Source organism: Thalia democratica, chromosome 9 (genome assembly GCF_965202585.1).
Source record: "Thalia democratica chromosome 9, ktThaDemo2.hap1.1, whole genome shotgun sequence".
NCBI lineage: Eukaryota > Metazoa > Chordata > Thaliacea > Salpida > Salpidae > Thalia > Thalia democratica.
Window position 1 is genome coordinate 33,151,368 of NC_139173.1, and position 72,089 is coordinate 33,223,456.

The 72,089-nt window shown below is 26.3% G+C and overlaps 2 protein-coding genes and 1 non-coding gene across 6 annotated transcripts; 2 read left to right on the top strand and 1 right to left on the bottom strand.

Annotated features, from left to right (window-relative positions):
* The first annotated feature begins 13,519 nt into the window (after positions 1-13,519).
* On the top strand, positions 13,520-41,854 carry LOC145844081 (prostatic acid phosphatase-like). 4 transcript variants are annotated; one of them, XM_082951427.1, is made up of 13 exons: positions 13,520-13,630; positions 14,563-14,655; positions 15,109-15,195; positions 16,694-16,849; positions 18,345-18,446; positions 19,104-19,196; positions 25,869-26,013; positions 26,636-26,718; positions 27,953-28,101; positions 29,236-29,387; positions 34,907-34,988; positions 35,191-35,235; positions 37,553-37,905. In XM_082951427.1, the coding sequence occupies exons 1-12, from the start codon at positions 13,523-13,525 to the stop codon at positions 35,225-35,227; spliced, it is 1,287 nt and encodes a 428-aa protein (XP_082807553.1). In that variant the 5' UTR covers positions 13,520-13,522; the 3' UTR covers positions 35,228-35,235; positions 37,553-37,905. The 4 variants fall into 4 exon arrangements, with proteins under 4 accessions (XP_082807553.1, XP_082807554.1, XP_082807551.1 ...); XM_082951428.1 differs by having other exon boundaries at positions 35,191-35,256; positions 37,553-37,581; XM_082951425.1 differs by lacking the exons at positions 35,191-35,235; positions 37,553-37,905 and adding an exon at positions 41,376-41,854.
* On the top strand, positions 21,760-21,841 carry Trnas-gcu (transfer RNA serine (anticodon GCU)). Its single transcript has one exon. It is a non-coding gene; the product is annotated as a tRNA-Ser (tRNA).
* A 12,694-nt stretch (positions 41,855-54,548) lies between the features above and the next one.
* LOC145844632 (uncharacterized) lies at positions 54,549-55,612 on the bottom strand. Its single transcript, XM_082952033.1, has 4 exons — positions 55,537-55,612; positions 55,120-55,332; positions 54,838-54,917; positions 54,549-54,673 (listed from the first exon to the last, which is right to left on the bottom strand). The coding sequence occupies exons 1-3, from the start codon at positions 55,594-55,596 to the stop codon at positions 54,885-54,887; spliced, it is 306 nt and encodes a 101-aa protein (XP_082808159.1). The 5' UTR covers positions 55,597-55,612; the 3' UTR covers positions 54,549-54,673; positions 54,838-54,884.
* Positions 55,613-72,089: the final 16,477 nt, after the last annotated feature.

Here is a 72,089-nt window from a genome sequence, read left to right on the forward strand (position 1 = left end):
TTCACAGCTTGTAGATCTAATTCCTCCAATAATAAATAATTTGTTACCCATACTAACTGCAGCATGATTCCTTCTTTTTTCATTCATATCAGGTAAGTAAGTCCACTTGTTTTCATAATAATCATATGCTTCAACTGATTTTAACTGACAACTATCCGAACTTGAAAAGCCACCAGTAACAATAATTTTACCTTCAAAAACTGTACAAGCTGCCCTATGTCTTGCTTTGTTTAAATCAGCTACTTCAATACATTGATTACTTTTAATATTATAGATATAACAAGAAATAAGACTTTTTCTCTTGCTCTGTTGATATCCACCGATTATATACAATTTACTCATGAAAGAACAAAGACAATATTTTAAGCGTTCCTTAAAGTCTATATATTGGTGCTTCCATTTTTTAGTTTCTTCAGAATAAATTTCAACAGATCCAAGAAAACTACCTTGCTTTTCAAAGTTCTTTTCACAGTGAACATTGCCAAGTATACCAGAATTAATCGTAGCTAAATGGAGAAAACTATACCTTTTTTCCATAAAAGGAAACTCTGTGACTTCAAAGCTAGGAATTTTGACCTCTAAAACTTGATTCACTCGTTTTTTATTTTTGTTTATTCCTCCACAAGCCAAAATGCTGAATCCTTCTTGGTTGCAATATCTGTTTTCATACAAAACTTTTGTTACATTTGTAAACGATGAATGGTTGTTACAACTCATATTAGACCTAAAGAACGCTGTTAAATAAATGTTGTTGTTTTTAAGTAAACTTTCAAAGGTAAAAAAGCGGTTTAGTTGTTTTATAACAACTAGTTTCTAACTAATTAATAATTTTAGTGAACTGTTTTGTTTTAAGAGTGTGAAGGATAGTACATTTATTTTGAAAAAATTATTTTAGATCTAACAATTGTAAAGGATAACACATTTTGAGTACAAGCTAAAAAGTTACTAGTTATGATAAATATATTAGGTATTTCAAGTCAATTAAGTTATGTTAAAATTTTATCATTAACTCAAAAAGTAACAGTTACAGATATTAAATAAAACCAGTTAAAAACAAACTTTGATATTTGCAATAAATCACTCTTATACAATTAATATAATCATAAATAAAGTGAATATTTTCTTATTTATGAAATAGACAGAGATGAAAAAAATACATTTTAAGCTTGTTTTCACTAACTAATTGAGAGTTTATACAGTCAATTTTTACAGCATATTTATTTATTTATAAAAAAACAAGTTTTTTTCTTAATTTTATGTACGTATGTACCTTGTAACACACAATGTTAATATTATATAGTTAAATCAAAAGTATGTTTGCAATCAGAAGTGATCATTGCGAAAACATGAAACAATAAAAAGAGTTAAAAGAAACTAATTTTTGTTTGGTGTAACTGTTATGTTATATTTTAATATAACGCACTATTTTTAGTAAGAATTTATAAAAAAAAAAAAAAAAATAAATTATTCAACTCGAAAATGTTTAAAAATATGTACAGCCACCATCCTCTTGAGTTCACACTAAAGTAACCGTAAATTTCGAGCTTTTTCTTGAGATCACATTTTGAACAAAACCCAAATGTTCGAACTTTATTGAAGTTTGAACTCAAGAAATCATGAATTAAATTTCTGTTTCCGTTTGAAATTGCTTTTAAACATCTACTTATAGACAATTTGTATTTCCATTATAATTGATTCCATTGAAAATAACAACGTTCGTTTTTTAATTAGTAAGTTTGATCAATGACTAATTAAAATTTGTTAACTTATAAGTTTTTTTAGACATTAACTAAACTGTTCTTTGTTAAAGATATTAATTTGGGCTTCCCTTTATTTGAAATACTATTTAAAAGGTTTTATTTTTGTTTTCTTTTATTTGTGTTAAAAACTAAGTACCTTAATTTTTTTTTTCTTTAATTGGCTTTAGATTATTTTTTTAATTTTGAAATTAAGCACTCAGTAAATAATAGAATAGCTAAACAGTATACACGCTAATTTGTAGTTATTTATTATGCTATGTTTATGTTTTATTTTTTTAAGTTTAGTTTATGTTTGCAAGATCAGCTCGTCTCACAAAAAATGATCATTTTACAACAATAGTTGTTTTTTTTATATAATGTGGATTTAAATAAAAGTGTTTTTTTTTTTAATGACGTCATTAGTTTACTATTTATATAATAATCACGTTGTTTTATTTTAATTTAGATAGTATTAATATCGGTTAAAGATGTTAGTCAGGTATTGATTTTATTTATATTAAGACATTCATTACTGACAATTAATTAACTAGTTTTATTTGAAATGTTATAATACTTGTAAAAATCATATTTAGTCTATTAACATGAAACTAATAAATTCTGAGCGTAATGATAGTATTACAAAGATGGCTAAAGCTCATATTAAATAAATTTAATTTTTTTACACTAGTTTATAAAATTAAAAGATAGATAGTTATTTATTCTATGAAGTTGCATACAAGCTTAAACACTTTTTTTTGTACCTATAGAGCAGGGTTTCCCAAACTCATTTACTAAATCGCCCCCTTTTCAGTAATTTGAAAAAAAATCGCCCCCCACAATTTTAAAAAGTAGTTTTTCTTTTGAGTACAAACTTTTGAGCTAAAAAAAGTTGTGTTCGAAATTTAATTTAGCCTGGTACTTCTTATGCACGCACTTTTGTGTTCAAAGTAGTTTACAAGGCTTGAGAAAATAATTTACAGTTATTTTCTTAGAAGCCCAGTAAAGTGTATTAAAATACTTAATTATTAAAAAGCCTTGTGTAATCTGTAATCAATCTTGTTTAAATATGAACTGTTGTGAAACTGGTGAAACTTTAAGGCCAGAGGTGGACAACTTTTGTAGTCAGTAATTCATATTTACTAAAATATCTTTTCTAGTTTCAACTCGCTAAAAAAAGGTAAATGCGGGCTGCATGATTTAAAAAAATAACAAATAAGAAAATTAAAAAACTCGAGCAAAAATGTAATAAAATGATTTAGTATTATTGTGATCTAGAAAATACTATTGTGAACTGAAAGCGAAATGAAAGCGTATTTCAAAATGTTAAGTATAAAAAAACTAAGTTTTATTTATTTTGCACAAGTAGTTTTCAATTTACTTAGCGGGTCGAAATTTAACTGGATCTGCGACTCGATCTGAGCCGTACGTTACCCATCTGAAATTTTAACTGAAACCTGACATTATAATAATATCACATATAACAAATTTCGGAGATTTAGAAGTTAATACTAAGTAACTTATTTAAGCCGCACAAAATACTTAAATTATTTTATAAAAAGGCATATTTTAAAATAACTATACCAGAGATTAAAAAACTATAAAATAATGAGCACATGGTTGCCACTGGTCAAGCTGAGAAAAAATTCCTGACTTTTCCTGACTTTTTTTTGACTTTTTACCAAAATTTTCCTGACTTTTAGAAACCAAACTCTTAAATTAAACTTATTCTAAAATACATAATCTAACACTTAAAATTATATAAAGCTTTCAATCTAATTTTTATACAGGTTAAAAACAACAGTTTTTTGCTGAATTCTATCATCAAACTTCCAGTACTTAAGTGAAGTAATTTAAAAAAAAGACATAAAAAAGTAAACTAAATCTGTTGTATAAAATATTTCCTCTAATCATTTAGTATAAAATTTGTAACAAATAAATATACTCTTATTTACTTTAAAAACTTAAGTTACTCTACAAAAAATACAAATAATGTGTAAACTTAATCTTGGAATATACCTCTCTTAAAACTTATTTCATAAATTTAAACAACTTTAAAAAACTATAAAGAGATAAAGTATACACATCAACTTGATCCATAAAATACTAAACTAACTGCTTAACTATAAAGAACTTAACTATTTACTTAAACAAAAAACACTTAGATTCTAAATTTATGCTAGATAAACTTTTGTGTATATATCAGTTTCACTATGGAAGTGTCCTTGCTACAGATTATCAATACTAAAAAGCTTACAAAATCTGCTTGTTAAAGTAGGGTACTTGTTCAACATGTTAATAGAAATTTTTTGCAGTTTTATAAAGGATATTTTATTTCGAAAGCAAAATTATTGGATTCTATTAGCAAATTTCTACCGTGACGTAACTATAGTGGTAGGATGGAGCTGATTTTCATTTCTACTGATACTGACGTCGTTCCAAGGACGCATACAAATTTTAATCAACAATAATCGAGTTACTTTGCTGAAATCGTGTTCCAATTTTATTTTTACAATTTCCACTGTGAGGATTTTTTTACCTTAACTTATACCAGGTGAAGGCATTGGAAATAAAATTAAATATTTTTGTAAATTTCTAGGAAAACTTTGGAATTTTTTTCTGACTTCAAAGGACTTTTAATTAATTTTTACCGTTTGAAGGCTTTGGAAAACAAGGAATTTTGTAAAATTAAAATGACATAATCTGACTTTTTTTTAATTTTATGAAATTTCCTGACTTTTCCTGACTTTTTTCTAAACCCCCCATTTTTTCCTGATTTTTCCTGATTTTTTTCTTTTTTTTTAACTTCTCCTGACTTTTCCTGATTTCCTGACTTTTCTTGACCGAGTGGCAACCCTGTGAACAGTTTATTTTACACATAATAAAATAAAAATTAAAAAATAACTTCTGATCTAGTTTAAAGAAGTTTGACCGACTGGTTGATTATCTTACATGAAAAGTGGTTTCAACAACAGCTTCAATTAATGCAGTAAATTTATTAATTTCAATGCTAAGATATATTGTAAGCAAGTTAGTTGTAAAATTATAAATTTAATTTCAAACTTTTTAAACTATTTGTTTTGTAGTACAACACCATTTAATAGTATTTGACTTGGAATAATCTTTAGGGGACTAAACCTTAATTCTAACAATTTTTTTTCTTTATTAAAATTCAAAAATAAAAAATCCAATGTTTTACAGTTAATTCTGAAAACAGAAAGTAATCAATTAAAAAAAACTTTTAACTAGGTTAAAATTTTTTTTTTGTAACTGTAGCAGTCTTTCTGATGGCTTATTTAGTTCTGTTTAAATTTTTTTTTCTAGCTATTAGCCTCTAATAATTTAACAGAGGAAAACAGTGAAAAACTAAAAGCTAGTGTTGAAGTATTAAAATAAACTAAGTATGTTCTAATTGCTAATATATGTTGAATTAAGATAATACAAAAAACAGTTGTATTAATAGTTTAAAACTCCTTATATAATAATAAATTTTTTAACAATAATAAATAAAGTTAGAAAATAAAATTGAGTTTAAGAAACTTTTAAATGAAAACGTAGAAGTCATTTGAAATAGAGACCTCAAATTTATACTCTTTTAAAACCGAAAAATTCTTTATAGACATAAAAACTTTAATGGTTACCAGAATTTTACAATCAGATAATAGTTATATAGTGATATAAGTTATATACAGATTAAACAAGTAATAACAAAAACCTGTCTTTCAAACAAATATTTTAATCACTATGCTATAAAAACTTTTAGTGTAATGTAAAACGACGAATATGAACTACAAAATTAACAAGGTCAAAATAAAACTATTAACAACTTTAAAACATAAACCATTTAATAAATATAGTAGACTTCCGCTTGAGTTCGCACTTTGAAAAAAATCAAAAAGTGCAAACTCAGAAAATTATTACAATTTTTTTTTACAAAATGACAAATTTCAATATGTTATATGCAATAATGTTAAGATTAAACATGAAATCCACTTCAATATAAAACAAACTTTCATTAAAAAAAAAGATCTATACAAGCTATTAAATATTATATATATTTTGTTTTATAAATATTTAGTTAGTAATAGACTTTACTTAAGTTAAATTTAAGAAAATATAAATTTGCATTTTTTTTTGGGTAAAAAAGACGAACTCAAGAGGAAGTCTACCATAATTAATATTTATTAGGCATTATGCAAACCTGTTGTAGAATAAATAGCTTAATAAAGTTATTATTTTAAAAAGACTACTTAAATACAATACAAACCGGGCTAAATAAGAAATATTTCAAAAGATCAAATAAAATTAAAAAACTTTCAAAAAATAGTGTCTGCTACTGAAGTCTAATATTATGTGAAGGATAAGGTTCATGACTGCTTGCAAGTTTTTCTAATCTGATTCTTACTCAGTAAAATAGAGCCCTAAGTCACCTCTTTTATAAATATCTAGATTAGATCTTTTGCTCAAGATGCTGATAACTGAACTGAAAGCTTTCTCAACAACATAGCTAGAAGGAAAAGCTATAAACAACAGTCTAAATTCCTCTCAAATGATTGGTAACTTTTGCCTTAGTTTTTGTTGAGTCCAAAAGCTTTCATATCGTTCTTTGGAAGAACTTACTTTAAGTTCAAGGTCAGTTTGTAAGTCGTTTACTTCAAAAGTATCTGCCTCGAAGGGATCCATATTTTTATCTATATGATAGCTTTTTTGTGTCAAATCTAAATTTTACTACTTAATATGTTAAAATTGTTAAAAATTCCAGATTTTTTCTAAGTTATTTTTTTGCCTAAATTGTCAAATTTCAGAATTTTCCAGGTTTCTAGGTAAATTGGCAACTCTGTATAGTTTTATTTCTTAGTCTAACTTAGTGACTTTTCAAAAAAAAAAAAAAACTGGAAATATCATGAGGTGATAGTTAATAACAAATAACATAGATTTTTACAAACCATTTATGATCCCAAATAACATATATGCCAGGTTATAAAATAGTGAGAGGGATTTAAATCGTCTATGATCTATGTAATTGTTAAATAAGGAAATATTTACTTGAAAGTAGGAGTCATAAGCACTTGATTTTTTTTTCTATCTGTTACATAAATAAAAGAAACTTTTTTGTTTAAGTTTCACCTCAGGGTCAAATAATTAATAGCAAGCTAAAATTAGTAAAATAGCAAGAAAAAAAGTAAAAATCTTATGACAGCCCAAAATTTTAAAATCGCCCCCTTTTCGCCCCCTTACTAGTTATCGCCCACCCTTTCGCCCCCTTACTAATTATCGCCCCCCAAATTACTAAAATCGCCCCCAGGGGGGCGATATCGCCCACTTTGGGAAACCTAAAAAAAAACGGTATATTTGCAAAGGTAAGACAGTTTAAAGAAAAACAAGTTGTCGAAAAGCTATTAGGTTAAAATAAAAGTCATTAAATATTTTATAAACACAAAAGGAAATCAATAATTATAATGTTTGAAAACGCTGCTTAGCAAGTCGAAAATGAAAACTTTAAAAATAAATAAAAAACAGTCAAAAAATATTAATTAATATTTTCTGTTTGTTAAAATAAAATAATGTATCAGTCTAGTGAAGTATTTATTTTTGTGTGTTTGTTTTGTGTCATATTTAGTAATTAGTAACGTTAAGAGTTTGTGTAACAGCTTTCTTAATCAAATAATTTTTACAATAAACATTATAATAACTATAATAATAAATAAGCAAGAAATACTTCCAGTTTTACTTTCCATGGTAAGAAGATGCTATTTGAAACAATTTCAATATTGGCAGATTGTCCTAAAGTATTTTCAACTTAAAATTTTCTTATATTTTAAATTTTAGCTAAAATTAGTGTAATAAATTCTTTTAGTATGGATTTTAATCGGTCAGCCTCAGTAGTAAGAACAGAAATAACAAAGTTAAGCTGTTGCATAATAAGCTAAAATTTAAGTTAAATGTAAAACAATAGTAATCTTACTGCTACGTAGCTTGTCATACAGATTTGCTTAATATGAACTTAAACAAAAATAAACATGATTTACTTTGTAATAAAACCAGTATTAAATTAAAAACCATTCCATAATATTTTGTATTTTTATTGCAATCTAATAGCTATAAATCTATCATCAGCCTTTTCAGACTCGGTTAAACATTTTCAAGAGGTTATAACAAAATAACAGATAGAAATATTTAATTTTCTAGTGTTATTTTTTTTTACCACAGTGACCGTTACAAAATTGAAGGTTTTTGAAATTTACATTCGAGCATGTTTGTATATATTATTAATTAATCAGAAATTAGAAAAGTAAACAAGCACCCTTGAGAACACAGCAAAGCAAAAATATTAGAAGAAAAAAAAAATTTGGTTAAAACATCCGTAAGGGTAAAACTTCTAAAAATATACATTTTTTCTAAGGAGCCTCACTCATAAATTTAAGCCCCAATCCAAATAATTTTTTTTAAAAAAGGTAAAGGAGCGTTTTCTATAATTTAGAAAAATTTCTTAGTTATGTTTAAAGCTAAGGAAAATAATTAAACATAAAGGTGTGACATTTTTTAAAAATTGCAAAACTGCTAATCGAGTTAAGTTAACGCTCGTTAAATATTTTCACAATACTTCAAAAAAGTAGAACATAGATCAATAGTTTGTTTCTGTTAATATGCTACAAGTTATATAATTATTTTGTGCTTTTAGAGGCAAAATTTTAGCGAGATAATCTTTTACAGTCAATAAAGATATTTAAAAAAGTTTAAACTGAATATAATAGTTTTCATGGGCTATATGTGAAAAATTAATTAATATTTGAAAAAATTAATGGATAATAAAATCATACTAAATACGAGCCATTTTGGTAAAATAAAATACACTAATAATTTTAGTGAGTTTATCATTCATAATGTTTTATTTTAGCCGTATTTTTAATGTTAATCAAACTAGTTTTTTCATTTAAATTGCAAATAACTTAAAGTTATGAAATATTTGAAATGAAAAACAAAAGTATAAACTAAAATAAATAACAATTACAAAATTAAATCAAAAGTTTTATTAAGTTTAGTTCATTTTAATCAATTTTTGTTTTCGCAATGATCACTTAATATGACAAAAAAAAATTGATTTAATTGTATGTTAACTCCTTTACTGTGCAGTTCCATTTAAACTTAGTTGTAAAATTTTTATGAATAAAAACTAATCACACACAAATGAGTCTTTGTTTTAAGATTGGCATTCAACATTGTAAGGCATGTTGTTATATAGGATTTAACAAAAAATCCTGCATGATCAAAGTAGCTTAATGTGCAGGAACTGTATTAAACAGAACACTTTTTGTAACAAATAACATTTAAAAACATTTTTAAAACGACGATATACTGTTATTTTTTTAGAAAATGTATATCAGATTAATAGTTTTAAATACACTCGTTTTTTTTAGTGGAACTTTATTTTATAATAAAAAGAAATACTATTTCATTTAACAGCGTTCTTTAGGTTTAATATGAGTTCTAAGAACCGTTTGTCGTTTACTAAAGTACCAAAAGTTTTGTATGAAAACAGATATTGCAACCAAGAAGGATTCAGCATTTTGGCTTGTGGAGGAGGAGACAAAAATAAAAAACGTTTGAATCAAGTTTTAGAGGTCAAAATTCCTAGCTTTAAAGTCACAGAGTTTCCTTTTATGGAAAAAAGTCATGGTTTTCTCTATTTAAATACTATTAATTCTAGTATATTTGGCATTCTTGACTTGGAGAGTAAAAATGAAAAGCTAGGTAGTTGTTGCACATCTGTTGAAGTTTATTCTGAAGAAACTAAAACTTGGAAGCACCACTTTAAAAACTGTGAAGAACGGTTTTATTTTTGTCTTTGTTCCTTCATTAGTAATTTGTATATAATCGGTGGATACATAAAAAACGAGAAAGAAAGTCTTTCTTCTTGTTTTATCTATAACATTAAAAGTAATGAATGTAATGAAGTAGCAGATTTAAATCAAGCAAGATATGATGCATCTTGTACAGTTTATGAAAGTAAAGTTGTTGTTACTGGGGGCATTTTAAGAGCCGCTAAAAATTGCCATTTAAAGTCAGTAGAGTCATATGATTATTATGAGAACAAATGGACTTATTTACCTGATATGATTGATAGAAGATTTAATCATGCTGCAGTTAGTATGAGTAGTAAACTGTTTGTTATTGGAGGAGATAAAACTACAGGCTGTGAAGTATTTGACAGTTGTTCCAGAAAGTTTACAAATATTAACTCAGAGATGAAATTATCATCTTTAGGGAGACGTTATTTGAGAGCGTTTTGTATCGGTTCAAATATTGTGGTTTTTCAACATCCTCATAGTCTTTTATTTACGCGTATGATGTCAATGAATTACGCTGGTTGACAGTTGATTGTTCGAAGAATTATACGAAGAATTATTTTGTGCACTCTTGCATAAAGTATTACATACAATTACAGATAACATAAAGAAGTTAGTAACTAAGTACTATTAAACCTTTTAAAGCATTGATAAAACATTGAAGACTTAGTTTTTTAGTTCGTTTATTATACCGTCTGTATTTTCGTATGCTGTTTATAAGTTTCATTTGAAAAATCTGTTTTCCCTTTTTGTTTAATTATTTTGCTAAAATAAGATTTTTAAGTTTAATTACCATTTTGTGAGTTCTAATAAAACTCAATTGTAGCTCCATACTGTGTCCGTCTTTTCAAATAATTCACTAAAACGACAAAATACTAATACACAAGGTGTTTAAAGGAGAAAGTGTTTATATGAGGCAACTAACTTGAAAAATATAAAATATTATATATTAAAGTGTTGCGACACACTTTCAAGACGAAAAAAAAAAATTTAGGTTATTTGATTTGCATTTGATCAAGTTTTTTACAATATTATTTTCCATTTGTTTTTAAACCTTTTTGTTCAGACTTAAGCAATAAATGAAGATTTCTAGAACACTGAAATTAATACATTGTTTTCATTAAATAAAAATTTTGAACAAGATCTTGATAACTTTTCTCTATATAAGTTTACAAATTAAGAACTTTTCATTGTTTAATTCAAGTGATGCAAATCCCTTATCAAATTTAGAAGTGAAATCTTACAAAAACTCAAATAAAGCCAAGAAGGTATAATGACCTCTCTCATACTGTGATATAGTTAATAAAAACTTCGCAGACATAAAAATTAAAGTTAATTAAAAAATAATTGGTCCTAAAGCCAAGCGTACGAAAAAATTTTCAGTTGTCGAGTCGGACACACTACCTGGATAATTCAACGTCTTGTCCAGAACTGCAACATAAATATGAAATATTTTACTTTAACCTTGAAGTTAAATTTATCTTCGATAATTTATAAAGTACTGAACAGAGATGTTAAAATGCTAAAAGTTACTATGGTAATTCAGCAATGAAGTGTTTTATTTTTGGTTTGTTTTAAGTTAGTAATTTCACGCTTGAGTAAACAAAGCAGAGCTTTTTAACATGTCTGGTACTGAAACCTACTGTTAGTCAAATTATCAAAGTGATTGGTTTTAAATCGTTAATTTAATTTTAGTTGATCAAACGTAGTTTACCCTTTATTTATTTTTTATTCAGAATGTGATATTATACTATATAAGTTATTAAAAAATATCAACAACTATAGATAAACAACTCTAGTTAATTGTAGATTTACAATGAAATAGATAAAAAAACACTTAAAAGTAAGTTATGTACTTAAAGTTTAAAATTATTTAGAATGCTCCTAATTGTATAAAACATTTTTATTAATGCACTTAATTGGAGTTATTCTTACTGTAACCGATTTTTCTGAACAGAAATAACAGAATAATTTTACGAAGTAATAAAATATGCATATTCAGTATACATTCCAACATTTTTCGTTGATATAAACTATTAATTTGTTTTGTTATAAACCTGATGCTAATGATGCAAGAAAGCAATACTAAATTCTTATTTTAATTCTTTTACGCTCTTCAGATAAACATTACCAAAGATTTTTTTTCTATATATAAGAGTTAATTCTGTATTATTTGTACTTCTTTTAAGTTTTAAAAACAACTAACAGACGAACACATTATGTAGCTATGATTAAGTTATATAGGAACTCATAAAAAGTTTATTTAAAATATACATTTCATTGTAGCTTCAAGTCACAACGAATTAGCTTTTCCAAACAAGTTTAATTTAATTTTCATTTTAAAAACTTACTTGTTCTTAGAGCTTTTTTTAAACTTAGTATATAAGTATTAATATTGTATTTTATTTTAAAGCTTATTAGAGTGTACATTGTAATTTTATAAAACAAGAATATTTCTATTAATTTTTGAGATATAATCAGTTTTGTGAAAAAATCCATTTAAGGTATGAAATGAAACAACTTTCAGAAATATTGGAAAAAATTGATCCTTTTTTAATGAAATATTTAGCTGTGCAAAAAATATATAGAAGCAATGTGATAACCGTATAAACAAAAACAATAATGCGTTTGTAGTTTATAGAACTAATTTTACGTTTAGTTATTTATTTTACTTAACCTCACAACATATATTTTTTTCAATATTATTTACTATGGTTGTGTGAAAACTTTAAAACGAGTTGAATGAGTTTTATACTCTATCGTTTAGATTAAAGCAAAAAAAAATATTTTTGTTTAAAAAAAGGTAATTAGTTGTTATTTAAAACTAGCTTTTTTATTTCAAAAACTAAAAGTGTTAAAAAAACTATTTTTTAACTCTGAAAATATTCATAGTTTGTTCATTTAGGGAAACCACCACACTGCCAACTTCTACTACCATGAACTGAACATTAGCAAGATGCTACTTCTTATCTTACACTTCTGTTATTTTGTATTGTGCAACTAAAAAATGCCCAAAGAGTTTGGTCCAAGGACCTGGCGTACAAAAAAACCTCTTGGTTATCGATTGAAACACGAAAAAAGTTAAAGGCCATGTCCAGAAATATTACATGTTGAATTAGATTTAATGTCTGTTAAAACTAATTGATTTTATGACAAAAAGAAGAGTCCAATTTGAAATACAGTTGTTGTTTTAAAGTTATTTTATAACAGTTGTAGATACCAAATTGACTTCCTTGTATATGAACTTACCTTGCTTTAAATTCTTAGTTGTTGTTGTTCTGATTATTAGATAAAATATATACAAATATTTTTTTTTTGTAAAAAAAACTTAAAGTTTGCTCTTTTTTCTAAGCCTAGTGATTGTATATATTCAGAAATAGTAAATATATTTTGTACTATTTCTTTGAGAACCTGTTTATGTGTAAATTACTGATATTTTAGAGACATATAAAAAAGCAAATAATAGTCAAATAAAAAGCAAGAACTTTGATAATTATAAAATAAAATTTTTATCACATAGTTTTTTAGTACATTTAAATATTAATCAAATGGTTTAGTTCTTTGTCTTAAAAAATAAATATAATTAGTAAGGAAGTGTTCTGAAAAAGTATTTATAAAATAAGAACTTCATAGACAAAAAAGATGTCATCTAAACCTACAAAAAAATTTATAATGAGCTTTTTAAAAATAAAAACTAAAAAAAGTTTTAAAACTAACTTTGTTTTTATTAACAAAAAATATAGTTAGTTGAATTTATTTTTAAAATGCTTTGCATAATGTTCACTTTAATTTGATGATTACTAATACCACAACAATTTTTTTTTACAGACAAGCAGTGAAGCTACTATAAGAAAAACTAAAATCCAAAGTTTTGTAGATAAAAAAAGTATAGTAAAAATTTATTATGTGAAATTTGAAGTTTAATTTTGCAGGCATATAATGTTTAAAACTAATTTTAATTTCTACAATTTGTTGATATTGCTTTTATTAGTTGTTCAAGAATGCAGTTGCTCCAAGAAAACAAGTGAACTAATTTTTGTCAATGCTGTAAGTTTAATTTAGTTGTGTAATTAAAAGTTAAAAGTTTTACTTACTTTGTATTACTGTATTTTTTAAAACAACTATGTAAAAAGGTTATAGTTTTTTTTTCAGTGAAAAGTAGTGCTCTTAAGATTTTTTATTAAATCTTTTCAAAATCAAGTTTGGTAGGTAAAAATACTTTTTGAATTATGGTACTTATATTTACAGTTTTAAACTTGGACTTATAAATTATTTACTGAGTAGTATTTTAATTTTTACAAATAGTTTATTAACTTTATAGAGGTCATATGAATTTTTATATTATAGTTACTGAAGCTAAGTTAAAAGTCATTAGTTCTCAGCAGAGAAATTTAATGTTCATTATTAGTTTTACTTTTAAATTAAATATAAAAATAGCATCAAAAATAAAAAACTTATGGTCTCACTTTTTTTTTCCAGATCTTAAGCAACTTAAAACGGCATGACATCTGTATAAAAATGTTTTTTTTGATGTGTGATGAAAAAATTAAAAAATCAAGTATGAACAACACAATATATATTAGTTAAGTATATTTACTTACATAAATAGAAAACCTTTTTCTATGTAGTTTTAAGGTATGCTTTTTATCCAAAAGAGAATCAAGTTTTTAAATTTTAACATTAAAACATAAATGTTAACTTGTGTTTTAAGTGAAATAGTTGTGCATTTTCGAAATCAGTTTTTGATAAACAAAGCAGGTTTCTAACCCAAATGTTTGTTAGTTTTCATAAAATAAGTTTTTTATTTATTTTTAAATCTAAGAATTAAACGTTCAACTTTATTATGAAACAATTAAAGTTTCCTCAGAATGGCATTAAAAAGTAAAACATACTGCAGGAGGCAATCTTATGTTTTCTCAAAATTAATTGTTTTTTATATCTACTTGTTGTCATCGTTAACATTTCTCTTCTTTTAACAGATTTGGAGGCACGGGGCAAGGACTCCTGTTGACCTTTTTCCTTCAGATCCGAACAATGATAAGTGGGAAGACGGACCCGGACAATTGACCACTGTGAGTTGAAATTAAAAAGAGCGTTTTAAACAGTGTTTAAAAAAATGTTTTATTATTTTTCACTTTAAGTTGAAAAAATGTTAACAATAAACTACTGTGAGTTGTTCTGTATAGCTTGTTAATGTGTCGTTCTAACAAGTATATCACTATTTAAATTAGTTGTTATTAAAAAGTGCAATTGTTAAAACAATTGAATATATTCAAATTAAAAATAAACAAAAAATAATAATTATGTATAAGGTAGGAAAGTAAGTTAGTTAATTTAGGATACTTAAATACTTTTTTTCTGTATTTGAACATTAAAAACAATATTGTTTATTTGGCTTCTCTAAGTTAATAGTATATTTGGTTTAAACTTTGTAGATAAACATACATACATTTTAAATATGCAAATTTGTATTTGAAGTTTCCAAAAAAATCATGAAATGTATCAATGATTGTGTTTTTTCTCAGACCGGAATTCAAAATCAATATAATTTGGGACAATTTTTGAGAAGAAGGTTTGGAAAACTTTTAAGCAAAGACTACAATAGCAGTGAGGTATTTTGTTTTTGTTGTTTATGATCTTTAGATAATAATAAAATGTGCAAATTAAATATTTTATTTATTACCACGTTTCAGTTTATAAAATCCGACCTTGATAGATATTAACATGATACTTAATTTGCACTTTTATTAGTATTTAAATAAGATTTTTACTTTATACTAAATTGAGCAAAATTTTTTACTAAAGACAAATAGCTATGTAATAAAACCTTAAAAATTTTGTTTTATTCTTTGGTAACTAAATAAATTCTTGTAAACCTTAAGGATAGTTGGAAAAATTGAAAAAAATGGTCATAAGTATTTTGAAGTTAACAACAGTTTATAGCAAGTACCTACTCAATTAAACTTTTTTATTGCTATTTTAACTTTTTTGTGTTTTGATTTTATACATAAATGTTTTTTTAAAGTTTTCAAAATATTAAGAAAATGGAAAACTCCTTAGTTCTACTGAAGTATTTGCATTGATTTTTTACATTGTTGTAAAAGCAGCATGTACACTTTATTTCATTAGAAAATTATTATATTTTCTTATTTTTTTCAACAAAAAAAAATTTCAATAACTTGAGGTAGTTGCAATTATTTCAAATATATTAGTACCAATTAAATTTCATTATTTGTTTTAAATTATAAATAAAAAATTTGTATCTTTAAATTTTAAATTACTAGAAAACCACAAAAAAAAAACCATGGCTGAACACACGGTTTTTACTAAATACTAAAATACTAAAAGGTAATATATAAAAACAATTAAATTAGTTTATGATATAAAAAAATATTTTCAGAAAACAACTATAAATAAAAGATAGGTATTTTAAAGGCAAGCTGATAATTACAAATAGTCTGTAAAATAAATAATCCTTTGAAAAATACTCTGAAAAAAAAGTATATTCATACTTGTTTGCATGTATAAAAGAAAATCAATTTAATAGAAAAGATTAATACCAGAAAATTCTCGAATGTATAAAAATAATATATGTATTTATTTTCAAAAATTAAACTAGAATAAAAAAAATAACATAAAACTAAAAAATAACAATTATGTTCAAGTTATAGTACTATACACTCTAAACCAGGGTTTCCCAAGCTTGTTTGCTAATGGCCCGCTTTAAAGAGTTTGAAAAAGTAAAAAAGTAATGGCCCCCTTCAATATATAGATTACTCATAAACTACGATAAAATACACATAAGACCTTTTTTTTTTTTTTCGCTCTTTATCTGAAACTCAAGAATATCTAGTGTAAGTTTCTAAACTACCATAAAATAAACATCAAACTTTTTTTTTTGCTCTTCATCTGCAACTCCAGTATATCTAGTGTAAGTTTCAAGTTATGGCCTCCCTGTGGCTCCTTTACAGCTCATGGCCCCCCTCTTCCCCCTTTGCTGCTCATGGCCCCCTAGGGGGCCACTTGGCCCACTTTGGGAAACCCTGCTCTAAACCTAAAGTTTTTTTGACTATTGCACGTTAAAAGTTTAATAATACATATCCATCAAAGATTTACGTTCGAAGCACTGATGTGGACAGAACGCTGATGTCAGCAGAATCAAATTTAAATGGTCTCTTTCCGCCACACAAAGACCATTTGTGGAACGGCAACAAGACCAGTTGGCAACCAATTCCGGTTCACACCATTTCTGAAGATGACGACTATGTTGGTTGTTTTGAATATAAAATGTAAATAAATATGTTTATGATAAAGCTTTATTGGAAGTTTCTTAGTTTAATTTTTCGAATTTTTTTTTAGTTCCACTACTAAGTTTTGTACTATATTTATTGGTGAGATAAAATAAAATAAAATATTATATAATAAATAAAATTATATAATAAAATAATACAATAAAAGTGTTATTATGTATGTATGGTTATATTAATTTATTTGTTATTACTTCTTTCCCATTATAATAAAAAAAAAGGCTGATCACATCAAAAACTTTAACAAAATTTAGAAGTTAATCTTAGATAAGCTTTCGTAATCAAGTTTGATATTGTAATGTTCATATTTTGTAAACATTTATATATTTTTATGTTCATTATGGTGTTGTCGACTTGATTACTTAATTTAACTTTTTGAAACTTAACTTTTATGATGCAGTTATAAAATTAGATTTTGATATTTTTCGTTTTGAAGTGAAAAAAAGAGACCTTTTATCTATTGTTTAAATTTTATGTAAATATAAATAGTTATATGAAGGTAATTGTTACAATACTTAAAAAATATTGAAACTTAATTTCAAAAGATTACCTAGTTTCTAATACAGCTCAGTAAAAAAAACTTCTAGAGTAAACTTTATGAAATGATTTAAAGAAAAGGCTTTATAAAAATAATTCAGCTTTCTTTTATTAATTATGTTATTATGTAAAATTTAATATTAAACACTAATTTATTTGTAGTAGTTTAACTTACATATGGTTTAATATTTATTGATACTTAATATTTATATTATTCTTTTAAACTTGTTGTGTTTTTTAATTATTTTAACTTGAATTGTTAATTTTGTTAGCTTTAGTTATATATAAAAAAATTATAGACTTATAAAAACATTAGTAAGGAATTAATATAAAACTAAATAAAGCACAGTTGTAAAGTAATTATATAATAAATTAAAAAAAAACTAATTCCCATATACTATACTTTCTGATATTGTTAATATTCTTTTTTATGTTTGATAACAATGCTAACATCTTATTTATCATTTATAATACTTAGTTTTTTCTATTTAACACAGTTAAAAATATTATCAATATAAGTTTGTTAACACCGTTTTGTAATTTTCTATTTTTTGTAACTGCATTTGCGAATGTTAAAATCTTGTGCAACTATTTATTTTGTTCGCTCATTATTTCACAACTTATGAAAGTCTTATAACTTATCACTAATGAATTGTTAATCAAAATGTTTTTATACTTTTTAACTGTTTTCTAAGGGACTAACAACTTGAATTGCATATTGCTTTTCTTTGATAGTAACAAGTTAAACATTTAACTTTATTTTTTACAAATTGTTTTATGCCTTTTGAGATAATTATAAAACTAAAGCTTGTCATGTACTAAGGTTCCTACTTGCAGTGAAGCTTTTACAATTAGAAAATTAGGTGTTTCCTAATAAATTTAGCTACTTTTTATTATTTATTTAATTTTTTTTGCAGTTGTTACACTTTCCGCCTTCCAAATGTCCTTACTATGATGACGTAATAATGCCAGAAATTTATGATACAGACGTTCACAAAGATTTTGTCGAAAAAAATCAAGTTTGTCTTTTAACAAATATAATTATTATTAGCAATAATAGAAATCTTATGTATTTTTGAAGTTGACATCATTTTTTTGAATTTAATCGAATTTAATAACTTGTATTTTAAATTTATGACTACTATTTATTTACTCAATATCTTGACAATGTATACTTTATGAATAAGATTGTCAGATAGCTTTTTTGTTAAATTTTTGTTAAATATAAAAATACTGAGGTAATTTACTTAAATTAACGTAATCATTTAATTTTTAAAAAACTCAACAACACAGCTTCAATTGCAAAACATGTTTTTATGTCACATGTTTGTTTTCTCATTATTAACTTTTACACGCTCTCGAAAAATCAAAATAATATGTCTTAATATTAATTCTTTATTTTTTTTTTACTTTTTTTGATCTAACCTGGGTATTTTTAACTTTAAATCAATATTATGGATAATTTCAACAAATGACAATTATTTTGGTCATTTTGAAACAGATATAACTTGTTCATCTTTTTCAGCTTTTATTAAGTGTTCAGGATTTTAAAAAAACTTATATAATTTAACTTACCATATAAGTTATTACTTATTATTTCTCAGGATTTTTTTTCTTGGTTGAGTGGTTAGGGTATTTATATTTATTATTTATCATATTAGTATTTATTATTTCAGGATTTTTTCAACGAAGTGGCATGGTTGAGTGGTCAGGGTCACCATGGCAACAGTTCGACTACTTGGTGGGTTGCAGATGCTATTAATTGTGAGGTGAGAAAATACAAATTAAATTATTAAATTGTTTTAATGGCGGTGTTACAGCTGTTGAGGAAAAAATATTAAATTTGAGTTCAAAGGGGCACAGCAGATTTCTGGATTTCAGTTTATATCAATTAATAAAAAAAAAAATAATAAAAATTTAATTAATGGATGTAGAGCTGTGTATGTAAAACAAAATAATTAAAGTTGAGTTTAGAAGTAGAGGTTTCTGAATTTCACTACCTATCAACTAAAGTAAAATGTTTTTTGAGTTACTTACACATTGTATGAACTTGTTTGACTTTATTGCTTTGTGTTTTGTAGGGTTTGGGTAACGCCTAAGTACTAGTAATTGATGTCACTTTTGCACAAGGTATGTTTTTATATAAAGGTTGGAAGTAAGTTTAAATAGATATACATGTATACTATTGACGTTGTTGAAGGGCTAACTTTTATGAAAATGTCTAAAATAAAATAAACAAAAATAAATTCATTTTATTTGTCACAAAAATTTTATAGTGTTTACGGTAAGTATAAAAGTTATTATTTCAAACTTGATCTTGAAGCGATATTAAAGAAATATTTTCAAAACAAGTATTATTTTTTTAATATTTTTGTTTCTTTTACAAATATTTTGAAATCTTTTTGTTTATTATGTACATTTAAAATAAATTTACTATAAAAAGGAATCTAAAATAACATAAAAAATAGTGAGTCAAATAGTTGTTATTTTAAATTAAAAAATTAGGCATACACGTTCAAATGTTTAACTTAATATTGATTATTGCTTATGAATAGTTTGCTTTTGTTACTAGTTTTGACCAGGGTTGCCACATGGTCAGGAAAAACTAAAAACTACAAAAGTCATGAAAAAATAGGGGTTTTTGAAAAAAGTCAGGAAAAGTCCGGAAATTTGACATAATTAAAAAAAAGTCAGATTTTTTCATTTTAAATTTACAAAATTCCTTATTTTCCAAAGCCTTCAAATGGTAAAAAATTAGTTAAAAATCCTTTTAAGTCGATAAAAATTGAAAAATTTTCCAAGAAATTTACAAAATTACTTAATTTCCAATCATTCATTGGTATAATTTATAAAATATCCTTTATAAAACTGCAAAATTTTTCTATTAACATATTGAACAACTACCCTACTTTTACAAGCAGTCTTTGTAAGCTTTTTAGTATTAATGATCTGTAGCAAGGACATTTCCATAGTGAAACTCGAACTGTAACATATACACAAAAGTTTATCTGGCATAATTTTAGAATCAAAGTGTTATTTTTGTTTAAGTAAATAATTGAGGCAGCAAAATTTGAGGTAAAAATAAATGAGTGTAAAAAAAAAGAAATCAAGCCCGCAAATTGTAGCTAAATTTAGAGAAAAGATTCTCTTCGACAAGTGTAGGGGCAGCAGATGAGAACGATTTAAATAAAATGAGGCAACTGGTTTTAATTGCCAAGAAAATGAAGCGGGATGCAGACCAGATGAAGGAAACCATATCTTCATTTGATAAAGAGGTTGAAGTGCTAATAAAGAAACGGAAAAAATAAATTTTAGTACATTTAATAAAAAAACTGTGTCTGAAGTTCTTTATTCTTTTAAGTATTTAATTGTAAAAGTTTGTGATTGTTTTAAGGTTTTAGTTGTGAAAGGTAGTTATTAATTTAAAGTTTAAGTTGTTAAAGTTCCTTACTTATCGTTTCGTTTATTTAGATAAATTTCTGTTAGGAAATGCTAAAAAAGTGTGTCTTTTTTCAGACAAGCTGTGTTTATAAGGTAATAATACAAGTATTTTGCTATTAAAGCTGTTTATCGCAAATACGTCAATCGTACACAGATGGTTCAAATTATGTAATGGAAGTTAGATGATTGAATTCACCAAAAAAAAAACTGTTTTAACCTGTATTAAAATTAGATTGAAAGCTTTATGTAGTTTTAAAAATTAGATTATGTATTTTATAATAAGTTTAAATTAAGAGTTTGATTTAGAAAAGTCAGGAAATTTTTCTCAGCTTGATTTGTGACAACCATGTTTGACTAAAAAATTTAAGCATAATTCACTAATTTAAAAAAGGTTTATTTATTAATTTCGTTTAGCGCATCCTCAGAATAATCTTGCTAAAAACTGATAATATTATGGTGTAAATTTAGTCACAAAGAATAATTTTGAAATGTCTAGTAAAAAATAGTTTGTCATAAAGTATAAAAGTCTGTTTAAAAGGTTTAATCCAGAATTGAGTTACACTAAGCTGATTTGAAGTAATTTATAAGACAAAATTGCAAAAACAAAAACATTTAAGATAATAGAATTTTTTTTTACCTGAAACTAAATTGAATAAAAAGCACATTACAAAATACAACGAAAAGAAACAACAATAATACTAAAAACACGCTATTTATGAAGTTTTAAATTGTAAAAATCTCTTTGCTTGCAAATTTTTGGTTCGCGAGTTCTAATAAATTTGCAAACGAATTATGTTTAATTTTTTTAGATTATTGCTTACTGATTACTACATGCATAGCAACAGCTGATTTGTTAACTATATATTGCTTAGCAACAGTGGTTTATTGTAAGACGGGGTGGCCGAGTGGTTAAGGCGATGGACTGCTAATCCATTGTGCTCTGCACGCGTGGGTTCGAATCCCATCTCCGTCGTTCTTTTTAAGACTAAAATAATTTTATTTGTGTAGAATTGTGATTATATAAATATGTTTATATATATATACATGAATTGCTTAAATTATTTCATTTATGAATAGTATTTTTAATTATAAAATTTAAAGCAAGTATTACTTAGAAAAAATATTATTAAATATCTGATGAAATATATAGGAAAAAAACAACTTGAATAAAAATAATAATATATATATAAATAAGTAGAAACAAAATCATGGAAAATATAAGGTATAATTATATATATAAGTTTTTGAATTTTGTCCACTTTTTAAGCCAGACTTATAAAAAACTTATAAACTCACGGAGAAGTTTTCCTTATTTTTATATTTCTTATATTTTTGAATATTATTTAGATAACATTTTTTTTTAAACAGAAAAAGTTTTATAAAATTTTGCTGCCTTAAGCATAAATTATCAGAAAATATTGATTTGTTGTATTTGTAAAACTATTGTTATCATTTTGTAATTATAAAAACTTGTGTTAGCAACTAATAGTTTAACACATTTATTTAATACATAAATATTAAATAAAATGACCATAAACGTTAAAGAATAACTTTTTTATAATAAACCGCATTTGTTTATTATTTGTTATGTTACTACTTCATTAATTTACTTTTCTAATCGAAGAAGCAGTTTGTATATTGTAGATTAGCTGAAGAATAATAACTTTCTAAAATTTGTTTCAAGTTTTAATTTGAATTTGAGATTATATAACAGATTGTAGCTGTTTATGTCTGTAATTATGTATATACTTTAATACTTAGTAATGACATTTGAATATACTTGCATTACATACAAATAAATAAGTTTTAAATGAATTTAATATGTGGCTATTAAATTAAAACTTAAGCAAATTTTATTTAATAACAATATTTATATTAATTTAAGCTGTAGGTTTACAAAAGCAATTTTTATACAAATATATTTATTTTTGCTATATTTAATATCTTAGGTAGAAGAATAATTAATTCAACAACTGCAATTGTTTAAGTTTATAACTAAAAGTTTAGTTTTATTAAAGCTACTCTTATATAAATATAGACTAATTATCAAATATTACAGGATGAAAGTAAATATTTATTTAACTATAAAACATTAATACTAAACAAATAAATTTAATGTTCAACAAATATTATTGACTACAATACTTGATTGTAAACAAAAAAAATTATTTGTATTGAATATTGTAAAACTAAAATAAATATTTTTAATAGAATGTAGATTTTTAGTTATTTTTGAAATGTTTCACATTTGAGATTTAATTAATATTCTATTCAAGTATTTAAATTTATAAAAGTTCTGAACATTTTTATCTATTTTAAATCAAAAATCTAAATTTTTAAAAAAATCCTGGTTTTTTACAAGTTTTTTTGGTGTATAACTTTTAAACCATTTGAAAGTTTTAAACAGGTAAATAATTCAAAAAAATGCCACAAAACATTTGTAACTTTCATAAAGTTAAAACGATTAGCTTGTTATCTTTTAACAAGTGGTGTTTTTGTTTTTATAAAACTGTCAATGGTACTTGAACAAGAAACTTTTTATTTTGCACACTTATAATGAATTACTGTGATTGTTAAGAGATAATGATTAATGGCATTTAATCCTATTTGAAATTTTTTTAAACCTATTTTCATGTATAAATATTATAAAAGTTACTATTTTTTATAATAAATGAACAATAAAAAAGAATTAAATTTTATTAGTATTATAAGTTTGTTTTACCTATACACCTATCTTTTTTACGTAAATAATTTAGTCTTGTTCAAATAAAAATATTCATAAAAATATAACAACTTTAAATTTGCTCTTTATAGTATTACCGTGAATTAAGAAATATTAACTAGAAATAAATTCCTATTTATTTATTTAACTGTTTTATACTGATGTTATGAGTCAAATTAAGTTTAACAAATTACGTGTATCTGAATGTAAAATCTTAAAAAACAGAAATAAATTGTATTGAACTTTATAAATTTACAATAGTTTATTATTTAATTATAACTATGTTGTTAGTTTTATCTTTTACAAAATAGTTATTGTTTCGTATTATATTGTAATTTGTTCTATTTAGTAATAAACTTGTTCATAAGAGTTTAAGATAATTATCTGTTTATTAGTAACAACAAGTATAATGATGAGTATGTACAAACTATAATAAGAGATTTTAACTTTAATTTTTTCAAATTAGATTTTGTAACTAATTTAAATAATGGATTAGAATCACACAAATGGTAATATTATATAAGTTTTAAATATTTGTGTTAAAATATAAGCGTTCCTGTTCTAATAAATTATGACAAATTTTAGAAAAAAAGCTAAAATGATTTTTTATTACAAAAAGTCATTAGTTTTACTTGCTAATCTAACGTTTACAATTGATAAGAATTTCGATAAGATATATTTTTATCGATTTAATACAAGTTCTATTCATACCTCAAACTATAAAATCTTCTGTACAATTTTTAAAAAATTGGAATTAAGTTTAATATCAGATGATTTACGACTAAATTGTCCATAAATATTCATAATCTAACTTATAAACCGCGCTGTTTTTTATAAGTGAGTTTTACTGTTACATTTAACCGAATTACTCATTTCATATAGTTTTAGTTTTTTTTTTAAAACCAATTTTATGTTTTCGGAATTTGTTATTTTTTTGTTTCCGTGGTCATTTTGTTGATCTAGCTTTATAAAATTATCAACAAAACTTTTGTTGGTACATATACTTATCAACTTTAAAGTATATGTATTTTAAACGTATGAACTTTGAACAAATTGGATTAAAGCAACAAGTAATTAAATGATGTTGTTTTAATTATTGTATAACTAAAATTACAAAAGTAATTTGTATTGTTACTTTTACAATGTTTTTATTCCGATTTAATTTTAATAAACAGTTTTGTGTTTTTTTTAGATAGTTTTGTAACTGCTATTATCAAATTCTATCAACTTGAATTATAAAAAATTTATAATCTAAAGTTTTAATACTTAAACTAAAAAATAAGTATGTTTTATACCATAATATTAAAAGACATCAAAAAAATAATATGTTGTACTTTTATTTACTAAAATTTATTAAAATTTGTGTGTTTAATTCGAATAAAATAGGTAGAATTTAAAAATAATATTGTAAAACATTTTTTTTTAGCAGCTAACTTGTAGTTTTATCATTTTTGTTTTCATTTTTTCGGTAAAGGGTAAGATAAGGCACATATTTTAAAAATTTGATGAAATTTGTCGTTGTAAGTTTTATACAATAAAATCGTTTATTCCATTTTTTATAATAGTTAAAAAACAGTATGTTGAAATTTTATAAATGCCAAGGTTTTTAAGTTCTTAAAATATTTTTTAAGTCTTTTAGTTTAAAAAAATGCTAAAATAGTTTTTATTTATTTATTAACTGTTTAATTTGTAAAATTTTGTTGTGGGTGCTGTTTATTTGTTTTAAATAGATAATAAATAGAATAAGTGAATGCCCAATTACAGATAAAACTAATTTGTGTTAGCTCAAGAACTTTTTTTTTTGATTTGACATTTTAAATTAATAATGTTTAACTTTTGAAACTTTTTCTAATATCGTTTGAATTTAGGTTATAAAGGATCATTTTAGTGTTATGTAGGAGTTTTTGTAAGTTTTCTTAAAATTTATTTCTACTGTACAATAACTCCCCAGAACCTTAAAACCTTTTAACATGCAAAAAATACTTGATTTTATAATAATTGTACTGTAGGACTTTAACCAAACTCGTTTATCTGCATAAAAGTACATTTTGAATACTTTTCACTGTATGTGGAAAGTGTTTTTAAGAAACAGTGCTAGTGTTTAAAAACTAATAACGAAAACAATAATCTGGTCAGAAACTTTTCTTTTGAAAGAATAGTATTAAAACGCTTTAATAATTTTTTACTAGTAAGTTGACAGAAAAAAAAATTAAGCAAGGCACATAATAGATAATTAAAATTATTTAAGTTTGATACATTTTGATCACCATGACAACAGATACACAATGGTATGGAGCTTGCGGATTGGGTGGACGACAAAATGGTTACTAGGTTACAGGAGATGATAGGGACTTTTATGGGGTTCCTGTCAGCTGACAAGATGGGTGAGGAGTTGAGGAGAAAAGTGGCTCATATTGGCCCCGGTGGGTAATGTTTGGTTTTTTTTCAAACAAGATTCTAAACTTTTTGTAAAATTCTTTTAAATTGCAAGTTTGCTTGGTTTGTCCGTTATATATTTAAAAAATTCTATGTATGAATTTAAAACAAAAATAGTATCATATGTTTTGGTTTTAAGAAAACAAATAGAGAGATCTCAACTGCTGGAGGAGAAGTAATATATTTATTCTTTCAAAAATTTATTTTGCAAACTAAGTTTCGGTCAAAGACCTCGTCAGTGCTTAAATAAATCTAAAAAATATATGTGACAGTCATGGAAAATAGCATTTAAAATAGTATTTTGATTTAGGTAAATTGTTTTGTTTAAATCTGGTTGTTAGAAGACTTATTGAAATTATAGTGTTTAGTAATTTAATCGAGTTTCCGGTCTTAAATTAAGGAAACAAATTAGTTTTAAAATATAAGTAGATTGTTAGTTTTATCATGCTTTATATTTCAATCAAAATTTAAACAAACTCCATTTCAATAATGAAATAAACAGTTTTAACAGTTTTTTTCTAGTAAATAATCGTACTTTCAAGTTGATTTTTTGTACTTCTTGTTTTATTTATATGAACATGCCAAATATTTACACAAGATCAATTTCAGGCAGCTTAGTGAAGAAAATACTGAAAAACATGCGCCACAAAATCGAAGGAAAAATAACAGAAAAAGCAATCTTTTATTCCGCTGTAAGTTTTAACTTTTTTTGTTTTAACTTAAACTGTAAGTTTTGGTAATTGTAACTTGTAAAGTTGAGTTTAAAACATGCTCCTGTCGTAAAAAAAGGTTTCGCGATGTATTGGTTTTTCATACAATTCAAGTTTGTACACAGGGCTGCCAAAACCTGGAGTTTGACAATTTATGCAATAACAAAAACTTGAACAACCTGTTATTTAAGAAATAATAAAAAAAACCTGAAATTTTCTTGAGTTTTTTCATGTAAAGTCGATTAGATACAAAAATATATCAACAAAAAAAAAGTTATGAAAAAACAAACTTGAAGCAGTTTTACAGTATCTTTTCCATGTGTTGTACTGTACAATATAGCTTTTTACCTAGAATTTATTTTAATACCAAAAATAGACCAAAAGACATGTTCTTGAAAAAACCTAGAAGAAATTCTGAAAACTTAAAAACAAAAAACATTTGGCAACCCTGTTGTTATACCTTTGTAAATATTGTTTGTTACGTAAATACTTGTAATCATCACAAATAAAACTTGTGAGTGACTTAAACATACATGCAAGATGCAAAAAATACCAGCTATTCATCCTCTTGTATATATAATTGTTCAGTTAGTATGTTAAAGTTTATGAGTTTGTAACTATAACTTATACTGTTGTGTCGTCACACTAATTATTGTACATTATTTTATTAACAGCACGACACCAACTTATCAGGGTTGATGACTACCATGGGTGTGTACAACTATAATATGTGTATATATATAACTGCATTTTAATTATGACGTCATAATGTTTATTGTTACAGCACGATACAACACTTTCGGGACTGATGACTACCATGGGTGTCTGCAACTATAATATGTGTGTATATATAACTACGTTTTAACTATGACGTCATAATGTTTATTGTTACAGCACGACACCACATTGTCAGGACTGATGACTACCATGGGTGTTTACAACTATAATACGTGTATATATATAACTACATTTTAACTATGACGTCATATTATTACAGCACGATACAACTCTGTCGGGATTGATGACAACCATGGGTGTTTACAACTGTAATATGTGTATATATATAACTGCATTTTAACTATGACGTCATAATGTTTATTGTTACAGCACGAAACCACTCTGTCAGGATTGATGACTACCTGGGTGTATACAAATATAATATGTGTATATATATAAATACATTTTAACTATGACGTCATAATGTTAATTGTTACAGCACGATACAACTCTGTCAGGACTGATGACTACCATGGGTGTGTACAATGGTCAGCAACCCCCATTTGCAAGTTGCATAATGTTTCAACTTTACAAAATACACACAAAAGGAAGTAACGAGTCTGAATACATGGTTCAAGCTTATTACAGGTTTAATTTAAGTAGTTTATTTTTTTAAATATTTAAATAATTTAACTTTATAACATTCACACAAAAGGTAACAATTAATCTAAGTATACGGTGCAAGTTTATTACGAGTTTTTATTATTCAAATTAATTTTAATGTTAAAGGAAGTAAATTATCTGAATACATGATGCAAGCTTATTACAGGTTTATTATTATTCTTCATATTTGATTTAGATGTTTAAATTTCACAAGATACACACAACAGTCTAATTTTGTTTGTTGTTTGTGACCTGATCGAACTTGTAGAAAGTAGTCTTTACTTTTATTATTAATATATATTCTTGAGATTGTTAACTTCAAGTAAATATCTAACAGAACTCATCGAATATTTTTTGTATTTTTTAGAGTAAAATATGTTTATACAAACTTTTAAGTTTATTTATTGCTTGCTACAGGTTTGCCACTTTACCTGGAATCCTGGAAAAACCTTAAAAAACCTGGAATTTGACAATTTAGGCAAAAATAATCTGAAAAAACCTGGAATTTTGAACAAAAAAATTAGATAAACCTGTAATTTTTAAGAATTTTAACATGTTCAGTAGTAAAGTTTTGGTTTGACTCAAAAAATTTATCATTGAGATAAAATATTTTTGTCTCACCACCAAAAATTTTTTTATTAAAAAACACATTTTAAGTAGCTTTACAGTATCTTTTCAATCTTTTTATACTGTTTAACACTGTTTCTTACCTTAAATTTAACTTTAAACTAAAAATAAACCCAAATTGTGTACTTTTAAAAACCTGGAAGAAATTTAAAAAACCTGGATAAATTTTTGAAAAAACGAGTGGCAACCCTGTTGCTATTGAAAAGCTCTTATTATTTTGAATATTGACAAACTTTTCACAAGTTCACTAGTTATTTGTATTTTTATGCTGTACTTTAGAAATTAAAAAGTACAAACATATTAACTAGTATAAGTAAACATAATTTAGAAAATAAAACTGCAGTCAACTATATAAGTTTTTTTTAATTCTAGATATAAATTACAAAAAAAGTTGTGCAACTAAAGCATTTTTTAAAACTCCTACGCTGGATAGCGTAAACTTTAAAACATATAGAGTAAAACATTGTTTACAACTTAATTATGACGTCACAGAAACACGACTGACGGTGATGACGTGACCAAGTTGAATCTGTACGGACAATGCCTGAATTGTGACGTCAGTAAGTTGGAGGAATTGAGCGAACCTTACGTACCCGATGACGTAGTTGAAAATTGTCAGATCAATAAGAAGACTGAAGATAAAGGTTTGTTTATTTATTTATTGATATTTATTTGTTTGTTAAATTTAAAATTAATAACAAAACTGAAGATAATGGTTTCTATATATTTATTTCATTTTATTAAGTAGTTGTCTTGGAATAAAAAGGAAAATAATGGCTGGTATATATCAACTAATTTTAGTAATTTTATAATTTATTTATTAATTCTATTCCTGATGACGCAGTGGGAAATTGTGATAATGGTTTGTTAATGATAAAAATTTTAAACTCAAGATCATTTTGATAACTAATAATTAATAATTGATTTACCAATAACTTAAATATTTTCAATTCAGTTTGGATCAATGTGCACAGATTATTTTTTTACTAGAACCTAACTACAAAATAAATATGATGTAATTTTTTCATCAATTTAAATTTTGCTTAATAAAGAAATACACCAATTTAAGCTGACTAAACACTAAAAGTTAAATAAAATTGTTTATTTTTATTTCAAATGAATTAGGATTAGTTACATTCAATTAATTTTTCAATAACTACAACTAAGTTATTGAAATTCAAATGTTTTGGTTACTAATAATCTTTTATAAACTAGCTTTAATTCATTTATTTTAAGTTAAACAAACTTTATTTATGCTATAAAAGTAAGAAAATGTGCAATTATAATCATATTAATATTTGGTCATTTAAAATCAAAATTATTTATCCGAAATAATGTTTAACAAAGTATTTCTTATATATTAAATATGACGTTTTGTAATATGACTATGATTTTAACCTTTTAATTATTTTTTATCAACTTTTCTATAAATATTTTTACCAGATTACAATTAATAGAATATAACTTCATATTATTTTTTTTTATCATTCAAAAAATAGTTATATACTTTTGGTGTCTGTTAAATTCATATTATATTTTTGTGACTTTAATAATATTTTTTTCTCTTTAAAGTATGTACTTAGATACAAATATTGATACAAATACTTAGATACAAATTTTAAGAAAACAAACACTGTTCTGCAGTTGTTTTAATTCTGGCTGTTGAATACGTTTAAATTTTAAATATTCTATTGTTTTATTAGTTGTTAGTAATTAAATTTAGTGAAATATGACATAATTGTTTTTTTATAGAATTGTAGTTGTTTTAATTTTTCTTGTAATCTCTAAAAATATTGTAGATAAGTTTCGTCTTTAGTATCCGAAAACTTTAAGGCGAAAGTTTTAATTTGATTAACAACTTGAACTGTTCAATAAACAACTCGAAACTAATTTAATTTTGTAACAAAATTTTTTACCACAAGTACTTGCTTCACAGTTAGTAATTTGAACATAAACAATTTTTCAAGTGTATACCCAGCTTGAATAAGTGAATTTACAGGGATAAGTTTCCCTTTTTTAAAGTGACGGTTGCAACTTGCAAGCTTTTTGTTATTGACTCTGGTTAAAAGTTTGTATACATATCGTGTGCACAGTAAATTTAGTTGTGAAGCAATAATAAAAATCTAAAAAGTTTTTGAATTGAAAAATTAAGTGCTTAAGTTTGTTTCAAACAAATAAAATTATAATCAGAACATTCTGTATATTTATAATTAGATCCACACTTGATCTAGTGTGCACATAAAAAATAGAAAAAATAGGAACACTTTACTATGAATCTTAATAAGAATATACAATGTATGATTTAATTAATACTTTTTTTGTTGTTACCATTTTTCACGCTTGTTTTTAGCTTGTGAAAAACAAAAATAAATAAACTTGAATGCTTTGAAAAAAATGTTGATCAGTTCTAATTTGGATGAATTGAACTGATTTTTTGTGTTAAAGTTTTTCTTCAACTACGTTGTGTAAATTCAAGTGTTACTGTCAGTACTGTTCTTTTATAAAGTTTGAAAACAGTCTTTTACAGCATTTGAATTCAAAATAGTCAAGATTTGTCCATATATAAAAATTTTGCTTTCCATCTAGATTATGAAACACGTTTTTTTCTAGCCTTCAGTAATTACAGTAATTGTTATATCTAATATATTTGACTAAAGTTACAACTATATTGTTAAAGTTTTTAAAATGTAATTTTAAAATGAAGCAGTAGTTAATTTTGTAGTTTGTTTAAAAAACGTTATTAATTACTATTAAACAGTTAATTAACAAATATAGTCGTTTAAGGAGATGTAATTTTAAGGGATAAGTTTCCCCATACAAACCGTTAGTTATACCTTTTAGTTTTGATAATGCATTATACATAATATTTTGACAATGCTAAAACAAAACATTAATTTAAGTTGTAGCAAGCATGACTTTTTATAGCTCTAAAGTTTACAAAACAGAGTTAAACTAAAATTTGATTTTTTGATGTTTGTTTTTATTGTTAGCTTGAACAGTTTAACAAATCGCTTCAAATTAGTCTAGTTTTGTAACAAAAAAGTTTACCACAAACAGTTATAGATACACTAAGAACAGTTGAATAAATAATATAACTAAACATATATTTGATCAGTTTTAATAAAATTTCTGGAGTTGTTACGCTAAAAAGTATGATAAGCCGATATTTTTTTAAACTAAGAAAAAATTGAAACAGAAGCTCCTATTTTTTTGAATTGATTTTAAATTGTAATTGTTCAATAAATTGAATTTAACTGATCTACTTCGGTAACAACATATATCCCACAAACGCTTTATTCCAAATAAGTTATAAATATGCAAACAATATATAGTTAATACGGTTGTCCAAGAAAGTATAATTTTAAGGGGAAAATTCCCCATACAATTTTTTTTTTAATGTGCACATTTTTATTTTGTACATGCTCATTGGTGTGCACCGATTTTTTTTTGTGTGCGCAGGAAAACGTGCTGTTTGTAAAACCAGAATGTTATTTTTATATGTTCATGGTTTTTTGCAATCGCAGCTGTTTGAATTGTTTTTTACGATAAAATATATTTTAGATGTAAGAATTTTTTGAATATCTGTTTAAATTTATTTTTGACTTTTGTATCCCATTGTTCTAAATTACCAAAAAAGTAAACGAATTAAGTTGAGAAATATTAAAGCCAGGGCTGCTCAAAGTAGCTTATATATTATTAGTAATTTTTAGTTTGATATATTATTTTTCGGTTTCTGTTTTAAATCAAAAACTTTTTATCTTAAAAGTTTATAATTTTTCAAATCTAGTTACATCAATAAGAACTAGACTTATTTTTTGATTATTTGAACAGTATGTATTGTTTTTGTTTGTAATGAAGAATTTTCGTCACTAAAATACGTTTTTTGATATTTCATTTTCCTTTTTACTTGAGTTTAGTAAAAGTAAAACTTCCAGTGGCATTTATTTTGTTTGAATATTTTGTGCAACTTTTTACGAATTTGTTTCGATTAAGAGAACTTTTTTATCATTAAGAACCATGAAAATTTATAGGTAAAAAGTCAAAGTTTTGCTTTATACTTTGTTCTCAACTAAAATTGTTCTCAACGACTACAAGCTAGAATTACGTTATTTATTTTTTATTTAATAGTTTTGGTTAGTAGTACTATCCTTTTAAATATTTCGAAAACTATCTTTTGCAACCATTCGATTCAAACATTTTTTAATTTGACCAGAAACAAAATTTAAAAAAAGTCAAATTTAAGTAAGCGTGAATTTTTCTAGTCATAAAAGGTTTATAAAATGAGCAACTTAAAACTAAACAAATATTTGGTCAGTTTAAATAAAACTTTTTGAGTTGTTAAAAGTAACAACGTATGATAAGTTTTTATTTTTTAAAACACGAAAAAATTGAAACAAAAACTCACAATTTCAAATTTTGTTTCAATTTTAATTGTTCAACTAATTGCTTGTAACTGGTCTACTTTTGTAACAACAGATTACCCACAAACGCTTTCTTCATGATAGATAATATATACATAAACAAATTTTATTAATTAGTTGGAAACAAGTTTCATATATATTTTGGGAATGACTTCCCTAAACTAATTGTTAATTCAAAATGTGATAGTCAGCAACTGAAATATCACCTACTTTGATAGACCTTGGATTTAATAGTTCTAAAACAATGTTGTGCCCACTTCCTATTTTGCTATTTGTCATTTTTGTTTATTTCAATTTTTTTTTAACTACCGTAGCTATTTGATTTGTTTTTTAATAAAAAAATGTTTAGAATATGAAAACTTAATTTTTTCGTGTTTTTCAAATACGTTTTTTAATAGTTTTCATTTTATAACTTATATATCTTATTGTTTTAAATAACGAAAAAAAAAGAAATTCGACCAAAATCTTAAACATTTTTAAATTAATAAACAATTCAAATAGCTACGGTTGTAAATAAAAAAGTTAAATTAAACAAAAATGACAAAAGGAATCTAAACTATTCTGGTTTTACCAACAGCACAATTTCCCGCGCACACCAAAAGTATCAATGCACACTTTTGAGCATTATTTTAGAACTTTAAAAACCAAGGTCGCTAAAAGTAGGTGATATTTCAGTTGGTAATTTGTAGTTTAATAATTATTTTAGTGTTCCAAAAAAAAATAATCCTAACTTTTTTATGAATATTCGAATTGAGTCACAATTATAAGAATAAAACTTAATTTTTAATTATTCAAACAGTATATATTATCTTTTTTTATTAAAGACTTTATATAAATTTTTCGTGACTATTTTTTTTTCAAATATTTCAAAAGACTTTTGAATACTTGAATTATCAAAAAGAACAATTTAGTGGAACTGATTTAGTTTGAATTTTTCTTGCAACTTATTAAGAGTTTGTTCCGCATAAGAAAACATAACGAGTTTTTACCACTTAAATCTATGAAAAATTCAAACATAAACTCAAAACTCTAACTTGTTTATTCTCATTTTGAATTGTCTAATAAGTTGCTTGTAACTTGTTTACTTTCGCAAGAACCAATTCCCTACAAACACTTCCTTCACAACTAATTATATAAACACAAGCAATCTTAGAATGAAACACAAGCAATTAAAAACTTCATTGTTATTCCATTCGATTTACAAGGGAAAGATTTCCCCAAATAAAAGTTAAAAAGTGTGCACACATTTTATGGGTTGCGGCGAACAGGGCAGTGTGCCTAAATAAACAGTGTGAACCAGCTATTCTCAATTAGATTCCTATGTTTAGGGGGTAAATTTTCTTTATTTCAAGTCATGTATATTTATGTTTACTAGTTGTATATTTAGTTATAAGTTAATATTTAACTGTAAATTTTTTAAGTTAAATAACTCACTAAGTTTTGCATTTTTTTATATTTATCAAGTTTAAAAATCAAAATGTCTAGTTTTTTTCTCAAAATTAAACACTATTTTGTATATTGGGGGTAAATTTGGTAATAATCTTCCTAAAAGGGGTATAATACAAAAAAAAGGTTGAGAACCACTGGTGTAAACTAAGTTTAATTCCCAGATACCACAAATATAAATACTTTAACTATTATTTTCCAGGTTTCAAAAACGAATGTACAACAGAGTTGCTATTTTACTCACAAAGCACACGAAATAAAATCTTAACAATTAAGTTAACAAGTTAATTTTACAGGAAACAAATACGAATACACTACGGTTCTGCTGTCAATTCTGCTACTTCTTACCTGGACCTACATATTCATCAAAAATTTCAGGTTTGTTGATGTTAAATAAGTTAACAAATCAACTGAAAATAAAAACATTACTACATAATAAATTTGCAAAGTATTCATGTGAAATTTTGAGAATCAAGTTTTACAAACAAAATGATGATAAATATTAACAAAAATTAAAATTTTAATTTTTTGATCACTGCATGTATTTTTAAACTAACAAGTTTATTTCGAAATGATTCAGACTGATCCAGCGAAGGGTTTATGACGTCATAATGTAAAAATAATGGTAATACTTTGATTTTATTTAGTTAGTAACTAATCTGTTTTATTTTGGCTTGGTAAGAAGTACTTCTTGGTAGAAAATAGATAAATTTGAAGTGTGAATAGAAATATGTTAGCTGTACACAGAGTTTTTAGTAAAATCAAGATTACTAAAGAAAACTTAGAACTTGATAATCAAACTAAAATAAAGCTTGAAAAACTCGGAATTTGGGAAACGATGTAAAAAAGAAACCTGGAATTTTGAACTAAAATCACTATAAAAACTGGAATTTAAAAAAATAATTTAAAACGATGAAACTTTGATAATATACAAAGAAGCTATCATTAAACAAAATGTTTTTTTTTGTACATTTAGAATTTTGTTATAAAACAATAAAAGTAGCATTACAATATTTATACTATTCAAAAATTCAAAAAAACTATTGGCCTGTGAACCCTGTAAAAGGTAAAAATAGTTTTTATTAGTTAATTTTGATAACTTAAAGATTTTGATTGGTATACTTTATTTAACTATACAACATATCTTGATTTAAAAATACAAAAAAGTATACATAGTAAAAGTATTGAAGTGAAAATATAATATGCTGAAGTGTTCATAGAGTGTTTTACTGAGTGAACAGTTTTGTATATTTATTAAAAGTTTGAAAGCGTGCACTTGATTAGGACTTGATTGTAGCCAGTGTGAAATTTTTAGATACAACGTATTCAAAAAAAATCAAAGTAGTTGTAGAGTTGATGTAAAATAAACATGATAAATAAAAATATGAGTCCTAACTAATTGATTTGGAGTGTTTTTATTGTTATATTCAAAATAGATAGTTCTATGACAGCTAGATTGTTGAAGGTTTTAATAAGTACAGAAACGCATAACTTTTAAGTAAAATTTTAATAAGTTAAAATTGCTGACAGACAATATTATCTGAATAAAAATTTAACAGCTTTAACTGAGCTATTTGAGTAAAAAAAATAAAAAAATTATTGAAAATAGTTTATTTTACATTTAGGACTATTTTTTACACCGAAGCACAACTTAAAATTTTAAAAACAAATGTTTATCAATTTTTGATCAATTGTTTTATTTTCATCATGACTTCTTTTGCACCAAAACACATAGATATGCACTAATTTAATTGTCAAAACAAGTTATCGATTTTTGCAAAATTTGACAAAATAAAATTAACAAAGTGATTGATTTTTTTTGAACAACCGTTACAAAATAACTCAAGTTTTATTAATTTGTTTGATTGCGGTTATTTAAAACTGAAAAAAATAATTGTTTAAATTTTGTTTGGTTTTTTAGATTATTTTTGTGATCTCATGGTTTAGTTTAAATTTTTCTGTTTTATTTCAATGCTTGGTTCTTTTTAACTGCTAAAAAGTTATTTTAACTAAAATCTCAGCAATACTGTGTTGCTAAGTTACTCATTTAAAAAAACTTTGTTAAACTTGCTTAGCTAGTAGTAAGACATTTTTTTTTGATGAAAATTTTATACTCAACTTTGTTTTGAAAAAAGTATTAAAGACAGACTTAAATAAGCTATTTTTGCTTGGGATTTTATTTGTGTTAATTTTACTTTTGTCTTGTTGTGTGATGCTGTCTGTATTGAGTTATACTATTTAAATTAGTTTTTATAGTTGCTTCTTTTAATTTTTTCAGTTGCACAAAATCAAAAATTTATACAAATCAACTTGACTATTTTTAATCTTATTTTTAAAAACTTGAGCAACTTGTAAAACTTTCAATTGAGTACTTTGAAAAATCTTAATGAATATTTATGAAAAGCTAGTTTCAAAACAAGTTCACTTGCTGATTAGGAGTTGTTTTTAAAATAAAATGTTACAAAAATTTAAGACACCCACTCAAAATTTATTACCATAAAATTACAATCTACGTTGAAGGTAACACATGGCAAAAAAAAAACTGTTATATTGTTAAAACTAGTTTTAATTTTTGTTTTAGTTTGTTTGAATTAAAAATCACTAGTTTTTTTGTGATTGGATTGGTTTTCATTTATTTTATAGATTATTAGTATATGACTTTTAAAGTTTAGTAACTGTAAAGTTTTTAATAACTCAAAATAGTTTTAGAAAATAATTAACTGTAAACTTTTTTTTTTGAAGTATTTGATAAATGATAAATAAATTGTTTATTATAAAACAAAAAATAAATTTAGTTTCAATGTTTTTTCCGAAGACTTTGCAGATTCATGTATAAAGATTAAAAAAAAAACTTTTTATTTCAGATTTATTTATGCTATAGAAATGTTTTTACAAATTAAATTGAAATTGAAACTTTACTACCATTAATGATAAATTTGTAGGCAAACTTGGCAGTATAGAAAACAGGATTTATTAGAAATGAGATGATTGAACAGATTCATTTTAAATTTGCTAAAAGTTGTCATGTTTTGTTCTTCCACTCTTATTTTTATTATGGTTTATTGCGACAATATTTTTTAACAGGTTTTTTTGCTGTTTTTGAAATTCCTTAATTTTAAGTTATCGTATTTATCATATATTTTTTTGTTTTGTTATAAAGTCTATGATTTTTTGGCGTTTTCTTTATTTCATTTACAAATGCATTTTTCTTTGTACTACTATTTGTATGTTTGTTTATATTTTATAAATGTTGTTATTTATAATTGGTTGTTTTTAAAAAAATCAAAAACTTAATTTTTCAAGCTTTTAAAAGAATAGTTGTTAAAAGTTTGGGGCATATTTATATTACTACAAACTAAAACTTTCCAAGAAAATATTTTACTGTATAAATAAAGTATCAAGTTTTTCAATATAATTTTGCTGCTTTATTTAGTTTAGTAATTTTAAGTATTGATTATAGGGACACGTTCAAAACCCACCCGCGATAAAAATCCACCCAGTCAAAATCGAGATCCGCTTACCGATCGAGGATAAGGGTTAGGGGTAACAGTGATAGTGAAAAATAGATAAAAAAATTAGAAAATAATTATAAAATAAATTAAAAAATAGAGAAAATATGAAAAAAATCGGGTGGATTTAAACGCGGATGGATTTTGAACGCGGTTGGATTTTGATAGTATACCTAATTACAAGCTTTGTAGAACCATCAATTTAAGTTTAGATCAGGGTTTCCCAATATTTGCAACATCACATATCAAAATTAGGGGCGGTTCTTCCTATCAGGGGGCAATAGTAAGTAATCAAAAAAGTAAAGATGTAAATTATAAAAGTAAAAAATTGAAATGAGTTTTTGAAATCCTGACATAGATGGTGAGTATCGTAAACTGATAAATCTGAAAACAGTTTCAAACTACTTTTTTACTGTGTTAAATAAGGAAATAAGATAATTTAAGTATTAAATTATTAATTTAATATTAAATGATTTATTAGACTTAATTGAATTAAAAGGTATCTTAAAACAACGCGGATAAACTTTTGTTAGTTTCAAAACGTAGTCTGCAGAATAAAATTTGTGTACGATTACATAGAAATTATAAGGTCGTTTTTTCAGAGCTGTTACAAAACTATATTAAGATATATTTAAATCACAGTAATTACAACTGAAACATCTAGAATTAAAAAAACCTTAAATTTGTTGAATATAACTTTTGTATGAACTTTAGTCTATTTATTAAAAAGTAAGACTAGTTTGTAAACGGCTGCTATAACTAAATGTTAATAAAGAAAAAACGCTTAACCCCAAAATTAAAATAAATTTTGTTTGTTAAGTATATTATTAATACAAATTCACACAATAAAGTTTAGGGTGTTAGCTAAATTATTGTGTAAATATAAAACTTTTTGACTTTGTTACAAAGAAAATATAATAAATTCATTAAAAGTTTGTTAAAACATTTGCTGAATTCTAAATATTCTTTAGTTTATTATTAGTTTGTATTGTAACTGCTGTAAAAATTATATTTAAATACTTTTCAGTAATAAACTATTTGATTTTTGTTTTAAACCAAGTGTTTTTGTTATACAGAAGTAATGTAAGTAGACTTCAATTAACTTATGATCAGTAACTAAAAAATAGAGTTCTAGTAAAGATTCTTTTTTACCTTTTTTATACTAAATATCTGATTTAATTGAGATTAGCTTTTTTAGTCAGTACAAAAAAAATACAGTAAGTATTCTAACAAAGTAGTGTAGTTTTAATAGATTACATAAACTATACTTCAAAATTTCCAACGAAAATAAAAGTTATTTTTGTATTTTTACATTTTATGGGTTTTGTAAATACTTTGAGAGCTCTAACCATAGAAAAACTTATGGGAAAGCTATTTTAATAACATAAAGTTTATTTTTTTTAAGAAAACATGAATAATAATAGTTTAGTACTGTTTTTATTTATAATCATTGTTTAAAATTACTAACAATTCAGCTTTTTTTAAATTATCAAGTTATTTGTTGAGAAGGTTTCCTTAGAAAGTACAAAGTTTTCTTTTGTACATCAGAAATCATCCATTTAATGTAATAAAGTTTTAAAGCATATACGCTTCTTTGATTAGCAGTTTGGTTTAACTATTAAAATATAAACACTTAAGTGTATATAAAGTTTTCTATTCAAAAGGAGCATTGAAAAATTATTGTTCTATAGTTTTTTAAAGTTTGCTGTTAAAAGATAAAATTTTGATATAGATGAAACAGTCTGAATTTTTAATACATTACTTATAATTTAGCTAAAACAAAACTAAATTTTTATACTATTTTTGAAAATACTAGTAGCTAACTTGAAATCATATTTACGCTCAAGCATTAACAACGTCGATTTTTATAGAGTCTATAATTTCATTATGTTTTATGAGGTATGCTCAGCTTTGTAAACAGTTCCCGATACTAGAAAATTAGAAAAAAGTCACTAAAAATTTTACTGTCTTCAAGGTTTTTCACGCTGGAAGCCTCAAACTTTCAAAAATGTTCCTTGCTTGGAATTTTCTAATATGGAGTTGAATTTAAAATTTAATTTAAAAACATAGTTTTTTTTCATATGAAAAATGAAGTAAGCAGTTTATGCTTTCAAAGTTTAAGCCAACTAGGAATAATACTGCTTAAACGTTTGTATATTTTTTATAATGAGATATTGTTGCAATCACTGTAAAATAAATAGTTTAAATTGTCACTTAATACATTATTCTATAATAAAACAAAACCGCTCCAAAGTTTAAACATAAAACTTACTGCTTTAGTAGTTTTAAGGCCATAAGGGATTCAACATTTTTTACACAATTAACAATTTACTACTTTGTAGCAATTTGTGACATGTATGTAATTTTTTACAAAAGTTTGCTTATACAAACACACGAATTGCAGTATTTTTTGCCAACTTAATCAGATTAAAAAAAAGTTCTTAAAGTCTGTTTTAAGTACTCTTTGAGCTTTGTATCTTTAAAGGTTTTTTTTGGTTGTACTCTATCGAAGTGCATGAAATTCAAATTAATCAAAGTATTGTGATTTTAACTTACAACCTTGTATTCTTTTATACATGCCTATATGTACATATATACAGAAAGTGGTTTGAGTAGATAAATTAAATCGTTGTTATTCTATAGTAAACGTAAACTAGGAAAAGTTGTATTCTTTTACTAGTTTTCGGTAAAGTTTTGACTGATAAAGTTTAAGTACAGCTTAGAAGACAAAAAGTTTGTCTATAATCTATATACATCTTGCAGTTAAACGTTTCTAAGTATTTAAGGTTTTCTAAATAATGTTGCTACTTAGATGTGTTTAAGTATATATGTAGTGCGACTTGTAAGCATCAACATAACTTATTAAAAAATATTTTTGCAAGATTTGACATAAATTCAACGTGATTTTTATAACTTTTAAAACAATTTTTTTCAGTTAAGTACATAAGCACAAAAAGGGCATAACTAAAGAAAAAAAAGTTTTTAGAAAAAAAAACTGTTCTCTTATTATGAAACTCTGTAAAGTATAAACTTATCCTCATTTTAAAAGTATATCTTAATTTTATTAGTCAATGTATGAAATCCAAATATAAACTATGCATAAACTTATTAAATATAAGTAAACGTAAAGCTATAAATCTATTTAAAAAACAGTTGTATATCGTATAACAGAAAACCAAATTTAATAATACAAATGATAACTCAAAACTACGACTTTTATTCAACTAGAATCAAAAAAATATTTTTTGTATTTTAGAAACAGAAAACCAACAACTGACTATAATGACCCAATAATAACTGGAAATATTGAAGATGGGAATGGTTATAAAGATGATTATAACGAACCTTTGTTGCTACACGAAGAAAGAAAAAATTCACAATTATGATCTTTAATATCATAAAACTAAGTAGTTAATAGTTTTCTTTGTTAAATATTAAATGACAATTAAATTAGTATTAGTTTAGATAACATAATTCTTCAAGTGCTTTTAAACATTATATCTAGTTTTATTGAAGGTTTTTTTTTATAGAATTAGGTTACAAAACGTACTAATTTATATTTAAATAAAACCTCGTGTTTTTTATCTATTAAATTAACAACTTTTTCTTTATATAAAGTTTTTAGCAAAAATTGAGTCAGTTATTTTGCTTTATATTCTTTTATACTTTTCAAAACTGTTTTTTACTTTTATTTAGTCTGAAATGCCAAAAATAATGTAATTTTTAACGATACGTATCTTTAGACAAGTTCTGTATTAATTCATCTTAGTTTTATGTTTTGTAATAACTTATACATGTTGAGTTTTTTAGAAATCATGCAATTGATTATATTGTAAGTATTCAAGTTTATTTTTTTTATTAAAACTACCAAAACCTTACTGCTGTCAAAAAGATAACTCAATTGAATTTTATGCAACTAATTTTTTTCTACTTTAACAATTTATTTTCAACAAAAAATGTTGTGTTAAACAATATTGAATTATACTGTGGCTTATATTAAAAAGTGTACTTTGTTTTTCATACTTTTTATCAAACTAATAAACATTTCTAATGTCATGTAACTGACAGAAGCTTTCATAAAAGATTTTTTAAGTTAGTAATAGATTTAGTTGTATGTTAATATATATTTCTAATTAATAAACCAACATGACTTGAATAAACCAGTTATTTATACTTAATAAAATAAGTTTAAAAAATACCATAAAATAGCTAGTTTTAAATGCATAATAATATTAGTTATAACAACTATAATTACAGCCATAAGTTTTGTAGTATCAAAAACTAAATCATTTAATGTAAAACCTGAAATTGAGCTTTACAAATATTCCCTATGAAAACTAAATAATTTTGACTATAATGTAGGTTGATAAAAACTTTTTTATAACTAAAACGTTTTATTGGATAAATTAGTACACATATTATTACAAATTAATAAAATTTGCTCAGCATAAAAACAACTTTACGAAACTCTAAGAAAATATGCAACTAATAACCACTTAAGGGCCTGTTTTATAAAAATATTGTATAAAACAGATTTAAGTGTCTAATAAAAGCAAAAATGTTTAATTTTATAAAGTTTTTTTTTAAAAACTGATTAAACATCGCTGAAAGAAGAATGTAGTTTTAGAACTTTTTAGCATTTTAACTAGAGTTTTAAATTTTCTTTCTATAGGCATTTCAATGTAGTATTGTACTTGTATATTAGATCAAAATTCTAACATAATCTTAACTGTCTTTAAAAAAAGGTTATTTGTACTAAATAAGCACTTTGAGGCCTCTTTGATAAAAAAAACTTAACAGAACTATTAGTGATAATATAATACAGAAGTCTTGCTACATTATAGCTAACATATTCAGACATAAAGAAAAAATTGATTGAATAAAGCTTGAAGAAAATAAACAACTAGTAACCACTAAAGGGCCTGTTTGATAAAAATATTATATAAAACAGATCATTAAGTGTTTACTTGATGCATATGTATTAAAATTTGTAAAAAGTTTCTAAAAAATATTAAGCACGACAATAAAACATTTAAATTGAGCTTTCTTAACATAAGCGGCTCGTTCAAGTTAGAGAAATTGTCAAGGTAAATATAAAGTTTTATGATGGTAAGTTAGAAATATAAGACTTCTGTTTAAAAATCCTTTATCCCTTGTCGATGAAAAACTACACATAATACTCACTGCCCTTTGAAATAGTTGATAGTCTGTGCTAAATCATCACTAAAGGTCTGTTTGATAAAAATAAACATATAAAACAGAACTATTAGTGATAATCCAATTTAGAAATTTTACTGCATAACTAAGTAGCATAAAACAAAGTTACTGTACAAAACTTGAAGACAGTTTACATCTAGTAACCACTTAAGGGTCTGTTTGTTAAAAAGATATAAAAAACAGATCATTAAGTGTCTAATAAAAGCAAACACTTAAACTTTGCTTTGCACAAACTTTTTATACTTCTTAATACTGTAATACTCAACAGGTTTTAATAATGAAGATTTTGCGAGTTATTTTATATGCAGGCGAAATTACTTTTAATTAAATAAGTTATTAGGAATAATTTGCTAAAGTAAAGATAATACAGAGTTTAAGATATCTTATTATGTTTAAGTATTATAGTTTTGTATTTGTAAAATCATTTACAGTTTTTAATTAAGCACTTTATAATGTTATAGTATTAAATGTTTTATAGACTCATTTGAAACTCTTAAACAAATTTTAAATCACTAATCTTCTAAGAGTATTACTATAAACAATAATTAGTTTAATAGTGAGTTTTAACAGCAAACATTTATCTTCAACAATGAATTTGTTTGACTGAGTATAATCTCTACTTTCAGCTAAAACTGCATGTAAAATATAGATTGTACTGAGTTTGGTATAAACTTTGGACATAAAACTTATTTTTGAGCTCAAAGTGTTTTCTAACTTAACTAAAAAAGACTAGAGTGTTTCTTAATATTGTTAAATTAGTAAAACTGTACAAATATGGCAACAATGTCTAAACAAACAAAAAAAAATAAGGTTTTCTAAATAACTACTTACTACAGTTTAAAATTCCTTTTAGATAAAGATTTTAACTAGAAGTAAAAAAAATCTAGTTAAACTTACTATTAGCCACAACGAAAAACTTTGTAAACTTTATAAAATTCAGTTTCTTTATATATTTACAGCTGCATTGTTTTAAACGTGCGTATTTAAGCATACAAGTATGTAAAAACTTTGTGCTGGCATTAGCTTTAAACAAACTTCATTTTTCTTGCTGACACCACAAAAATAAATGTTAGCTTTTGTTCTAATGTAAAACGAAGAAATTTTAAAACTTTTTTAATGTTTTTTTTTACTTTGATTTTGAAATACTAACACAAAATATTCATGAAGAAAAAGTTTAAACTAGTTTTTGACCAAAAAAAACTTCTCTTCTTTTTTGTTATACTTGAACAAAAGTGTAATTTTTGTTCTTAGTTTTAAGAAAGAAGTTTCTTTAAGTTTACTAAAAACCTAAAGAAAAAGATTTTTTTTTTTACAACAAGTTTTTATATTAAATCTTTAAGAAATAGTAGGGTTACAAACTTTTATGCTTAGTTGTTGAGTAAAAAGTAAGATAAAGACTCTTTTGTAATTCAAATAAACTTTAACTAAATGTGTCCTGATGAAAACGTTAAAATCCTATCCAAGAGGTGTTTGACTCGACAACCGAAAGGTTCTTCGTGCATCAGGATCTAGGACCAAATATTTTGAACGTCTTTTTTGTCGTTCAATAAATTAATAAATATGATTAAGCTTGAGCTATTATGTTAAGTGTTTATTACTAAAGATTAACAAACTTAAAATTAGTTTTTACCTCATTTTTGTTAAACTGTTATTTTGAAAATAGTTGTAAATGCTTGGAATAGATTGTTAAAAATGATAATTACCAATTACTTTTTTTTTCTACTGAAAACTTTCATTTAAACTTCATTCAATGCTCACACGGATTTAAACTTTAATTTATTTAAAAGTTAATTATGCAGTTTATTTACATGCGTTTTTAGTAGTCCTAGTTTTTAGTTATTTGGTAGTTTCTATTTTCAAAACAAAAATTAAAATAACTTAATCAAAAAATGTCAAGCTAGAGTCTGTACTTTAGAGTAAAATAAGATAAAATATTAATTGATACTTTTAAAGTAGGTCTGTACTGTACAAGTTCGTAAATCTACAACTTGAAAAAAAATACAAATCTTGAAATTGATATTGCTTTTACTATTCTTTTATTAACAAATGTAACTTTTTTTTGTAAATAAACAATGTAAAAAACTTTGAAGAGTGTTCCCCTAGACCAAAAGGTAAATGAGTATAAAACTAAAAGTTTTTAACTCATTCTTAACTTTTAATAAATACGTTGCTTTCCAATAAATGTTTAGAGGAAATACTTAGTTTTGAAATTTTCTTACTTGGAATACTTTTATACTACTTTTTAGTTTAGTGCAAGCAACTTTTCTATAAAGTAAAAATAAACAATCATACAGGTTTTGTAGTAACATTGAGTTTATTGTTTTTTGAATGTTGGTTTCTTTTATAGTTACACTACTGTTACTGAACCAAGATAAAGAATAAATATACCAAACTAATTTAAGTACATCTTCAATTTCTTTATTGTTTCTCAGCGGCTAAATCAGGTTTATAATAACAAAAATTGATTTTTTTTTAACTATTTTTTGTAGAAAGTTACAATAACGAAAATTTTTTTTTGTGAAAATTGAAAAATAACAAACTAAAATATAGCAAAAGTAAGCAAATACTCTTGTCGGTAGATGAGGATTTTTTTCACAAAGACTGGATTGAGTTAAACACAAATAAGCTAAGTATTGTAAGTGCTGAAACACAAATTCTACCCTAAATTTTACTTGATTCTAGTATCGTTCAAGGATGTTTGGCTTAAACAAACTGTTTTAGTGTTTAAAGAGAAATATCTATCTACGAACTTATGTAATTTACGAATATTAAAAAAAAAAGCCATTTTAAATTTACAAAAAATTACACTAATATGTTTCGGTAGAGAGGTTTGGAAAATTGTAAAACTCTAACAAGTACTTAAAAAGCTAAATCCTACGTTTGTTTATGTTCTGACTAAAATCTTACGTTTTCTAAGAGTTTTTGGAAATGCATACACTAAAGAAAAATAAAGTACCCTTTAGATATTTTATTTTCCTTTTTTTTTCATTAGACAAAACAAGTATTGGTAAAAGTCTACGAAGCCTAAGCTTGGACTTTCGTGCGCCGTGAGACAAGAGGGTTTTGTCATGCCAGTTTCATAACTTTATTTTTTTCATTAGTATGACAAGTTCTTTAACGACTTCAGTTTTGAAAACCTTTATTGCTTATAATTTAGTTAGCTATATGAAAATTTCTTTTAATTTTATATAAGCATATTTTCTAATCCAACAACAAATTCAACCATATTTATTAGATTACTAGCATGCTAATATAAACGGGACATAATAACTTTTTATAATGTTGTTGAAAGCAGTGGTTGAAAATCACTGATTGAAATGAAATCTCTAACTTTGGCTTGTTTATTAAACAGATAAAATTTAAACTCAAAAAAAATTGTTATTTCGAAGATGTGTAAACACAGTACCCATTGTTATCAAATTTTTTTTTTTTCTAAAAAAGTTGATGTTTGTTATAAATTAAGAGTTTTGAACTATTTAATAAGTTGCTAAAAAAAATCTGCTCTCTGAATCTTTAAACTACATTAGAAAATGTTGCTCATTATTTCGAATAAACGGTTAATGTATCACTTAGATTAATGCTAAAAACTGCTACACAAAAATTACAAATCTGCTGTTGGCTATGATAAAACTGTGTTTTTTATTTAATGATCATTTTATTATGATTTGCAAAACACTAGAGTATGTATCGGCAATATGTGGCCCGCCAAGCAAAACATTCGGCCCGCGACGCCCTTCATACTACTAAAAGTTGTGCAGAAGCAGAAAACTTTACATAATAAAAGTTTTAAAATATTTTCTTGTGAGTGAACTGTACTACCTGTTTTATTCCTATTTCAATACACATTTGCTCTTGTAGTATTTTTAAATATAATAATAAGTTTTTCAAAGATACTATTGCAACCGAAGAACTTTTTACAATAAATATTGTTTTTTCTCATAAAAGCCTACCGATTCTGGACTAGGGTTTTAAACATAAGCATACATATAAAGTATTAGCCCATTGGTAGAAAAAATACAGACTTTTGGTTTATTGGTTGTAAACGAATAGTTTTATAAATTTCATTTTAAATTTATATTTATTAAGACTTATAATCATAACTACTTTAGTTTAATAAACTACTTTTTTTTTAATATTCTTCGTTGAAAAACTCTCTAGGTTTCTCAAAAATGTACTTGATTTATATTTCTAGCATGAAAAAGATACTAAGAGTTAAGAATCAAAAAAAAAAAGTTGTAGAGTGTGTATCAGCACAACATAACATTGTTTATTGAACGAAAAATAAATCGCTCAAAAAGTTTGCTCTAAAGACTTGGTGTGCGAAAAAACCTTTCGGCTGCAGTTTAACGCTTGTCAAGGACAACAAAAACAGTTATACTCGTTTTTTAAATACTTTTATTTTATTTTAAAAGGCTGCGTTACAAGGTTGTGATGTACATTTTTTTAATCCAGTAACTCATAAAATAAAATATTCTAATAGTAGTATACGGAAAAAGATTTTAGAAACTCTAGACTATATTTTATCAGCTCTTTTCATAATCTTTCACTTGGCAATAAGTTGAAAAACAATTGCCCTATTTTTCGTTAGATATTGCCTTTAGCCATTTAACTATCCATTTATTGTATTCTCCCCCTTACTTTTATCTCCTGATAGCCTTAAATTTACTAAAGGGTCGTTGCTCACTTTGGGAAATCCTGCTTTTGACATATGTTTCTCAAACTGTTCAACTTAACTTATATTGAAATATTTTACTAGCACAGAAACTTAGATAAAAAGTTAAAACTGTTTTTAGAATAACCTTGTGTTATATTTTTTGTTGCTTTAAAAAACTAATTTTTACTAGCTGATTATTTTTAGCTTGTTGTTAAACATCAAAGTATTTATATAATTTAAACGTTAGTTTTAATAGCAGATAAGCCGTAAAACTAATATTTTAGGTTGCAAAGATATTTTCTTCAGTTATTAACCTACTGTGCCCACCTTTTGAAATCAATAGATGTACATCACTAAACTTCTTAAAACACTCAAAACAGTTTCGTTTGAATTATGCTTTTAAAACTGCAATAAAAGAACGCTTCAAACCATTTTTGCCAAAGTGGGCTACCTTAGCAAGCCAAGTTGGCTACAAGCTGCAAAAGGGTGCGTGTCTAGTAAATGGGGGATAAGGGTACTTTAGTAAATTTTACAACAAATTTGAAACTTACAATAGATATTCTGCGATTTGTAATTAAGAGCGAAAAAATGGTCTTCGGCACAACTTACAAGAGGTTTGAAATTTACATGATTCTGGGGTTTTATTGGGTGGGGATCATTTTATAATTTTGGGAAAAAGGAGCGTTTATGAAAATTGGTTTGAGAAACCTGATCTTAATTAAACTTTATGTAAATAGTTCTAAACATATTAACAATTTAAACTTTACTGATTTTTCGATTGTATAAAAATTAGAAAACTAAACTGTGGTATATCATTTATTGTGGGAATAAAATAAACTTGATTAAAGTAAAACTACTATTGTATGTAAATAAAACCTTATGTACCTAAGTATAAACGTAGATGTAGCTCAGTAAACATAATCTCGTTTTTTTAACAATTTGATTTTAACAAAAAGTACATTAATCGTAAATGGATAATAGTGAATTTATTTAAGATAATTTTTGAAATTAATGAGCAAACTTTAACTTTTAAAATAACTGTTTTGCTAATTAAGTCGATTAAATTGCTTATATTTTATATAAATGAACCATAGTCTAAAAAAAAATTATAGTGTTTTGGTTGAAATAATTTTTCTATGTAAAATATTTTTACATATCTTACGAGTTTTCGTTTCACCTTCCAAACAAAGCTTGTTGATTATTAAAACATATGTTTTTTGTTTGGCTTTAAACAGATTTGTTCGTGACAGTGACAATGCATAGCGGATTATAAAACTTCATAGTTAATGACGTCGAAACACGTCACAATTAAATCTTTACAAAACATAATTATTTTTACAAAAGCTTACATTATCATAATTTCATTAGTAACGTATCTTTTAATATTTCCCTTTGAGCCATAAAGCCATTTGATAAACAAGTTTAATTTTGTTTTTACTTTCTTAAAGTATTTTTTCAAAAGTTTGTATGTATTTTGTTCTAAAATATGATTACAAATATTAACATTAAATTCAACTAGTAGCTTAGTACATTTTATTACTTTAGGAAGCCTTACCTTGCTTTAAAAAATACATTTGAAAAACGACATAAATTACAACTGTGTAATATCAAACAGCAAACATTATGCTTATATAATTTTACTGCTACAAAGTAATATTTTATTAGTCGAAAAATCTTTACTAAAATCAAGATTGCTACTTAAACACATTTACATTCCAGATTTATGCAAATGTATATTAAGTAGCCAGCCAGACGCTATGTATGCGTTACCAGCGGCGTTTTCGACACGCTCGATTAATTTTGCGCGCCAAAAACATTGATCACGAGTTTCCACCGAAGCGTAACGGTAGACAATGCTCGTATTGCATCAGATAGTTCTCTGTCTGTGCTTTCTTGCGCTTAAGCGTTTAATGTTTTTGACTCATGCTTTGTAATTTCTAAAGTATTAAAATAAATTTTTTCAAAACGTTGAAAAATAACTGTCGAGTATATTTATAAAAACTTTTTTATTTTAGTTTAATATTTTTAAAGTATGACACCTAATAAATGAAAAAAACATTTTTTGAAAATGTTTTTTGTTTTAATCTCTTTGGTCTGGTCTTTCTAAAACCAGTACTTTTTAAACAATTTGTTAAACTTATTCATTGTTTATTAATATATATTCATAGATGTTATTGTAAAATAGTTTTAAAACTAAGTTTTAATTTTGTTAATCATAAATTAATTAATTTAATCAATAATAAATTAAACTATTGGTACTAACTATAAAAAGTATAATCACAAATTTATTCATAATACTTACAATACTGTTACAAACAAATCCTTAATTTGTTACAGACTTATTATTGATATATACAGTTTTCCTCAACAAATTGCTGATAGATTGTTTTAATTTTTTCGTAATTCTAATATCCTTTTAAGTGTCAGTAAAACATAAGTAATAATATGCAAACTTGCTTTTATTGAGATCAGAAAACTTTTTGCATAAAATTATAGTTTTTCTTATTAACTTATTAATCATTAAAAAATTAATTTGAAACAAATAAATTATTAATAACTACTAAAACAATTTTAACCCAAACAAAAATGTATTAAAACCCAAACCAAAAGTACGTTTTAACATTAACTTTATTTTTTTATCAAATTCAGACGTTCAAAGGTCGACTCAAGTACCTGTATATGAACAGCTATAACTCAACTAAAATTTTTAAAGAGCTGTTGAAATGACACTCAATATAAATATGTTGTTTCAAGCACCAGCGTAAGTTTCAATTCGACCGTTCAAGGGTCTGGAAACGGTGCGAACGCAATACACAGTTGTTTGATTTAACGCTTGATTGCGTTCCACCGGTAACGCTGTGTGAGAGTTAACTTTTCGAGAATCGTGAAATTGCGCGTTTTTATTGGTTTGAGGGGTTACAGCGCACAATTTTTTGTTAAATATTTTTGCGCGCTTTTTTATTAAACATTAAACTTTTGGCATCTTTAAATCTCAAAAAAATTGCGCGCTTTTGACAACATAACTAATATTTTTGATTTGTTTAAACAGCTTTTCACGTTGAACAACTAAAACTAATATAATTAGCTGTAAAATAATTTCATCAAAAACGAGCTAATTAAAACTTGTCTTCACTGAATTTTTAAAAATAAATTTGAGAGCTATAAACGTTTAATAACCTTTTGCATTGTAAAATGATACACAACGCTTATTACAAACATGTAAGATGAGCTTGTATGTTTTTTCAGAGTTTAAATCTAAAAAATAAACTATTTTAAAGTTGTTGTAATTCTCAACAAATAAATTAAACTAGTTAATTTTCATTAAGTATTTGTGTTTTACTATCCTTTATTTTTGTTTTTACTTGCTTAAATTTATAAAGTTATTTTAAACTATATATTTTGATTTACATTTGTTTGAATTTTAACCTACAAACTTACTAATAACATAAAGAACGTGTAAAACATTTTTTTATATAACAACTTTCAAATTCAATAAAAAATATAGACGGAATCGATATAGCTATTAATTAAAAATTGCTTTAAAATTCTAATTTTTTAAAGTTAAGTTTGATCACAAAGATAATAAAAATTAAATTTAAAATGACTAAACTTTTAAAATTGGGTAGATTATACTTATAAAAATAATAATTATGCAAAAAAGACTTTTAAAAACAGATAAAACATTTTTTTTTTTCAGATCAAAATTAAGGATAATGTTTTGTAAAACAAACTATTTTGATAAAAATTAATTAATTTCATTCAATAATCATCAAAAAGTGAAATTCAGACATACTCAAATTGAGTATAACAACCAATACGCCAATAAAAAAACACAGATATCAATTAAATCAAAGGAAAAGACACAAGATAGAAAAAATGAAAACAACTTTACTACAATTAATATAACCACCAGGGAAAAAATGTAGCAAAAAAATTTCATTTAAAGTACCTGAATTTTTTAAGGAACTTTCAAAACTCAGTAGGTAAAACTTCAGCCAAAATGTTTAAAAAGTTGTGTAGCTGAAAATAAATTTGTGTATTTTTAAGATGTGTGTGAAAATTACCAACATGATTAGGGTAGCCACCAAAAACAATATTGATTGTGATAATTAGTAAATTTTTAATATATATATATATATATATATAATTGATAGATGCTCTTTATGGCCGAACATCACTATTAAGAGGTAACATATATATCTGATGTCAATGGCTGATGTTTTAAAGGTAATTGTGTGCAAAATTTGTTAAACTTTGCATAAACACACGTAATTGTATGTTGTATTAAGATGTGTTAGGAAAATATGCTTGAAGTACAATTAACGCAAAAAGCATATGTTCTGACATGGCCGTTCATTTTCCAGTTTTAATAAACAAGAAGCTGTAGAATGTAAAAGTAAGGAAAATGTAACCCGGCTAAATCATAGATATGATTCGGTACGTATTTTCATACTGTTTAGACAGTACAAGTTAATATACATACGTGTCATTCTACATCTATCGCAGCTTTAGTTCTATTTACGTATAATCTAAATTGTTAAATCTATTCATTTATATAAATGTTAATATGTGATTAAAGTATACTTTATACTAAACTAATAACCTAAACTACTTAGCTGTAACAGACACATACATCATTATAAGATAAAAAACAAACCTTACTCAGACACATATGTTTAAATATATATAAAATTGGAAATTTTAAATTATTTATCAGTAATTTCAAAAATAATATAATTTTACAAGAATTTGAATTGTTCAACAATTTAGTTTGAAGTAAACTTTTATTTTAATCCTTAATTAAAAAACTAAACTTTCAGCTGCCCCTTTAAACCATAACAACAAATTGTAACTTAAAATTTTTAACTTAATGTTTTCAACAAATTATACTTAAATGAAAAATACATGACTTTAAGTTATCTAATTTTTATGACAGAAAAAACGCTTAAATCTTTAAACCAACTTTTAATTAAACACATATTGGAGTGCATATGTTTAATTATTACATGTTTTTATTACCAGCTCCAGGAACTCTATGTGGAAGTATGGCCCAGAAAATTTGTTATTAGATGTGTAAGTTTAGCAGGTTTCAGTTTACTATTTATTTAACTAGTGAATACTAAACAAGAGGTATATATAAATATATATGTTATCAAGTATCAACAATGTGTACCTTATAAAGCAGCTGATTTTGAACATACTGATGTAACAATAATTTCACAATGTATCAATTATAATTAATAATTTAATATCATTAAAGTAATATAACCAATTAATATATCTTAGACAGCATTTAAAGCTTTAACTTGGATTGACTAACTAAGATATTTAAAATTTAAAGAAATTAAAACAACAACTGCTTAATATGACACTCTGAAGACCATACTTCTTATATTTGGAATAAGATATAATAGTTGTCTCTATTGGCAGAGAGACAAAAGTAGTTCATTGATAAACAAGAATGTTCATCAAGTGAATGGCTGAAATCGGAACTACTTTTATGAGCTAGAAGAGTTTACGTTTGGAATAAAAGTAGCTGCAAATAAAAGCAGATACCACAAGCTAGGAACTTGCGAAGACCGCAACATTTACGTTTGGAACATATACAGTTTAAGTAGCTGTAGTAGTAAGTAGATGTTTCAATCAAGGAACTTGAAAAGACAGCTCCTTAAAAGTTGTCTGAAACACAAGGTAAATTAAAGTATCTTTGGGACGGAACAGAAAAATGTACTTAAAAGTTTTCCAGCTACAAGCCTTAATATAGTATGGAAAGCTTCAAGCAAATGTTATCTCACAAGCGCTATGATTAGCCAATGAAATATTTAAAAAGACACACAAGATCAACAAAGACACATTTTTTTAGAAGCTAGCTTGAAGCAAGGTATGGCTTTACTTAAGTTAGCAAGCTTCTAATCATGGAAACAATTAGCGGAACAGTACAGACCAGGGATCGGCAAGCTGCGACCCGCGGGCCAAATGCGGCCAGTATTTTGTTGTCTTGCTTAAATAATTTTTGAAAATGAAAAACAAATTGTTTATGTGATAAAATTACAACTAAACACTTTATTTGATAACTACTATTTACTAATGCTGTATTATTGGTTACTTTATTACCCTTTTAGTTTAAAATGTTTAATATTAGCAATGAATTCTACTATTTTTAACAACTGTGGCCCGGGAGCAACATTTACTAAGAAACTTGGCCCGTGACATTAAATAGGCTGCCGACCCTTGTGTAAGACTGTTCAAAAATAGATTTGTGACGTCATATAACGTAGAATTATGACGTAACAACAAACAAAAATCAAGAAACATTTGAAAAGTAGAAGCAGACTCGTGCAAAATTATAATATTGGTGGACGGAAAGAAGCATCTGAAGAATTCGACAGAAAAGAAACACATAGTTTGATCACAAAATTTCATTACTAATAAACACTATAAACATACAAATTAGGTAACAGTTTACTTTTTCTTCATTCGATCAACTTCAAAACAGTTCGTTATGTTTCCCCTTCTCCAACTGCATTGGCGCGCCAGCAATCCAGACACATGTTTTCAGGGGGTTTGGGTTCGACTGCTTTCATTTCCCCTCGTCCTTTCTGAAGTTGATCGTTACCTCGTGTAAATTTGATCCCTGTACTTCCTTGTAATAATTTAATCTTCTGATGCTTCTACCCTACCGTCTGTGAGAGTAAGGAATAAGTAAATATTCAAAAATAAATAAAACTTTTTGCATACATACTGTAAGTTTGTTTCAAAATTTAAATCTGACAAGCTGAAAAACACCAAACTTATATGTTTATTTCAAAGTTTAAATCTACTTAAATATTTTTATTTTTAAACTTACATGTTACTGCACTTGTTCAAAGCTTCTTTGTTGTATCTGGTTGGGCTCTAATTGTGTTTGTGGGCCCGCTGGGAATCGTACTGTGAAAAACAATGATTAATATATAAAATTTTTACTTTCATAACTCGAATAGATTAAAAAGCAAAAACAAGTGTAAAAAAAAAAAAAAAACATTTCTAAAAAATGGTATCACACAAAAGCCGGTCTTTTTTGTTTAGTAAAACAACTTTAAAGTCAACATTGAACATTATTCATTTTATCAAGTATAAAGTTTCCACTTACTCCATTTCTTGTGGGCTGAGCGTTGTTTGAGCCACCAGCAACCTGATTGGCTCTCCTAAAACTGCCAGCGACCTGATTGGCTCTCCCGAAACCTGCCATGTTCATGCTGCTGGCTGATTGGTTAATTGCTGGAATTCTATTGGCTGATTGGTTAGTTGCTGGAATGCTATTGGCTGATTGTGAAATGTTGATACCGGCACGGTATTGTGTGTTCTGTAAGCAATAATGAAAAATAAGCAACTTTTTTTTAGTAGTTTAAACTGTTTTAAAAACAATAGAGGGCCGAAAAATTTCTTAAACAACATTACTAAAAAGTAATACAAGCCGGTCCTTGAAACTTTTTGTAAAATAAAACAACTTAAAAACTTTTCTATTCAAACGTTACAACAACTTTATCAACATTAAAACTCAACTTACCCAATTTCTCGTGGGCTGAAGATTGTTTGAACCACCGCTGCGATTGAAACCGGAAAGCATCGCAGCTCGGACTGCATTTTGGTATGTTGCTGTCATCGTGCTCGTATGAGCCTGAATCTGTCTGCTGCCACTGGACCCTACAGCTTCCACGCCGATGATGGATGGCCGTGGTACATTGCTCACACCACCTTGCTGAGTACCTTGTTTGTCTGTGATAGCTCGAATCTCGCCCGTGGACTTTACAACGGTGTAACCGATGATGGCAGGCCCCGGCAAGTTGCTAACACCACCTTGCTGCGCACCTTGTCTGTTTGCGCGGGGAACAACGATGTTACCCGGGTAGCCGGTGGAAGGGATCGAACTGACAGCAGGAACTAACCCGAGCGCTCCCCTTTGCTCTGTCATCGGAGCGCTCGAAAAGAAGTGACCGCTTGCGGCGCTGTGGTTACTCGATCCAGCTCGCAGGTCGCTGGCGAGGCTGATGCTGAAGGAAGACGAAGAAGTTGCGGTGACGGGGATTTTTCTTCTCCTCGTCAGTTTTTTCTTCAAAGCAGCAACGGTACTCCGAGACGGAGCATTTTTATGGGGTCGGACCGAAGCGACATCACTGCTGGTTGACAGCTCTCGAGCAGTATCGGTGCAGCTAAACGGTACTACGAACCTGTCAGCCGCAGAAGAGTTCCTATCAGTTAGTTGCCCTGAGGCAGACGCAGCGTTGCTGCCGCTTGTGGGCAGTACAGCCTGCTTGGGCAGCGCCGTAGAACTTGCTGTAACCGGCATAGCTAAAGAGCACACTTGGTAGCCACGAATCGATTTATTTCGGTTGTTTTTGCCATCTGCCAAAGCTTTCACACGGCTGCGACCAGCGGGTCGCTCTGAAGTGGGCAGGTCGCCACTTGCTGAAGATCGTGCGTGGTTCGCGCCTGGCCTCTTTGCTGTGCCACCCGCTGAAACGCTCGCGTTGCCACCGGTAGTCCGTTTCTTACTCCTGCTTGAAGCTGTTGGCCTGCCGGCATCGGACCGAGCTGAACTTCTTGCCTTGGCGCCGCGACTTTTGGGTCGTCTGGAAGTTGACGCGCCTCGTTTTTTAGTAGACCTGTTTTTAGAACGCACCCGACTTGAAGTTGAAGGGTCACTTGCGGGTGTCGCTGAAACTATTTCAGGAACTCTCCCTCTCCCTTTAGCAACTCGCCCTGATGAGGTTTCAGGTACTCTACCACTAGTAGGCTGCCCTGCGGCAATCGCAGGCACGTTTGTCCCACTGATGGGCGCTAGAACACTCGAGTTTGCTTCACCTGCAGAATTACACCCGTCCAAGTACACTGTACTCTTCTTTTTGACCACCTTTCTCTTTCCCGCCTCAAGCGCCGGTTTGATTTGGTTCTTCACTAAATCAACAAGCTCTTGATCCGGTACAAGTCGCATGCGGTAGTGGTTGGCCTGTTGAAATTGTTACATTTGTTTGTTGTATTTTCATTTTGTGTTCATTATTCTTTACAAATTTAGTTTTGAATCATTTTCAAAAAGCAACGTCTGTTACAAACTGCTTTATTTGGTTGTAATGGTACAACAAGCTGAATAGATTTTTGAAAACCACGGGTCGTAAAAATATTTGTTGTGCATGGAAAAATAACTATATCTAGATAAAAAATGTTTTTAGATAGTTACAATAATGATAACAATTAAATCATGACAGCTTCTTAACAAAAATTTTTAACACTGCTGCAGCATCACAGCTACGTACCAAGCAACGTTCAAAAAACCAACCATGAACTCAGGAGTGAAGAACTTGATCTCGTGTTCCTTGATCATGTGGAGGAGGCAATTGATCAAGTTTGCAAACTTTTTATTGCAAATTTTGCAGCCTCTGGTCTGTAAAATATAACTGTTTTAAATAAATATTAAAAGTTATTGCTAAACTATGTTGTTTCAGAAATTTATGATGAAAAACAGTCTTTTAGCTCTTTTTATACTTATATATATTTATTCATGTACTATAACTTTTTTAACTATTAAAATAGAAAAGTAGTAATGTTTTAGTTAAACAATTATATTCTATTTAGACAAAAATGAAATATTATGTCATAAAGCTAAACTATTTATAAGATAACAATAATAAATAGTTTTAACAAATTTTAATTATATACTATATTGGGTTTGGTTGGAACAATAAGAGTTCTCAACTTGGGTTCAAGCTGATAGGTACAAACACTCAATTTCAAACAGTTTTGTTATAAAACAATGTTTCATTCTATTTAACATCTTCAATTAAAATTAGAACTTTGATTGAGGTAGAATAAAACAATAATAACATATTTTAAATCTCACCTTCTTCGGGTTAGTGGTAACGTTCCAGATTCTTTCATTCTTTAAATATTTGTATTCTTCAGAAGTTAACTCTCTACAGCAGTCCTGTTTTATATGTTTTTGTTAAAACATTTAGAAACAATCTTTGTTTTTTTTTTCATAGTTTTATTATAAATACCTTATAGACTTAGAAAATTTACAAAGCTTTATAAGAATGAAGATTCTGAATGATGAAAATAAGTATTTTAATATATAAACAGAAAATACTTTATATTATTTAACAGACGCAGAATAATAATAGCTTGGTTGGAGAATGGTCGTTAAACAAATAAATTTGTTTATGTAATTTTTAATCAAAATACTTGTTTAAATAAACTATTAAACAGTATGAAAACAACTAGAGTTCAAAAACTGTTTTACAAAAAAAAAGGTAAACTAAAAACCACTAACGTTAAATTTAAATAAACAATAAAAAAGACATTTCAAGAGACCATCAAACTAATTAGCAAAAGTTAAAAACCATTGATAGTCAATCAAATTAAAATAGAAAAACAACTAACTTCATTTCTGGCAGTTATGATTCCCGGATGCTCCATGTTGATGTGTCTTTGCGCCATGGCTTTATTTTTGAACAAGGCAGAACACGTGTTGCATTTCCAACGCTGTTTGTATAAAACTGAAGTGTTAAAAATAATCCATGACCTACTTTTTGAAATACACAAAACTAGTTGTAAAGTAAGTAAAGGATTGCGGAAATAACGCAAAAGTAGTTTTTGATAAAATTGCTGACAACGTTCGTACAAATTTTTAAAATGTTTAAATAAAACGCATTGTGAGTATCATGTGAAAACTTTAGTTACGGTTATTTTTTTAAAGTTGACAAAACTTAGTTTAATTAAGCGAAAGACTAAAAGCACATCACTTATGTCATAAGAACTAGTTTCCGATAAATTTTAATGTAATTTTTATCAAAGTTGCAAGCAATTTCGGAGTTTTATCATAAAACAGCTTGCGATTAGTAATACCAAGAAGCACATTTAAAAAAACTTATTCGGACTGTTTAAGTTTCTAATATAAGTTAAAAGCACGCATTAAACAGCATATCAAGCTAAAAAATGTTTTATACATTATAGACTTTTAACAGCTTTAATAAGTAAAAAGTTATACTTATAACTTCAAGTCAGTATTACCAATTAGTTAACTACAAATTACAACTAATTATTAGTACTGTATCTATCATGTTTCGCAGTCTTTAAATTTAATATCAAATATCACCACTCACTCTTTCACTACTGTCACCTTCATCAACAATACCGTGCCTGTTCGTTTGTGGCAGCCGGTTGTAACGCTGCATGACCAGTTTCCCAATTTCGGGATTTTTCAGGAATCGTACAGCTTCCCTCGTGGTGTAGGAGGACGCCATGACGGCCTGTGAGGAGAAAAATAAACATTAAAATTCAAAGAATAAGTACCAATTCAGTTTTGTTCAGCATTAATAAGTTAAAAGAAACAGATTAGTAATTTTTTTTTATGTACAAGGTTAGTATTAGAAAGATAAAGCTTTTGGTTTTACTTGTTTTATGAAACTTGGTATGGGTGTAAGATAAGCAAACGTTTAATGTCACGGGAAATTTTAATTTGCACTTTTGTTTCAAAAAGTACCAAAATTAAGCTTCAGCACACAACAGTATAGAATACTCATACTATTCTGCCATGAGAAGTGGTTGTAAATAGTATTAAATTTTCCCCTATATACCTCAGGTTTTAAAAACCTGACAACTTTCAAAGTTGACTAAAAATGATGGGAAATTAACTAAAATATAATATCAGGCCTTCGTCTTAAATTAATTATTAAAACATCATGTTTTCTAAAAAAATTCTTTCATGGTGTGTAGATCTCGTATAGATATGAATTAATTATTTACAAAGTTTTAGCTTCTTTTTTTGGTAATAATTACTATTTTTATGAGATTTATTGGAAAAGCTTTTATTGATTAGTTTTTTATTTCATTCTTCAAACAGGTTAGTTTTATTATGCATAAAGCTGTGTAAGTAAATTGTTTTTAAATTGTGTGTACAAACAGTCTAATATTTTTAATACCTTTCGATTTCTTCAAATTTACAAGTATTTTTTTAACCAATAACTGAATCCTTTTTTTTTTGTTTTTCAATATAAGAAATGCTAAAGATTAGCTTTAGAAAAACTTTGTTAAGTAGTAAACTGCGATTTTATTTATCTAATTAAAGAAATACTTCCTTAAACATAAAGTGTTTTATCATCATTCAATTAAGTAGAATTTAAAACTGTCGTAAGTAAGATACTGAAAATTTATTTAACTATTTACTTCAACTATAAAAAAATATTTTTTTAAGAAAAGCCTAGTTTTTGTTAATTTACTAAAAAAAAAATTATAAAAGAAATTTATGAAAAATATAAAACTTAACTGTTATATTTGTATTATTAGTTGCTGTCATTTCTATAACATTGGTTGAAATTTGCTAATAATAAAAATATATGAATTTCTTCTACAACTATTTTTCAAGCTTTTATTATCATGCTGTCTGTGCTTATAAAAAATAATGCAAATTTTCAAATTCGTTAAACTATTTAAATGCAATGCCGTTAATTATAGCTTTAATATTCAAAAGCTAAAAATAAGCAAATATGCTTGTATAAACTTCGAATTTGTAGAGAACAAAGTGTGCAAAAAACGCTGAGAAAAAATGAGCTACTTATAGAAGAGATACGGACAAATTTAACTTAATACTTTTCGTAAGCTGAATAAACAAATACCTTTTATTCAATAGCGCTAAGCGACTCGGACGGTGTTATGTTTCTTGAATGCGCATATAGCTTATTTTGTTGTGTATTCGCTTAATTTAACTGTAATGTAAATAACACTTAACTTGTTTAGCTAAACAACTATATTTAAAAAGAAGTTTAACACTCTTTAACTTAACAGTTTTGATCCAAATAACACTATGAAAGTTATCAAGTTATAACTACGTGGTTAATATAAACAAAACTATGGTTTATAAAGCCAATTAATATACCAGTGTACAAAGATTACATAGTAAAACTAATGACTATTATACACTGGTAATATTAAAAGCTTCTATAAAACATTGTAAAATTGAAAAAAATCTGTAATTTATGCCAATGACGTTTGGAAAAAACATATTATGAACATAAATTGTAACTCAATTAATTATTCGTATTATTTATCGTATTGTTTCTCATTCTGTACAAGGTCTGTATCGTAGCGTGTAAAATAACCGTCTTATTGTTTATTAAATAACGTTTGTTTTATCATTTTGAACTCTGATTACTTATATACATAATCAACATGTAAGAGTACTGTTGAGGACAATTTTTGTATATAACTGTTAGACCGAAACTTAATTTAAACTTATATAAAAAACAACTATAGTTAAAAATATAGTGTAAGAGTTAAAATGTCATATGAAAGGAAACGTTAAATTTTTAAGCTGTTGTGATTGTCGTCAAGTGAAATAAGAAGAAGTAAAAATTTAGCTCAAAGTTTTGGCGCAATATTTTCAAGTGCTAATGCATATCGATACTAACAGTTTAGCTTCAGGTTACAACGGTCATTGTGACGTCACAAAGAGTTTGAATCTTCAACTAATTTATCATACTAATGTGCACCAGACACATATTTTGCCGCAGGATAGACTTGTGTATTGATAAGAAATGTCACACTGTGTTACCAAAAGCTTAACTATTGTGTTTAATTTTTTCTGTACAATATACTGCGGTAAACTATTGTGTTCAGTTGTTTTTATAGAAGTAACCGCATTTTTATTGTTGAACTAGTAAGATATTGCATCTACAATGTGCATGTACCATTGGTAGAAAGCTTTGTAGCTTCGTAAAGGTATTCGACTTTATTTAAAGTAAATTTCAATTACTTTTGTATTATGTTATAGAATTAAATACTTTAATAAGGTATATTTTTTTAACCAAGAATTTGAATTAGCTGTCAAAATGTATTGTGTAGTAAAGTAATACGTAATTTAATTAAAAAATAGCTAGTTATGGGTTTATTATAGTACAATGATTCAACGATATTCAGGATAAATATTCTTAATAATGATTTCTAACAAACTATATTTAAACAAACCTTTGGCTTTTTATTTCCGTTCAAACCAGCCAAAGTTTCTTCGTCGAGCCATACCTAAAAATTTGTCAACATTTAATATACAAATAATATTTAAAATTTCTATTTGTTTGCATTAATAAAATGCACTGTTATGTTTTATTTGCATTCAAGCTATGTTAAACTGTTCGTTGGTATTGTATAACTGTTTTTATAAAAACCATTGGAATACTTAAAAGTTAAGCTTAACCGAAGCTGAGAACTGTAAGCTAATTATAGTTAAAAACTCGTATATATAGAATATCGTATGTACAGAAAATTTCATTAAGTTTATGGAATTAAAACCAAAAAAACTTTTAAGTTTTTTTTTCTAAAAATTAATTCATGCTTTTAATAAATCAACGAGGAAAACAAATTCTATCAAAAGGAAGTGAAATTAATTTATCGTTTTAATTTTAATTTAAAATGTAGTTATACAGCGACTGAAAAGACAATTTAAACTCAGTTTCAACTTTTAATTAAACTGAAACTCTATTTTTGTTCAAGTTTTAAATTTTTGTTCTAATCAAATAATCTGAAATACAGTTTAACCTAGTTTAAAGCATATTCTTAATTAGTGACAAGTTGTTTCTTATTAACAAATTAATCCCTTTTCTTTTTGAAACTTTTAGCACAATAGGTACAATCTTAATTTGTGTTTTAAAAGTTCAACCACATTTATGAATAACACAAATGAACAACTAATACACATTGTATTATGTTAAACAATACGTTTTTATATTAAATAATTATCAACTTAAAATTAAAGTAGTATAAGCTATCTGAATAAAATATCAGCGTCTAAAGTATAAAATTAAACCAACTTATTTAACATCAAGTTTCGAATTAAACACAAAACATAAATCACGCAAAAATTCGATTTCTTGTCTAGAGAATTATTAGGGATTTATATAAAACATACTTCACAAATAATATATTCTGAAACTAAACAAAGGTGAAACACAATGTCATGGCTTAAAGGGGTTCAATTTTTAATACTTTTTGTTTTTATTTTTAAGGATTAAGTATCAAACTCAGCAAAAAAACACGTAAAACATGGCTAGCATCGATCCAGTTCCGATGAAAAGATCTTAATTTATTCATTTAAAATCAAAATCGCGAGCTTTAATAAAACCACATTTTTTGTAGAATTCGAAAAATCAAAGTATAAAAACCTGATTAACGCTTAAAGCCGTTAAGAAACGCTGCAAGAAAATAATGATTTTATTGTTATTTTCGATCGTTGTCATGAAATTCTAGTTTAAACAAGTTTTTCTTATAATTTCATTTTTACCCGAGTTCAAATTTCCTTAAATAACAATTTTTGCAACAGCAAGCTTTTAAACTTAGCAAAATTTTTACAAATTAATCTTTAATTTCATCACAAGTTTTGTTTTATATATGACAACTTAAAAATGTCTCCGTATTTTTTCGGGTTTGAAATAAAAGTTAAAAAAATCGAAACATTTTTAAGCACGAGGTTTTAAGAAATCAAATAAAAACAGCGAACATTTATATACAAAGGACTCGGCCGTCGAGACGTTTTAAATATTAATTAGATTATTTTTTTATTTGAACTTTTGTCAAGTTGAAAACCACAGATTTTTTGAAAGCCGAAATATTATTAAAACTTGCTATTCAGATGCATTTTGTTGGTGTTAAAATTTTAATTATGTTTAAAAAGTGATTTATTTTGTCAACTACCACTTAATAAAGCTATTTTTTATTAATATTTATTAGCTGAGGCACCTAATTGATTCAAACTTTAATAAGTTTGTCAAGGATATGTGATTAATGTTAAACTCTTAGCTTAATTATTAAACTGATTATAATTTTTCTCAGTTTTTATTTTCTCAAATTACAATGTGATTAAACAAATAACTGATTTCAATTTTTAAACTGAACAGTAACTGCCCATATTATTACTGGCTTAGTTATAAGCTTAATTATATAATTGGTTTTAATTTTTCATAATTGAGAATTTCTCAAAAATTTTTGAAAATTAACTAATAATAAACAATATAGTGCACAATATCTGACAATTTCAACATTGATTTAGTAATTAGCTTAGTTATATAATTGGTTTTAAGTTTTCATAAGGTGGAAAACTATATTTTTTTAATTGTTTATACCCCAGAGACCAAATATATATGCGGGTTAAGTTAAAACCAAAATGAGTTTAATATTCAGATAACTGATGAAATAAATAATAAATCAACTACTTAAAAATTATAACCGACGTATAAAAAAGTTTACTATAAGAGAATAATTTTTTAATTAGGCACTAATAAATGGCTTTAGTTAATAATTTGTTTTTTGTATTTATTTTTTTATATTTAAACTATGCTAGTTTTAATGACTTACAATAAATCGTCTCTTGAAAAGTCTAAACTTTAAGACTAAACTTTCATTGTTTGAATTTTGTTTTTATACCGTTTCAAAGTTAAGCTTTTCCTTTAACTTTTGATTTTAGACTACTACTATTTTTGTAACTATAACTTAGCATTAAATGTTATTTAAACGACTGAAAAAATCTACACTTGTTTCAACTAAATCAGTTTCAACAACCCACAAATAATATTATTATTATCTAGCAAACTAAATAAACGCAAATCTACGAACATCTGTATCAATGCGTAGAATTTACAAAAAGTAATCACTCTGACCATTTTTTTATATTAAATAGATATTAAATACTCTTTGCAGCAGCACAGTTTTATGTCTATATATTCATGTATACCTTTGTTTTAATTCACATTATTAAACATTTAGCAAAATATTGTTTGAGTAATTAATCTTTTATTGACGTTAGTAATGATCTAGTTTAAATCAACATACTTTTTTCCCATTAAATTGTACCAAAAATAGTTTTGTGAATAACTTAGTTATTGATGTTGGCATAAAATCATAATATTAGACACCGCTTTTTCATCCTCACAGAGACTTCATACAGATTACCTTCTAATTTATTGTGAATATCAAAATGTATATTATCTAAAACGCCCTGCGACTGAACGGAACGTGTCTTATATTAATTTTTCTTTTAAAAACTTTATCTACAATGTCATAGTTTAATTAACATTTACAGTTGTTTATAACGTAACATTAACTACCAGAATTTTCAACAAACAATTTAATATCAACTGACCATAACTTCTTGGGTTTTCTTCTCAGCCGTCATTGGTTCGTTTTCAGCATTGACGTTGATCTTCGGGAAAACGTTTTGGAATGATGATACGGGAGGCAGTGCGATTAACTTTAAAAAATTTTAAAATATAATTAAATTTGTAAATAAGAAACGTTTTTTTTTGCTAGACAAAACTATTGGACCGATTAAAATTTATAAATGATGTTACTGACAAATTTCAATTATTTTTAAGAAATCTCTCACCCTTTACTTCGATAACATGAGTTTTAAATATTTTGAATCAACATGCTGATCACAACAATTTAATCGACCCCGGTTGTCAAATAAATCAAACTAATACTTTTATGACGTCACAACTAATTCTCACCTCTTTATTCGAAAGCAATTTGCACCGCTGTCCGGAAGATTCTTTGTACCCTGGCAAGCTTTTTTCTTGGCGACTTTCAGCTCCGGCAAACAATCGGTTCCTAGAGGCGGTACTTGGAAGGCAAACCTGATTAGAGGTGGAAGCGGGAAGGCCTTGTTGAGTGTGGTTGGTAGTTGGAAGAGCGGGAATTGTGCTGGTGAAAGCTTCATTGGTCTGCAACAAGTATTCAAAGTTAAAGATGCCTTAGTTCTTCACCTCTTTGAAAACAGTTGAAGTTTTTTTGTAGCTACTATAATCTCAAAAAATTTATTTGAACCATCAGAACAAAGTTCTAAACCGTTCAAATATTGCGTTAACAATATTATAACGGTTGTTAAGAAAATGATGAGTATTTAAACAATTAAAACTTTTAAAGTACAGTCTGGCAGACAAAGTTTATAATTAGTAAAAAGTGTAAAGCATGAACTTATTGTTACGTCATAGTAGTTGTTTACCTGTGTGGCAGCCGGTACAGTTCCATCGGCAGGTTCCCATTCAGCAGGCAGGTTAATTTCGCTGTGCGTCAAAGGAAGGGCTATTTTCTGTTGGTAAAAAGTTTTTGATACCTTTTTTAATGTTTTTCTAATGCAATTTAAAAAATGTCTAAAAAAACTGGTCGCCTGTCCACATAATTTAAAAATTTTATTTTAACTTATACATGTAATTATAGTTTTTACTCACAGTGATCTAGTAGCTTTATTTACGGGTCTTTGTAGCTCAGATTAAAACCGAAGTTTATTTTAAACAACTCGCTTTTTACTTGAAACGCTCCTTTGTATTTATTTTTAAACAAAATATTCGATCATAGTCGAACAAGTTTAGCATTTTAACGTCCACTAACTTGTTGAAATTCGGATAAATACAATTTTATTTCAAACAACACAAACCTTTAGCTTCCTGACAGCTCTCCCGCTGAGTCCGTGAACCACTGCGCCGTGCTCTACCACCTCCGCTTCGGTCTCAAAATGTTGCAGGCAGTGGCTGCACCTCCATGTCAGGAACTTGAAAAATATGTTAATTAATTTTTGGATGGGTTAAAATGTAAAGTAATGATTAGTTGCTGGATAAGAAAGTTTTGTTAACTTATTTAAATAATATTTTGTTTTAGTATAAAACTGTAATTGCTTGAAACTTTTTTTTTTTTGCAAGATATGATTATTTCCATAAATACATAATAAGAAATTAAACTTTTAATTGCTCATTATGAGGATAAAAATTAATAAGGCAATTAAAAACAAGTCTACATGAAGCAGCAATTAATATGGTTTTGCTGAAGACAACAATAAAAACTAAGATCTTTTTTTTTGTTTAGTCCCTTGTCAAAAACATTGTTTCTTTATTTTTATAAAAAACCCGTAAAATTAATAGACATTGGAAATAGGGCAAAAAACAAACAACTGAAAAGTCACCGAAAAAAGCTTAAAGTTAACACCTTAAAAGTTTTTAAACTTGCATTAATTAAATAGTTTATTCTTATTCACACCTTAAAAAGTTTAAAAGTAAAGTTACCTTCTGTTTCTTAAGATTGATCCTAAGACTGCCGAGCGACACAGTTTGTTTCTTTTTTATTGTTATGTGATCCTATAAAAAATATTTCATTTAGTTGAGCATTCAATTTATAACTAGCGCAAATTAATCTTAAAAAATTTAGTTAGATTGTTTTGATAGTAATAAAATGCACTGTTTTGAAATAAAATTCAGCTCGAATCAAAATGTGTGACTTGATTAAAACCAAAATAAAGTAAAAATAAATTTTATGTTTAAAGGGATCCTTATTTCTGTTCTGGACAAGACGTTAAAAGGTATCCGTAGCGTGCGACTCGATAACCGAAAGGTTCTTCGTACACCAGTTCCTGAGACCATATATTTTGAGGGTCTTAATTGTTGTTAAAAAAACATAAACTTTTATAAAGAAAATTAAGAATATATGTCTGTAAAGTAAATTTAGGTTGGGCTGACTAAAAATTTTAAAGAAATATTTTAATTACTTGTTTAAGATAACAAAATAATTCAAGTTAATAAATAACTTTTAACTGCTTTTTTATTCTTAGCATACAAAATTGCTACAGATGTCGCTTAAGACTAAAAACAAAATAAAGTTTAAGAAGTATAAGTTTAAATCATATTGCTTTTAAAATGGAAATAAAATTAAGACTTACCGAACAAGAATTGATGAAATTGCGAACGCGAGCCTGCAAAATTAAATATACTTTAATAAACAAACGTAAATAAAACAGTACTAATTGTAAAACCAAATATGCCAAGTTGGTTTAGTTATTTTCATATAAATATAAATCTATACAATAATATATTATCTGATTTACGATACATTGTTACATTTTACTATTTAGATTATTTTACCACCAAAAGCTTAAATTTTTAATTTACAAGAGAGTTAAAACATATATTTTTTTATGAGCTTAAAGTTTTAAGTTTAAATGTTTTTTTGATAAAGATTACCAAAAATTATCAACTCACATCTTTGTTTATCACATTTCTGTCCTCTACTGTTCTTTTCTTACTAGCAGGAGACTCTCTAACATTATCCACTAAAGCAGATTTCTGAGAAGTTCCTGCTTCGGTTTTTATGATCGCCCTATTTTTTGTGCTGTCAGGAACTATGACAATTTTGTTCTGCTGTTACAAAAATTTATTTAATAAAATCTTTTTAAATTATAACTAAAATTTCTATCGAGAATGAGTTAATTGTGCTTTACTGAACACATGTATGTGTCAACTGTTTAAAATCTATAACTATCATGTATTTTAATTCAATAATTTCAATTTCAATAGAAGAAACACGGGTAACCACTACAATTCAGTTCAAATTTTTCCAACGTTTATACTTACGGGTGTATTTCTCTTCAAGATCGCTTTCTTAATTCTTTTATTTTGAACCTTTGGTTTCTGAACACTCGCCGAGCCGTTTGACGCACTTTCAACTCCAATATTTTCAATTTTGAGTCTCTTGTTCTCAACCACTCGTTGAGAAACTCTTCGTTTTTGGCCGTGACCAGCAGTGTTGCTCTGAAGATTTGAAACATTTCACACCAGCAACATAAAACTTTAAAGGCTAAATAAAAAACAAATTACAAATATGCTTAGAATATGTTTTCTTTGTGCTACAATCATACGCTTTAATAATTAACTTTATTGTGTCACACTAACAACAAAGTGCTTTTAAAATAAATTTATGTTGAAAACCGTTGAAATTTGACAAAATAAATTCAGCTGTTTTCAACTCACAGCTGAATTCCTTTCAGTAATGCTTTCCCTCATCAGCTGCCTGACGATCGGGTTTCGAGGGGATTTCCCGATCATCTGGATTTTGCGACGTTTTTTGATTGGCTGCGAGGGACCAGCAGTTTCAATGGCGGGAATTTTTTGTCCCGCGCCAAATAATAAAGCCAACTCGTTTTGCTGCCATAAAATTTTCCAAATTAGCAACAAAATTTACCATGATATCAAAATGTTTTGTATCAAAATAATTACATGGTTGGAATTTACAAAAAAAAAAATCAAACTTTACATAAATTGAAATAACTGTATTTTAGCTGAAACACATTTCAAATTTTGTGAGTTCGGTCTGGGACTTACTTTTATGGTTATCAGCACTTTGCGCGTTCCAGTTAAAAACAATCATTTAATATTAATTCAGAATAAGTCGTCTGTAAATTAAATAGATGTTTGCAAAAACATCGTTTGAATGTCATGATGCAGCGTAAAAACCAGGATGGATAAAAAAACTTACGTTCGTTTCCGCTGAGCTGGAAGCGACGATTTCCACAGGTGGGCCTACTTCCACAGGTGGGCTGAAACCTGCTTCTACAGATGGGCTGAAGGTTCCTACTACGGATGTGGCTGCTCCTAAAGATGGACTGAAAGCTGCTTCTACAGCTGGAGCTACTTCTACAGATGGGCTGAAAGCTGCTTCTACAGACGGGGTTACAGCGCTTTGTTGTTGTTGAGCTTCAGCAAGCAACTGGATCGAAGGTGTGAAGCTGGTCAGGTCACCAGCATTGTCCTGATCATAGGGAAGAAAAAAAAATTACAAACATTGTTATCGTGATACAAAACTAAAAAATAATTGATTGTTTGTATAAAGGTTAAGCAATGACGGTATACCAACGATTCTGCGATTTTGTTCGAGCTAAGTTGACGAAAAAACTTAGATCAAACAAAAATAATATTTGCAAGTTTGTTTTTTGCGTTTTTCAAAATCTCTCTTAGAAACGCAAAACAATATAATAGAAAAACCAGTAGGTAAAATTCAAATCTATCAACTGTCATAACAAACAATAAAGCAACAAACAACCATGGGGCCGGCCATATTGGATAACTCGTTCATGGCCTCCACATTCTCATCAACCTCGTTCACTTTGGCCAGCTTGGGGTAGTCTTGTTTAAGTGGCAGTTTCTGCGTTAATATGTTTAGGATTATTTATCAGATAAATGGCAAAACTAGCAACTTTGTGACGTGTAACAAATAAAAAATGAAGAACAACTTCAATTAGCTCAAATACAGAGTTTCATCTTATTTCAAATGTTATACTAAACATTTTTGTAACTCATTTTTTATGCAATATTTAAGCGTCAAAAATAACACAACTGAGGTTCCTTGTTATGTCTAACAAACAATTACGTACTGTTTAAGTTTTATAAAGTAGCGGTAAAATATTTTAAGTTTAATTCGCTGTTTCCATAATAATTAAAAATCAATTTTTTTATTTATACAGTATTTTAACAGAATTTAAGTTAAAACATCTTAATTGTTCTATTGTTTGTTGACCAAAATTGGAACCGAGGTTATTCATACAAAAGACATTAACATTAAGTTTTATAATGTTCAATGCAAGTTATTGCTTGTATATGCAACGGCTTACTAATTCAACAAAAAACTGCGGTTACTTGCATAGAAACAACTGAACAGAAAAGTTAACCGCAGTAGATTGTATAGAAATAATTAAACAGTCAAGTATCTGTTTGGTGTGACATCTCTTACCAACACACAAGTCTATCCTGCGGCAAAATATGTGTCTGGTGCATTAGTATGATAAATTAGTTGAAGATTCAAACTATTGTGACGTCACAATAACCGTTGTAACCTGAAGCTAAAAAGTTAGATATCAATATGCACGACCACTTCGAATTTCCGCCAAAACTTGACTAGTGTTATGTATCCTGCGGCTAAATACATGTCTGGTGAGTTAGTATGATAAATTTGTTGCAAAAGATTCAACCTCTTTGTGATGTCATAATAGCCGTTGTAGCCTGGGGCTAAATTTGTGTTAACTATGCGTATTAGCGCGTCTTATGTATTCGAATATCTTCCGCCAAAATATTTTTCATTTCGAAATCATCTTTTTACAAATTTAGAACATTCTTTTTTTAGACTAAAACATTTTTTTTATGTTTTGTGAATTTTAAGCGGTAAAATTGTGAATGCTGTTTTTAAAAACTCACTCAAACTTTTATTTTTAGTCAAATTAAAATGCATAAAAGTTATAGTTTTTAATTGAAAATTAAGTTGGGTAAAAGTTTTAATAAAAAACTTTATGTTTTTATATAACTTAGTGATATTGCGTACAAGTTTTATATATTAATCTTATAATTATATTTAGACAGTTAAGTTTAGTTTAGACAGCACGCAAATAGCTTAGTAGACAAAATAATTTTGCAGATTTGACATAAATATTAACAACTATTTTTTTGATAATCAGCAAAAAATTACCTGGTTTTAAAAACAACTGGCAATACAAATCAAAGCTCGAGTATTTGAATTATGGTCCGCCGGTGTCAGAAGAGTAAATTCTATAGCTGCTTGTGGTTATTATAAAACTTTAATTAAATTCTTAAATAAAACCAAGAGCATTGTTTTTATATTTGGGAATCCGCAATTATTTTTGTTGTACTAAAATATAAATATATATTATAGTGAATTTGACTAGTATACTCTGCTGACTGACAATTTTCGGGACCTAACATAACTGTATTACACTGCAAAAGGTTAAAACACTCATACGAAGCATTCAAACCAATTACAACAACCCTTTTGTTGTTATCCTGATAATCAACTGTTACAAATTCGACTTCAAGTATATCAATATATATGATTGTAACTTTCAAGCCAACCTTAACCGCGCAGTTCAGAGAGTCGCTCCTAGGAAGGCTGACTTCTGTGGATGCGGAATTGTCTCCCGAGGATCTTTCGCTTGATTTCGCCAACCGTGGAGTCACCCAAGACACCTGTGTTAAAAATTTGACTAAAAGTTAAAACGTAGTTTGGTAAGAAACTGTACATCACTTCAATATAAACTTTTAATTTTATACACTACCTCTGTAATGGAAATTTAAAAACAAGTTAAAATCTGAAGTTGCTTACTGTTACTATATATAAAACTTTAATTGATATACTAGTAAAAAACGAAATACTAGTTTGAACATGCCAATTAATCATTGAAATATTTTTTTGTTTACTTCATTTCGGAAACTATTTGTGTAATTTCTGGGGGAAAGTTTTGGGAAGATTGTTACC

Excerpts from the sequence above, each read along its gene's own strand:
- LOC145844081 (XM_082951425.1), top strand. The coding sequence starts at position 13,523 with ATGTTTAAAACTAATTTTAATTTCTACAATTTGTTGATATTGCTTTTA. Across the intron at positions 18,447-19,103 it reads ATTTTGTCGAAAAAAATCAA|GATTTTTTCAACGAAGTGGC; the intron begins GTTTGTCTTTTA and ends TTATTATTTCAG. Across the intron at positions 29,388-34,906 it reads TAAGAAGACTGAAGATAAAG|GAAACAAATACGAATACACT; the intron begins GTTTGTTTATTT and ends TTAATTTTACAG.
- LOC145844632 (XM_082952033.1), bottom strand. The coding sequence starts at position 55,596 with ATGCTTTCCGGTTTCAATCGCAGCGGTGGTTCAAACAATCTTCAGCCC. Across the intron at positions 55,333-55,536 it reads TTCAGCCCACGAGAAATTGG|AACACACAATACCGTGCCGG; the intron begins GTAAGTTGAGTT and ends TATTGCTTACAG. Across the intron at positions 54,918-55,119 it reads CTCAGCCCACAAGAAATGGA|TACGATTCCCAGCGGGCCCA; the intron begins GTAAGTGGAAAC and ends TGTTTTTCACAG.